The 60,016-nt window shown below is 37.6% G+C and overlaps 1 protein-coding gene across 1 annotated transcript; it reads left to right on the forward strand.

The window, feature by feature from the left end:
• Positions 1-40,298: 40,298 nt before the first annotated feature.
• LOC127122538 (uncharacterized) lies at positions 40,299-45,899 on the forward strand. Its single transcript, XM_051052857.1, has 2 exons — positions 40,299-44,758; positions 45,398-45,899. Exons 1-2 carry the CDS (start codon positions 40,299-40,301, stop codon positions 45,897-45,899), a joined length of 4,962 nt encoding a protein of 1,653 aa, XP_050908814.1.
• Positions 45,900-60,016: the final 14,117 nt, after the last annotated feature.

Consider the following 60,016-nt stretch of genomic DNA (forward strand, 5'->3'; position numbering starts at 1 on the left):
TGGGTTTCTATTGTCATTCTTGTCTATTGGATTGCTACCCATTTGGTCAGATCTTTTCAACTCTTAACTTTTAATTTTGTGCATAGGATTAGTCTCTTCATCTTCTCCCAATTTCTTTAATTTCAAAATCTCTCCCCCCCTTTTCAAAATCTTCTTTGGTTGAACTTATTTTTTCTAAACTTTGACCACTTTTGCAAAAAGATAGAAACTTTGGCCATATGCCATTGTATTTTCAAACTTCTTTTCTTAAATCAAACTTGTAAATAAACTGAACTATACTTAACTTAAACTTTCAAAAAGCCAAAAACAACTAACTCATTCAAACCATTTTTAGGCCTTTGTGCCTTTCAAACTTATTTTTTATTAAAAGCAATGCATGCATTTTGAAATGTGTATCACGAACTACGAGGTTTTGATCCCTTATTTTTATGTTGGTATGTAGGCACAAGTCCGAAGGTCTTGTCAAACACAAAAATATAATTAATGAATTCTTTTCTCATCCCCCATTCTATTTGTTTGAAAACATCATTTTTGTACCAAATACATATGCACACAAAAAGGGCTCCCTAGGAGTACCTAGGACACTTTGGGTGCTAACACCTTCCCTCTGTGTAACCAACCCCCTTACCTATAATCTCTGACATTTTATTAGTTTTGATTTGAAAACTTCTTACTTTTGGGTTTTGTTCGTACTTTTTCCCTTTCCCCTTGGAAACAATAAAAGCACGGTGACGACTCTTGTTATTTGTACGTTAAATATTTGTAAGCATATTTTAACTTATATGTCATACAAACAATGCAATGATGCACTAATGTAATAGCAAAGTTAATGAATGCTAGAAATTTAAAAGAGACAAGGGAAGAAGAAAAGATACACACACACACAAGCATCTTGGTTACAGTGAACTATCAAATAATAATTTCCTTTGTTGATAAAAACACTCTAACTGCTAACAAAAATAAGATCTCTAATGATCTAAATCCAATAACCTTGTTATCCATAATAACCCACTCCAAGTATTTGTATGTGGCAATCCACCTGATCCCACTGATTTCTTGTATGAGAAATTTGCATTAGCTAAACGTTGATTAGACATCTCCTAACTTTGTGTGGGAGCAATCTTTATCCAACTCCACAAAAGATGGATAACTTCCATCTTCGCCTTATTGACAGTTGATACTTTATCTCGCCAAAGACTTCCTTGGAGTATATTGAAACCATTTTCTTTATGGATAACAACAAATATATATACATCTTCAAGAAATAATATATGCACATGTAATAGGCAATAATCTTCACACAAAAACATTAGATACCCTAATGTACCACTAGTCTCCCTTAAAACTCACTTTTTAGAGATGAAGGTCCACAACAATGGAAAATGACTAAGGATGAAAATTATGGACAATGATAGACTATCTCATAAACACTCTAAAACACAAGGTGTTAGTCAAGGGATTAAATGAAGGTGAACAAAGAAAACACACATAAAGATCTGTCAAAAACATTGGGTAAATGGGTATTGGTTCTTGATTGTTATCATGACCTTGATTAATCATGAATAAAACAACAAATTTAGTCAACTCGGTCTCTCTAATTCACTCAACACAACAACCAATTGCACAAGAAAAAATGCAACAAACAAGAAAATGAATCTGACATGAATTCATGATCAAGAGGTTGTTCTAGAGAAGAAGATAAATATGCATTGTGATAGTTAAAGATACACTAAGGAGAGAATACAAAATAGACATATTTGTCTATATGGGTTTCACCCATATGTTTACCAAACTTGTTGCTTTCTCCAAAGAAACATCTATTTAAATCAAGGATGGAAAATGGGTATTGTGAAGATTTAATTCGAATCAAGAAGAAACTTTGATTCAAATCAATTTGAGTAGAGCCCAAATGTGGCTTCATGGAGGCATTTGATTCAAATAAGAATTTTCACTTGATTTATATCACATGACATTTAGATTCAAAACATGTTCTATTAGACAAGTCACTTATAATTATCTAGACAGTAATTAACCACAAATCATATGTAATTAGAATATTTGATTTTGTCTTCATTAGTTTCCTTATTGGTAGCTTGTACATTAAGTTCCCTTGATTCTTGGATCATGAATGATCCTCTCTCTCTTGTATATGTACTCTAACTTGTAATGAGAATAATAACCCTTCAAATCATTCTATTTGTATTTTTAACTTGGTATCAGTGCTTTAAGCTTGAAAGCTCTCGATTCACAATAACCACAATGACAACCGCTGCTAATTCAAAGAAAAATGACCTACCAACATCAGTTTCTGTCAAGCTGGACAGAAATAAGTTTCCCTTTTGAAGGTCACTAGTTTTACCTGTCATTTGGGGTTGTAAACTAGATGGCTATATACTAGGAACAAAAGAATGCCCTCAAGAGTTCATCACTACTGCTGATTCAAATAAGACCAAAAATCCAAGCTTTGAAGAATGGGTAGCAGATGACCAAATGCTGCTTGGGTGGTTATTGAATTCAATGACCACTGACATTGCAACACAAATTATGCACTGTGAATATTCCAAACAACTTTGGGATGAGGCTCAAAGTTTGGCAGCTGCTCAATCCAGATCTCAAATCACATATTTGAAATCTGAATTCCATGGTACAAGAAAAGGAAATCTAAAAATAGAGGAGTATCTGACTAAGATGAAAAAGCTAACTGATCAACTAAAGCTTGCGGGGAATCCTATCACAATCTCGGATCTAATCATTCAAATCATGAATGGGTTGGACTCTGACTACAACCCTATAGTAGTCAAACTCTCAGATTAATCATCACTCACTTAGGTTGATCTACAAGCTCAACTCTTAGCCTTTGAAAGTAAGCTTGATCAACTCAATAAACTCACAAATATGTCTCTCAATGCTTCTGCAAACGTTGTCAACAAAACTGAATACAAAGGCAACAAGTTCAACTCAAATACATAAAACTCAAATTGGAGAGGCTCCAATTTCAAAAACCATAGAGGAGGCAGAGGCAGAGGAAGAATGTTCAAACCAACATGTCAAGTGTGCAACAAAACAGGTCATATAGCAATGAATTGCTTCCACGGGTTTGACAAATCTTACTCAAATTTATCAACTGATGCAAACAAAGGTGATACACACAGTACATATCTGGCCTCACCTCACTATGCACAAGACTATGATTGGTACTTTGACAATGGTGCAAGCAATCATGTCTCACATCAAACAGAAAAGTTTCAAGATTTAACCAAGAAAATTGGTAAGAATTCACTTGTTATTGGAAATGGTGCTAAGTTGGATATTATTGGTACAGGTTCATCCAATCTAAATTCACTTAAATTGCATAACATGTTATATGTACCAAACATTACCAAAAATCTACTTAGTATATCCAAATTGACTCATGATAATAACATCACTGTTGAGTTTGATGCTGATTGCTGCTTTGTGAAGGACAAAATAATAGAGAAGGCACTCCTAAAAGGGAGACTTAAAGATGGATTGTACCAACTCTCACAATCAGATAATAAGTCCAATGACCCCTGTGTTTACATTTCAATCAAGGAAATCTGGCATAGAAAACTTGGACATCCCAACAATAAAGTGCTAGACAAAGTCTTGAAGAATTGCAAGATCAAGACACCACCTAGTGATAGTGACCATCCTACTTTCCGTGAAGCTTGTCAGTTTGGGAAAATGCATCTTTTACCATTTAAGTCTTTTGGGTCACATGCTCTTTAGCCATTAGATTTGATTCACACTGATGTATGGGGTCCTTCCTCAATAAATTCCACTTCTGGTTTAAAAACTATGTCCATTTCATAGATGACTATAGAAGATTTACTTGGATCTTTCCCTTAAAACATAAATCTGAAACCATACATGTTTTTTCTCAATTTAAAAACTTGGTGGAAAATCATTTGAACAAAAAGATAAAGACTATCCAATGTGATGGTGGTGGTGAATTCAAACCAATTCAGAAATAAGCATTAGAAGCGGGCATACAATTTAGAATATCTTGTCCATACACATCCCAACAAAATGGTAGAGCTGAAAGAAAACATAGACATATTGCTGAGCTAGACTTAACTCTACTTGCTCAGGCCAAAATGCCAATGTCTTTTTGGTGGGATGCTTTCTCAACTGCAGTTTATTTGATCAATAGGTTGCCTTCAACAACAAATTTTAACAAAAGTCCGTACACCCTAATCACCAAAAAGGAACCTGACTATAAAGCTTTAAAACCTTTTGGATGTGACTGTTATCCCTGTCTCAGACCATATAATCAACATAAGATGCAATTCCACACCACAAGATGTGTTTTTCTAGGCTACAACAACTCTCACAAAGGCTATAAATGTCTCAACTCCCATGGAAGAGTCTTTATCTCAAGACATGTTGTGTTCAATGAGAATCACTTCCCTTTTCATGATGGCTTCATCAACACAAAAATGCCATTGGAAGAGATAACCAATACTGACCATTTACACAGTTTATTTCCTTTATGTCGTGCAGGTAATGATAATCTGAGTCCAACAAATGAAACAGAAGCCACTGCAAGTCAGGACACTCTCACACCAGTTGCAAGTCAAGACAACAGCTCACCAACTACAAGTATTGACACTCAGCAACAACTCACTATTCAAAGTGAAGGTGACTCAATCAATGTAGAGGAAAACAACATTGAAACTATGGCATCAAATGAAGACACTGTTGATACAAGTAATAACATCAATGATCAACATGAAGTGGTGGCAACTTACAAAATGCGCACTAGAAACAAATCAAGGATTCATAAACCAAAATTACCCTACATTGGTCTCACTGAATCCGAAATACAAGGAACTGAACCAAGAAATGTGAAAGAGGCACTCACTAGTACACTTTGGAAGGAAGCAATGAGCAATGAGTACAAAGCTCTCATGTCCAATCACACATGGAATCTAGTACCATACACAGGCCAAGAAAATATTATTGACTCAAAATGGATCTTCAAAACCAAGTACAAAGCCGATGGATCCATTGAAAGAAGAAAGGCAAGATTAGTTGCTAAGGGTTTTCAGCAAACTGTTGGATTAGACTATGATGAAACATTCAGTCCTATGGAAAATGCTAGCACAATTAGAATTATTTTTTCAGTAGCAGTTCATCTCAACTGGGACATTAGACAATTGAACATAAATAATGCATTTCTAAATGGCTACCTAATAGAAAAAGTCTATATGCATCAACCAGAGGGATTTCTCAACTCCACACATCCAAATTACATCTGCAAACTATCAAAAGCAATCTATGGTTTGAAACAGGCACCAAGAGCATGGCATGATAGCCTCAAACATGCACTGTTTAATTGGGGATTTTAGAACACCAAAAGTGACACCTCTCTATTCTTTCTCAAAGGTACTGATCACACAACCTTTCTCCTCATTTATGTTGATGATATCATCATCACAGGTAGCAATAACAAATTTTTGGAAGCTTTTATCAAACAGTTAAACATTGTATTCTCATTAAAAGATCTTGGACAACTGCACTACTTTTTGGGAATTGAAGTGCAAAGAAACAGTAGTGGCTTGTACTTGAAGCAATCCAAGTACATTAGAGACTTACTCAAAAGATTCAACTTTGAAAAAGTCGCTGCTTGTCCAACACCAATGGTAAGTGGTAGACAAGTTACCATTGAGGGGGAACCAATGAAAGATGCAACTCTATTCAAACAAGCCATGGGAGAATTGCAGTACTTAACCAACACAAGACCTGACATAGCCTTCTCTGTCAACAAATTGAGTCAGTAAGTGAGTTCTCCTACAATGTAACATTGGCAAGGTATAAAAAGAATATTCGGATATCTTCAGGGCACCATTGATCACTGTCTACATATTAAACCATCAAATGATCTAGACATCACAGAGTTTTCAGATGCAAATTGGGCAACAAGCATAGATGATAGAAAATCAATTGCAGGGCACTGTGTTTTTCTTGGTGAAACTCTAGTATCTTGGTCTTTAAGGAAGCAAAAGGTAGTGTCAAGATCATCAACTGAGTCAGAATATAGAGCATTGGCAGACTTGGCAACTGAAATTACGTGGACATGCTCACTAATGCAAGAGTTAAAATTGCCCCAATTAAGAAATCTTATTTTGTGGTATGACAATCTAAGTGCTAAAGCTCTTGCTTCCAATCCAGTGATGCATGCTAGAACTAAACACATTGAAATCGATGTGCACTACATCAGAGACAAAGTGCTACAAAATGAAGTCACAATTGGTTATGTACCCTCAGCAGACCAAGTTGCAGATTTCCTCACCAAAGCTCTCACTCACTCAAGGTTCAATCTGTTAAGAGACAAATTTGGAGTAATTACATCACCCTTAAGTTTGAGGGGGGTGTTAGACAAGCCACTTAATACTGTCTTGACAGTAATTAACCACAAATCATATGTAATTAGAATATTTGATTTTGTCTTCATTAGTTTCCTTATTGATAGCTTGTACATTAAGTTCCCTTGATTCTTGGATCATGAATGATCCTCTCTCTCTTGTATATGTACTGTAACTTGTAATGAGAATAATAACCCTTCAAATCATTCTATTTGTATTTCTAACTTGTTCATTTTGTGATTTGAATCAAATTATATAGAGGCAATTCCCAGTATTCACAAGGTTTCTTATTTGAATCATGCATATCATTTTATTTGAATCAAATAACTCAACATCCATATTTAAGAGCTATAACTTGTGATTCAAGCCACACCTGATGAAATGACAAAGTAGCAATTTGCTATGCTAAAAAAGAAACATTATCATGGATCAAAACACTTTTATTTTATTGAGCAAAGAGGGTTGTTAGTGGTACAACAACACAATAGCCAAGGCAATTAAAACACAATTGAAATACGAATAAAGTACAAGCACATGAATATTAAATGAAAAGCAAATTATAAATACGCAAATAGACTAAAGCCACTACATTCAAATTGACAAAAACATCAAAACTAATAAACAATACCATATGATATCGTGACTGCACTTTCAGTCTCCCCCTTTTTGATGTTTGAAAAAATTTGATATATTATTGTTGATCAATTATTGAAAGCATTATTTGGAATTTGATGGTTGAAATAAATTTGGTGAACTAGATAACAATGCTTTCCTTGAGTTGTAAAAGTTGTAAAGTCCCCATGCATTAAACAATTAATGTTGTGAATATTTATAATATCTCGATACCTTCTTCTCCTTTGAAGAATATCAAAAAGAGAGGAAAGATAAAGCGAAAGTATATGCAGACAGCTGAATCCAAGATATAACAATAGCCAAAAATAGAATGTCTTGCTTAGTGAACTAAATAATCACGATATAAATCACATAAAAAATTGTTTATCGTAAATATACAATTTAATAAAGATATCAAGAAAAGGATAGCATAAAGGGAATCACAAAGATATCATACATTCATGGCTAAAAGACTTGTCACAAGATACATAACCCAAAATGTAATTAAAGATCACAAAATAAACAAACAACCAAAATAATAAAAATATGTAGATATACTAATGATATGTTATGCATGAAAATAAAAAAAATAAAACCATGGAATGGAAGTTGCATCGTCAGAAGGAGGTGCAACAACAATATTGACATCTAGAACGAGAATAATGGGTTCTGAATAAATATCAGACAAACTAATATTAACGATGACATTAGATATACCCAAGTAGTCAACAACAACTCTCATAGAATCCACTTGAGTAGTCAGTCGAGCTTCAGCAACTTGCATCTCATCCTTAAACTCGTCCTTTAGATTTTCCTGGATATCTTCACTTTCCTAGGCTACACTGGCAATGTGTGTCATGATCCACTCCTCTTTAATCTAGTTTTCAACCAAAATCTAGCTAACCAACTAATCAAAATAAGTCTTCACACCAGCAAAAAGAAAACCAGAGCCAAATTCCTTAGTCTCATCAGCATGGTCCTTTTTAGGCTACACAATACGGACATCATCGATCTGTCTACTCGAATCCTCAAGATAATAGTAATGACCATTAGTGTCCCTCTAGTATCTCATATTAGAAACACCAAACTCTTCCCAAATTATTGAAAATTTAACCAAATCCTCTTCCTTAGATACAATGCCATTTATTTCCAAAATCAAGTGCACAAAGGTGGTAAAAAATAAAGGTCTATTGATATTTTCCTTGCAATGCATCATTCTATCCATGATTATTTTTACCCAATTGAATCTATTATTTGATATAAGAGCCCATATTAGGTAGATGTCAAAGTTGTCATCCTTGTCCCATTTTTAATGTTTCCTGTAGAAAATCTTAACAATAACCCAGTGAAACGGATGCATATCAAACTTCACTTGACTAATCGGAAAGTTTACCATATCAACATTCTCAACAACAAGATTTGAAATAGACAATACAAGATTAAATCTATCATATTTCGTCAAACAAGCAGCAATAATAGTTGAAGCAGATGATGTCACACCAAAATATTTTGTAAAATCACGATAAGCAAATTTCACAGTACGGTCCTTGATTCTATTCTCGCGGCCAATAATAGTCAATTCAATAAACATTTTAAGATTAAGTTATTGATTAACTTAACTCATAAAGCAAGAGTCACAATCGCACTTTTATTGTTTCCAAATGAAAGGGGAAAAAGTACGAACAAAACCCGAAGAAGTTTTAAAACAAAACTAATAAAAAGATAACAAGGGTTCGGGGGTTAGTTATGCAAAGGGAATGTATTAGCACCATAAACATCCATGGTACTCCATGGGAACCTCTTTGAAAATGTGCCTTTTGGTTTAAAAAAAGTGTTGTATATGAAAAAAGATTGGAGAGATGGGAAAAGAAATATTTTTTATGATTTTTGTGTTTGCCAAGACGTTTTAAGTCTCATGCCTACGTACCAACAAAGTGCAATGAAGGATCAAAACCTCGTAGTTCTTGGTAAAAATAGAAATAAGAGTTTGTTTTGATTCATTTTTAGTGGGAAAGACACTTTGTCATTTTAAGGAGAATACTCAACTAGTCGCTTACAAGTATGGGTACTTTGTATCATCATGATAAGGGCCCCAACTTGGATAAGGATCAACAAGTATTCCACTAGCTCTCATAAATGGATAAGAATTATCATCAATACTATGGGGATAAGAGAATTATATCTCAACTATGGAAATGACTCATGTCTAATTCTCTCGAGAAAAGTTTTTAAAAGGAAAAGTACACAAAGGATACAAAAATGATTTAAATGAGTTGGGCATTTTTTAAGTATTTTCAAATTGGTATCAACATGCTTAAGATTGATTAGAATTTATCAAGAAAAAGGTTTTGAAAATCACTTGACAAAAGTCAAGGTTTATTGAGAAAGATGATTCAAGTTAAAAAAAACAAGAAGGTTTTTAAAAAAGAGAGAAGATTTTGAAAATTAAAGAAAGGGGAAGGAGAAGAAGAGACTATCCTAAAGTATAAAGGAAAAGCTAGAGAGAAAATATCTAACCAAGAAATAGAAAAATTTATGACATGAGTCAAGCAAGAATTACCTCCTTTGGATTAAGCCTCAAGTAAGCCATAATAAGCAAATAATAATTCATGCATCAAGTGAAACCAAGTTAGCTCAACCAAGTCTCCAGAGGAAGTCTAAAGTACAAGGTATCAGATGAATCCCAAGATTTCAAATCACAAGTCCAAAGAAAAGGTCAAGGTCATAATTCTAAGTCCATAACTCCACATTGATGCAAAGGATAGTAACCACGTGTCCATGAGTCAAGATAATCAGGTTTATGTTTAGGTTTTTCTTTTATTAACGTCTTATTTGTAATGATATCAAAGAAAAAGTCCAAATGGACTAAGAACAAATGACATAATTACCAACAAGATGGTGTAAAATTCTAAATATAAAGTATAAAGTAAATGGCATAAATAAAAGAGCATAAAGTAAGTGACTTTGAAGTAAAATTTAATACAAGTAAAGTGTTAGTAATCAAATATGAAAAGATGTTTTGGTCATTTTTTGGAGAACACTCAATTATCCACTCACAAACATGAAAATATGAACCTATACACCATTCATGAGAAGGGCCCCAACTTGGAGAAAATCAACAAGTATGCCACTAGCTCTCATAAATGGAAAAAGAGAAATATATTCACACAATACCATGAGGAATATGAGACTTACAATCTCACTTATAAAAATGCATTTGTTTTCTTTACGACAAATTTAGCGCTATGTTAAGCAATCGTAATTGGACTTATGTAAAAGTCACAACTATTTGAGATCGGTCGATAATATTATTTATGTTAATACATGCCACAAGAAAAAAAGAAAAATGGGTGATAAAGCACAAAGGCTAGGAGGATGGTCCATTACTTTAATCTACACTTCATGAAACTTAAGATAAACTTATGCATCAATCCAAAGTACCTTAAATGATCTATGATCAATTAGGAGGTAGATTTGAAATGATGAAAGTTCATCAAGTACCAATCCATACATCATGAATAAGATAAACACAAGTCATCCAATTGATCAAAGGGAAAAGAAGGAGATGCAGAAGAGAGACATAAGAGAAGTCACACCAAAATTGGACCAAGAGTTTGATCAAGTCATCATTAAAATTAATCATCCATTTTTGTGGGTTAGAGTTTTCACCCCATCAACACCTAAGATCCATTGAGTTTGATAAGACTTGAAGTCCAAACCATCATGATCCAAGGCCAACAGAAGTTCACAAGTGTCACACAAATAAAAATGAAATTAAATAAAATAAAAATGCATCAAAGTTATTTTAAAATTAATTTTAAAATGGAAATAAGATGGAAAATCCATAAAGTCCTTCAAAACACCAAATAAATGGTCAAGAAAATTATGGAAGGTTGGAAATAAAATAAGTATATAATAATTTTTCCATGATTTTAAAATACAGAAAAGTATTTTTAAACCAATTAAACAAAGGAGAAAAGAGAAAATTCATGAAAAATTGAAAATCAGTGAAATAAAATATGGGGGAAAAAATTAGATGAAGACAAAAAAGAGAATTTTAGAAATTATTTTGGGATTTTTTTGGATGAAAAATGAAATTAATATGAATTTTAAAATAAAAATCAATTAAAAATAATAAAAGAAAACTAATCAAATCAGAAAAAACACTGAGCGTTGGATCACGCCTCATTAATTGACGTGGCAAATCCAACACTCCTAATGTTAGAGAACATGATGGAACACGCTGCAAGCCAAAACATTTCATTTTGAGCATAAAACATTTCATTTTAGAGAACAGGATCCAGTTTAAATCCAACCAATCAAAACATTTCATTTTGCCAACGTGTCTGATCAAACTCAGTGAGACCACCGGATTTTCATCGTTTGGTAAATTCAAGAAACGAGACCACCACCATTGCGATCCTCTTCTCATCCTAAATTCAACCTTATGCTCCAAATTCATTTATGTGAACTCAGCAAAGGGAATTTCAGAGAAGTTTCGGAAACAAGCAAGCCAAGAAAAATAAAATTAAATGATGAACACAGTCAATCAACACCATATAAGTTACTGGGATGCATCAGAGAGTGAATGACTACATTGTGGTAACTTGTTTGTGTTTAAATGATGCTCAAAACTACCTTGTCGAGATGGTGATCAGAAGCTGATGAAGCTCGATCTGGTTAGAGAAATTCAGAAGGTCTTATAGCTTGGGAATTGTTGCAAAATTTTCAGAGGATACCGAAGGTGCTAATGGAATCAAGAAATTGGATTGAAACAAGTTGAAACTCAAAACACGATAATTGAATTTTCTTGAAAATTTTCAAGTTGCAGCATGTATATTTTGGCTCCCAAAAGCTTGGAAATGAATGCAATAACTTCCTCTATTTATAGGAAATGTGATTGGATCCAAATACATGTGAAATGATGCAGAATTTGTGCAAAATGAATTTGATTTGAGTGTGTGAAAAGTGTGACTTGAAACTCATCAAAACTCAGCCAAATGATGCGTTTTAAAGGTCAATTAACTTCTGGAGACATGGTTAAACATGCTTAGGTCCAAGACACATGCTGATTTGTCTTGGAATTGAGATTAGTGAAGTTCAAAACTCGGGCAATGGCCATTTCTTCAGTTACAAGTCACCATGTTCAACCCAATGGGGCACCCTACTCATGAGACTTTTTGAACCCATTCTTTTTGCAATGTGTTAACATCATGGCCAAGATTACAATGTGCCAAGAAAGGTTTAATTTGGATGCTTGAGCATAAAGCTATGTCATGTTGAAGTTGGCATGAAAGAATGATCATATAAATTAGAAATATTTAAGTGCTTCATGGCTGAAAATGACCTGTAATGTCGCAATGAATTCCATGGCCTTCCAAGAATATTATGACCTTGGTCCTTAAAGAAAACGTATAGAGGGAATCACAAATGACATTTTGCAAAAAGAATCAGCCTCATATGTTGAAAATTGGAGAAGTTATGAATCTTGAAAGTTGGGGAAAATTCACTTGAAAATAGGTCAAATTTCACTAAGTCCACAAGTGACCTATAATGTCTCCAAACTTTTGATGATCCTCCAAGCATAATTGGATCTATTAATGTAAAGATAAGTTGTATAGGAGATTTATAAGAGTCATATTCAAAAAGAAGAATTAAAAAATATTAGAATTGAAGGATTTATGATCTTCGGAACTTTGACTTCAAACTGTTGACTTTTTGGTCAAACCCCTTGGAACAAGCCTGGGTACTTGATTTTTTATTGCATTTAAAAGTAGATGGGTGATGATATAAACTCAAAAAAAGGTGTCCTTGATTTACACTTGATTAAATTTCTCAAAGGTTGAAGTTGATTGTTGAAGAAGGCATGGAAATAAACACATGAACCTTTGACTTTCTTGGAGAAGTAAACCACAAAACTTTGAGATGTCTTTGATTAAAAAGTCCTTACCTTGCACAATAAATTAAAGGGAAACAAGACATATTTTTGATATTTTTATTAGTTAGTTAGATAAGAAATCAATCATGTAAACACAAAGGTAAAACAAAACAACAAATAGGTGTTTGGTGATCCCTACAAGAAGCAAAACCAAAGAAGAAGAAGGGGAAAGACAAAGATGTGAACTTGTTTGTGTGTAATGATGCAAATGATATGTGGGATCTTAGGGTTAAAAATTAGGGTATGACACAAGGGTACAATAAAAATCTTTGACATGATCAAGGTTAAATTTCTTATTTAGCCCTAAAAACATCAACAAGTGTGATTTCCAAAAGGTTTGGGAAATTCTCATCTAAACTTAGACTCATAAGTGTTGTCAACAAAATACTCTATCTCAACATGCTTATACATAAACTTCTCATGAAACACTATCAAACTATTCTTAGGGAGAAACTGGTTTACCTTATAGCACAATCGATAAATGGTTTGGCTCTAAAAAGATGACTTAATTGGCTTCTTGGTGACCCTTCCATCATAAGTATTCTTGCTTGCTTGAACTTTTCTCCTTTCCCTTTTTGGAAATGGTGGAGGAGATGCATTTGATGTCCACACAGGTCTTTTCCATTGTTGCTTGTAAAAATGCTCTTTTGAGGGAGATGAGAAGCCATGATGATGATGGGTGATGATAAATGATATGCGAAGATGAGTAATGATGAATGTTGATGTTGGATGAGAATGACATGATTTTCTCTCAAAATGGGTTTGGAAGACGTTTTTAAAAAGTGTTTGAAAAGAAAAAGAAATGGAAAGAGAAAACTGAATGAAGTTCAAAATGGACGTGACTTTTGGTTTGTGATTCAAATCAAGTGTAAAAGATGATTTGAATCACGTTTTTTATTTTTGAAAAAATAACACACTGATTCGAATCAAGTGCATTTGCTGAGTCAAATCAATATGTCTAGCCCCAAAATGTCAAAATTCCCAGACTCCCGATTCTAATCATGTTTAAAGCTTGATTTGAATCACGCAATCAAAATTTGATATTTATTTTAAAAATTAAAGACAAATTAATGAAATACTCAGAGTTGACTTTGATGCTGAAAGGTATTTGATGCAAATGTTTAAAGTGAATTTTAATTGCAAAATATTTAGATGAAAATACTAAAATATCTTTAATGCAACAAATTCATTGAAAAAGTATGAATGAATGAATGATGTGCATGAATACATGTATAATGCATATGAATGCAATGAACGGGCGAAATAAAACTTAAACTGACACATTGAATGATTGAAAGATTAAAGCATGAAATGCATAAACATATCACACAAATGTATTTGTTTCAAACATAAAACACATTTAATCAGTTGAATAAATAGAACCATGTATACTCAAAAGGAATAAAGGAGGGTTGGAACAATCATTCCAATTTAGATGGTCTAGGCTTAACTTGCTGCACATGAGAACGATTAGTAATCAATAACAAGACTATCATAAGCTTTAAAATACGAACAATCATGCACTAATTGGATAACACTCTTGTTGTATGTCTGAATAATACTACCAGACTCTCCTTCATAGGGCTTCTGATTAACTTTGAACAACGACTGTTTGACTACCACTGATTGGTATAACTTGTGAATCCTGAATTACTGATTCAACTCTTTAATGATCAATAGAATTTCAAGGAGCATAATTTATCCTTGAATCTTTTGTAATTTTTGAAACTTTGGAGAATCATTGCCAATAGCCACAAAATTTCCTTAATCTTCTTATTACGATAACCTTAGAAAAGTAAGTCACTTAGGAGATGCTTTTTGTTTCGTTCTTTTATATCAAAAATATTCTAGAGTGTTGTAGTGTAAATGCACGCCCATCTTCAATTAAGATTAATCAGAAGAAAATTTTAAGACATGGAGTCAGGTTTCTAATTACACTGCATATACCTTAAAATGGTCTCAATTCAATCCTGCATGAATCAAAACATAGAGAATATCTTAAATACAATTAATGTATGAATAATGTACTAGTAAGGTTTTACTTTAGGTTAATTTATGTAATGCATGCAACGAATAACCAGAAATTAGTAAACATGCAACAAGTTCAAAAACATTTTAGGTCCTAAAAACGAAACCGATATTTTAAGAAGCGCGAAAGAAAAAACACAAAAATAAGAGAGGCTGGAAGCATATCAATGAATTAATCCAAGTAAAATAATACATTATGTTACTAAGTACTTGATTTCTTCTAATGCAAGTCATTCACAAGAAAACCAAAGCCACTTTAAACAAAGTGATTTAAAAACTCTTTACATAGATGTTCTATCAAAACATAATTGACTTCATGATGATTCAATAAGATTGATACACCACATACATGTGCTCATACATTAAATCTCTATGATCACTATCTAACTTATATGGCATATAAACAATGTAATTATGCACTAATGAAATAGAAAAATTAATGAATGGTAGAAAATTAAAAAGAGACAAGGGATAAGGAAAAGATATCGAGAGAGATATAGTGGTTCGAAGTTCGTCCTTTCTTTTCCTACTCCACTCTTCAATGGTTTTAATAACCATTGGAAAATAATCAATATCTTACACTATTTTGATAGGTTTGATACAAGCATTTTGGTTACAATGAACTATCAAACGATAATTTCCTCTGTAATGAAGACACTCAATGTGCTAACAAAAACATGATCTCTAAATATCTTGATCCAATAACCTTTTTATCCATAATAATATGCCCCGAGTATTTTTATATGGAAATCCACTTGATCCCACTAATTTCTTGTCTGAGCGATTTCCATTAGTTAAGTGTTCATTGGACAACTCTGAACTTTGTCTATGAGAAATCTTCCTCCAACTCCACCAAAGATGGACAACTTCCACATCCACCTTATAGACAGTTGATACTTGATCTCTCCAAAGTATTTCTTGGAGTAAATTAAAACTCTCTTCTTGATGGATAATACTAAAAGACCAAACTGCATTCAAGAAATAATAATATGCACCTTTAACAAGCAACAAACTTCACACAATAAAAATTACATACCCTAATGTACCACTACTCTCCCTCAACACTGATCAAGGTCCAAATCAATGGAAAAGGACTAAGGATAAAGATGATTAACAATGTTAGCCTATCTCACAAATACTCTAAAACACAATTTGTTAGTAAATGGATTACATAAATGTAAATTAAGAACACACGCACAAGGTTCTCTCAAAAACATTGGGTAAATGGGTCTTGGCTATTGATTGTTATCATGAGCTTGAATTAATCAACCCACTCTCTCTAATTCACTCAATACAACAACCAATTGTGCAATTACAAAATGCAACAAAAAAGAATATGAATATGACTTGAATCCATTATCAAGAAGTTGTTTTAGAGAAGAAGATAAAGATTCATGGTGATGGGTATAGACACACTAAGGAGAGAAGACAAAATGTACATCTTTGTCTCTATGGGTTTCACCCATATGTTTCACACGCTTATTGCTTTCGCCAAAGAAATGCCGAATTAAATCAAGAAAGTAAAATGGGTCTTGTGAAGCTTTGATTAGAATCAACAAGATACTTTAATTCAAATCAATTTGAGTAGAGACCAAATGTGGCTTCATGGAGGCATTTGATTCAAATAAGGATTTTCACTTGATTTGAATCACTTGAGGTTGGGATTCAAATCATGTTCATTTTGTGATTCAAATCAAATTGTCTAGAGGTAATTCCTAACTTTCACACGACTTCTGATTCGAAACATGCTTAACACTTTATTCAAATCAAATAACTCAACATCTAGATTTAGGAGCTCTGACTTGTAATTCAAGAAACACCTGATGAAATGAAAAAGTAATAATTGGCTAGGATAAAAAAGAAACATTAGCATGGATCAAAATACTCTTATTTTATTGAGAAAATATGGTTCTTAGTGAAACAACAACACAATAGCCGAAGCAATTATAACACAATTGAAATATGAATAAAGTACAAGCACAAAAATACTAAATTAAAATCAAATTATAAATACGCAAACAGACTAAAGAAACTAGCTCAATTTGACAAAAACATCAAAACAAATAAATGATACCATACGATACTGTGACTTCACATTCACAATTAACCACAAAGTTACAACATTAGATCTTGTCAAATGACTAAATTTTCTTTTTCTTGGAAAGAGTATGTAATTTACCATATAATTAATCAGATGAATGTTCGAGCGCACAAAGCCTATAATGAATGAAGGGAGTACTATAGATTTTGGATTAATAAACAACGAGGAGGAAGAATTGTTGTAGTTAAAGGTATAACTTTGTTCCTCTTGCTTAAAGAGTGCTACATCATGGGGAATATAAAAAATGTCTGCATAATCTTCCATAGGTAGAGAGAGATATTGTGTTTCATTACTTCATAGTAGATTATTTCATTAGTTAACTAGAGATTTGGGAAGAACATTTTGACTAAGGATGGATACGAATTTATTAGAGGGCTGAAGATTAATGATGTGAATTTCAAGTCTTCAAAGATCTTGAAGAATTAATATTCTTGAATGATTCCAACATCTAAAGTGTGAATTCCCAAGACTGTTCTGCTTTCAAAATCTTGAAAGAACCTTCCTTCTTGTTGTTGCATTGAGAAATCATCAGTGAGAGAAGATGATAGAGAGACACATCTTAACCTCATAGGTGCCATTATGATAATTATGGAATACTAAATAGGTACTCTCTCTCACACACACACACGCACGCACACATACACAAGAATAAGAGAGAAAATTATGAGATTCAAAAGAAAGGAATATATTTACCTATCTATAGTGTTCTTTCTGACGGTTTAAGCGTGCAAGAACCTCATAAAATCATTGAGGATTTGGCTCAAAAAATATGAGAACTAAATATTACCAAAATAGGTCATCTAATTAATTATATTTTTCTAATTATTCAACCTCTTAAAAGAGTATTACCCTAAATATCAAGTCATTTTGATAAAAACTCCCTCTTTCAAAGGAACACCAATATATTGTCATACATCCTTCTCTACGAATCGTTGGATACGATAATTGGTTAAACACGAGATAAATAGATCCACTATATACTTATCTTCTCAACCTACTAAGAAGTCAATTGATCATCACATATCATAAATGTTGAGACCATCTTCAACGAACATTTTCTTTGATCACGATCGTTGATATACATCATCAGTGAACATCCTTGAATCACAGGCATTAGTAGAATCAAAGTTGTTATACACTCAAAGTTATACACTTTGCTTTTCATAGCTTCATTTAATACATAGTACGACTTCATTAAAGTTGCAAATGATTCTTTCAAAACACACTAAGTTTTCACCTTTGGTACCCAAATTTTCTTAAGTCTTGGTACGATAGTTCTAAGAGGTTTGAGGTTACTAAATTTAGACCTTCTTAATTTATTTTTAAAATCCCTCTATGTAGCCAAATTTATTATAGTGGGAGCATTTAGAGGCAAAAGGATTCACTTTCTTCCTATTAAACCATTTACTATGTGGTCTACCAAATTTAAACCCTAATTTAGTTTTATTTAAGGAAGGCCTTTGACTTGATACAATCAAGTCAAGGTTTTATTTCGCTTTGGTAAATTTATGTAGGGTTTCATGAAAATCCTTCACGTCCTTTTTCATTGAGACACAATTCTCATCAATATTAGCTTGGTTTCTAGTATTATATATTTCATGCTTAAGTGATTCATTACTCTTTTCTAGAAACTCAAGATAATCTTAAAGATCTAAATTACACTTCTTAATCTTATCATTTTCTTTGATTAACTTAGTACTTAATTTAAACAATTGTTTGTCTGATAACTTTTTTTACCTCATGGTCATCTTCTTTGTGAGATGCTTTCAAATAAACTTCATCTTCTTCGAAAGAATATTCTTCTAAACTTCTTATAGAGGTGGATTCTATGATATTCTCCTTGAAGTTGAATATTTCTCATTGAAACCTCCTTTTTCTTTCTTCTTGATAAGATTCCATTAGATGATACTTCTTCTTCATGTTCTTCTCATGATTAATTTCCTTCGTTTGATGTTGAATTCTCCGAAGATCATTCAACAACTAAGACTATTCTTTCGATGGGAATTACTGGAGTGAGCTTTTCTTGTTCACATGATGATTTTTATGAAGTTTTTAGAGATCTTTCTAGATTTGGGATCATGCCTTCATCCTTTAAGAATTGAATAAACGCATTCAATTTTTCAATGATTTCTTCCTCCTTCCTTTTTTTCCTGAAAATTGTAAACATTTTCATCTCTCTATTTAAGGGTTGGATCATGTTTTTTATTCCAATTCCTAATTCTTAGGTATTTATTAGTGACAAAGTTTCTAAAATCATTTCATACATTTCTAAATTTTGAGAAGTACTTACGAAGGAAGCATTCATAGTCTTCACATCGTGTGTTCATTCACTCTTGATTAACACTAGGAGAAATTCCAGGATCATTTAAAGAGTGTCTCGCGTTTCCTTGGTGGAATCACAATTATGAACATAGAAAAATTGATTTTCATCTAAGGACATAACTAAAAAAAATAGTTTTAAAATAAATTTTAAACTTTCTCTTTTCTTTTATTGTCCAAAGAATATATATTTTATCTATCATTTCAGCATTTATATAATGAGTAGGAATAAACATATCGTTGGCTATTGTATCCCACAGTTCAATATCAAGACATTGAATGAATATTTGAAATCTAACTTTCCATAATTCAAACCTCTCAGCATTAAATGGTGGAGGTTTCTTTAGGAAAGTCCTCTTTTTAAAAATAGTGTTGAAAATCATCTTCCTCCTAAGACGATTCGTCATTCAACATGATTTAAGCTCTTATACCACTTGTTAAATATGTGACTTCATGCACAAGAGGGGGTGAATTGTGAAAGTTTGAAAAACAATAGTTTAAAACTAAATATATTTTTTTAAAATAAGAGTTTGAAAACATTTTAGAATAACACTTACTCAAATAGAAAGGATATAGGACAAGGTCTTTTTCCAAGGAAAAACTTTTAGAAAGCACTTGCATAGATAGTTGCATTGAAATTCAGGGTCTACTCAACCTAAGGCTAATTTCTTCAATACCCAGTTGGTCTTACAAGATTTGTTAAAACACTTGCTAAATTCACTGTTGACCTTTCAAAAAGGGCACCAATAGTGTCGAAGTAATAATTAAAAAGACATTCTCCACGAGGATTGTAATTTAACAAAGTAATTATGTACGAAGTAAATCAGTAACAATTGGGGGATTTTTTGTTTTTTCTAGTTCTAAAACAACAACGAGAAAACTAAGAATAAAATTCAAGATAAGAAATGCCATAAGGTCTTTTATATTGAATCCCATTATTTTTACATGTTGATGAACTGTGTATTTATTGAGTTTAAATTAAATTATTATCTCACTACGAAGTAACAAGACCACTGCACCCAATTCCTTGGGGCGTAGCTCATTAATTTATACGATAATTCCCTAATTCCTTAGGCCAATTCAAAGTTAAATTAGGTGTTCTAAGTGCGTTAGTTCAAAAGAAACGACTTCTAATTACCTATCCCTAGTTAATTAAAAAGTTGAATAAATTTCCCTAGATAAGATAAGTAGACTAACAGTAAGAAATCCCTACGAATCTAAATTGACTGGTATGATTGTAAATGAAAAAACACACTAAACTCAAGAACAATTTAAATAAGATAATAATGCAAAAAATACTCAATAAATCTCAAACAAATATATGATCGAACAGAGTAATAATAAGGTTCATCTCAAAAAGACCTAATTTAGAGAAACTTAGCTACTCATTAATAAATTAACAAGTATCATGAGTCAATAAGTCTTCATCAATAAAATGTATGAAATAATAGCTCTCAAATGATTCTAATGCTCTCCAAATTCACCCCTTTAATACCCCTACCCATCACTTTATCTCTAGATATTAGAAACCCAAAAAAGTTAGCAAAAAGGAATTTAAATGCCAATTACGCGTGTCACCAAAAAACGTGTCATTACGCCATGATGTTGTTCTATCACGCCACGATGGACTGAAGGTGAGAAAAAACATAAGAAAGGGCGTTGAGTTGTGTTTTCTTTTTATTTATTTTAAAAAATATTAAGTGAGATTCTAAATAAAAACTTATAGAATATGAGTTAGTTAAAGATAGGTAGTTGATATAAAATGCAAGAAAGAGAGAATAACACACAGAGTTATCCTTGTTCCTCTCATAAACCGAGAGTAGTTTGGTCCCCTTGTACTTACAATATATTTTCACTATAATCACATAAAATTACAATTTTATAAATCATACAAGAAAGATACTTCTTTTCTTACACACATAAGTATAAGACTTCTTTACTCAAACACATAAGTATGAGACTTCCTTGCTCAAGCACACAAGCTCAAGATTTCCTTGCTCAAAGACACAAGTCTGAGACTTCCTTTCTCAAGCACACAAGCTCAAGACTTCCTTTCTATATCACACAATGTAAATACTTCCTTACTCACACTAATAAGTATGAGACTTCCTTACTCAAACACTTAGTAAGAGACTTCTAACAATCTACCAAGAAGATAAATGATTGTTGGGTGAATACACTTGATATACAAGGATAAGAAATCCTAAGTTTAGCTTGTGCTCAAACTTCTCTTTGATTGTGAATCTTTGTTTAGCATATTCAGCGTGTATACGTGTATCTTGCTTATTGTTGGGTTCTTATGTTGTTTTGATCTTAAAGTCTTTTAGTTCCTTAAATAATAAGGAAAATATTCGTTAAATATGCAAGGTTGAGTCATTTGAGAAGCTTCAAAAGAGACGTTGGGAGATGTTGAGATGTTTTACAAATCTGTCAGGTTAGGTGAAACCTAGTTTGAAAAACCCTTGCCAGAAAAAGAGTTAGCAATTGTATCTCAGCAGAATCTATGAAGAACCTAGAGCTTTAGGTTATCATGTGATAAAGTATGTTCAAATATGAGCAGTGACTCGTCGGTGTCACCTTGGTCCTTGCGCTTTGACTAGTTCAGGTTTTGATCACCAAAAGCATACTTCTCCAAAGTCTGTTTTTTAGAGGATGACGCCTTCAGAGTTTGAGCTTTCAATATTGGCCTCTTTGAAAGATGACTTCTTTAGAGTCAGTTCTTCAGCTTTCCATACATAAAAGTATAATCTTCACGCTTCTCTTTGGATGTTCAAAGTCATAACCAATACATGGATTTAATATGAATTTTAGTCTATGATCCTACACACTCGAACAAGCATTAGTATACCCTATTTTTCTTTAAATACTTTGTTATCATCAAAACCCCGGGAATATGGAACAACCCAATTTTGTAGCAACAATCTCCCCATTTTTAATGATGACAAACACGAGTATTTAAGAATAATGGTTGATGATTTAATTAACTAGTTGACTGTAGGATCTGAGGTTTGTAAGCTTCCCCTGAGTCTAATAGTCCATAGAGTTAGACATGTAAGCTCCCCCTAAGTTCTATCCAGGTTAAATAAATATAATTATTTAAAGCACGTATATAATTCTTCATAATTTAAACAAGATAATAATTGTTCGATTTCAGATGCTTAAATACTTCTATATTTACTTCCCCTTTTGTTATCAACAAAAAAATAAGGAAATAGAAAAGATACTGGAGAAAAATATATATAAAAGAAACATGTTAGGGATGAAATAAGAATTAGGATAAAAATAGTTTAAAAACATGTTTTATTTCCTGTTAGATAAAATATTTGAAAATATTTGAGAATTGATTGGAACGGTTGGTAAAAAACTCTTGCACTTCTCAAGATGGTCAAAGTAGGTTCTCTTAGCTAGGATTTTTAGAGAAATGGAATAGATAAGTGGATAGAAATATTTGAAGATAATTAATTTATTATTGTCCAATTTCCATTAGGACACAATATCCAAAACTTATATCACTTTAACCAAAACTCTTTGTAAAAGCATAGTGTTGATACAAGCAGGATCATATTCCATCCAAACTTAACACACTTCATCATAAACAATGAGTGTTTCTACCAAAATTTCTAAAGAGGGCACTCAAAGTGAAATTGACAAGACAATTACTAAGGTCGATCTAGGAAACTTGAGGTGTCAAACCAAAAAAGCTGAAGGTTAAAAAACAATGTAAGATTCATCAACAAGAGCATTGAAGGTGAGAAAATCATCTGTGCCCAAAAGAATCTGAAAAGTGTTCAGAAAAGCCCATCTTCTTCCTCTGACTTTGGATCAGATGATGATGAATTTACCTTTGACTGGTCAAACTTCGTCAACTGCCATGTTAACTTTCCAGAGGAATTTGGAGAGGATTTATGCGATGTAAAATGTTTTGTTCCTTCCTGTAGCGGTAAGTTCATTGAGCTATTGGTTAGCTCAACGTCAATAAAACAAGAGTCGCCACCGCACTTTTATTGTTTCCAAAGGAAAAGGGAAAAAGTACAAACAAAACCCAAAGATAAGAAGTTTTTAAATCAAAACTAATAAAATGTCAGAGATTACAAGTAAGGGGGTTGTTTACACAGAGGGAAGGTATTAGCACCTAAAGTGTCCTAGGTACTCCTAGGGAGCCCTTTTTGTGTGCAAGTGTTTTAGTTGAAAAAGATGTTTGTTTTAAAAAAATAGAATGTGGGGATGACAAAAGAATTCATTATTTAGATTTTTTTGTTTGATAAGACTTTTGGTCTTAGGCTTACGTACCAACATCAAAAGAGGGATCAAAACCTTGTAGTTCGTGGTAAAAATTTCAAAGATAGGTGGAATGATTTTAACAAAATCCTAAATATCTTTTGTTATCAATGGGAGAATACTCGACCAAACATCCGCCGATAATTAGGGATTTACAACATTTAAGAGGGAGGGCTCCAACTTGGATTAAATCAACAAGTATGCCACTAACCCCTAATAAATGGAAAGACTTACACTCAACATATCATGGAATTGGAGAATTACATCTCAACCAAAGATAACTCAAATCTAAATGCATTCTTTTGAAAAGGTTAAAAGGAAAAAGGCACAAAATAGACAAAATGATTAGATGAGGTTGTTAGTTCTTTTTGGGTCTTTTTGAAAATAAAGTCAATATGATTAAGTCTATTCAACAAGTTTGATTAAGAAAAATATTTTGAAAATCAATGGCATAAGGCCAAGGTTTCTACTCATTAAAACAAGTCTAAGTTGAAAACAACAAATAAAGAAATTTTTGAAAATGAAAGGGAGATTTTGAATTTAAAGAAGGAAGAGGAGATGAAGGGACGATCCTAGACAAGATTTAAAAGTTTAGAGTTGAAAAGATCTAACCCATGGAAAGCATTCACAAGACAATAATGTCAGATAGAAACCCATTTTCCTTTGGATTGTCAAGCAAGTAACAAAACCATAATCATCCAAGCAATCAATAAGAAGATCAATGGTATCAAATAAAGATAACCAAACATCCAAGCAAGCAATCTTCAATGTCCTTTAGATGTATCAGATGAAAAGTCCCTTGAAACATACTCAAAGAGAAACCATCAAATAATATCAATAAGATCAAAATAACAGTTTAGACACAGAGAAATAGTGCATCAGATAAATTGAAGAGAGTTTCTCTAGCTTGTATCAGATGAATGGCATTGGCCAAGAAATGGTCTCAAATTAATGGCATTGGCTTATTTCCATAGTTCATGGATGTTTCCTACTCTAAGTCCATAGGTCCAAATCAAGTCACAGACAGAGGTCCAACAGTCCACCAATGTGTTTTGTAGGGTTTTTCTTTTTATTAAGTGTTTTAAGGTCCTAAGACCACAAACAAAACAAGATCACAGGCATAAATATAATACAAGCACAAAATATGGCTCTAGTGAGCAAAATGAAAATGACTGAAATATAAATAATTTGCATGAATGTAAATGACAATGAATGATAAAGTGCAAGAATTTAAATCGCATTAAAGTAAATTACATTAAAATAAAATAAATATAAAGAGATGTTAGTGAATGTTAGTGGAAAAAGAAAAGATGTTTAAGTCATTTTTTGGAGAACGCCCAACCATCCACTCACAAGCATGAAGATATGAACCTATACATCATTCATGAGAAGGGCTCCAACTTGGATAAATCAACAAGTATGCCATTAGCTCTAACAAATGGAAAAGGATCAAAATCTTCACATAATACCATGAGGAAAAGGAGACTTACAATCTCACTTTCAAAAATGCTAACGCCTTTGGGACAAATTTAGCGTTATGTTAAGCAATCGTAATTGGACTTATGTAGAAGTCACAACTATCTGAGGCCGATCAATAATAATATTGGTGTTAATGCATTCTAGAGACAAGGTATCAAGACCAAGCTCCTAAAGCATAACACACACAAAAATAAGAGGGGATTGACATATCTCAATCAAGCTCATATTGATTCATCTGACACAAGGTCATTAATGAATCAACTAGCATTTTGATCTATGAGAAATCATTGACCAAGAAAGGATTGGGGAAGAAGTGATATGAAGATGGAGAGATGAAGAGGAGAGGATCCCAAATTGATCAAGGGATGACCTCACTTGATTAATACCATTCATTCATCTTGAGGGATGAAATTTAAACTTCATCAACCCCCTAAATCCAATGGTATTGACCAAGTCAATGTCCAATTCAACCAAGACCAAGGCCAGACAGAAGTAGAGTCAGCAAAAAGTCAATACAAAAGCTCAACAAAATATTAAAGCAATTAAAACAATTTAAAACATTTTTTAAAATGAAGAAAGCAACTTTTAAAAGGGCAAAAACCTAAAACCCCTTCAAATCACCAAAGAAATGGCCAAGGGATTTATCATTGGTCAAACAAGGTCAAAGGACCTTTGACTATTTTTTTGGCATTTTTTGAAAGTCATAAGTATTTAAAAATCAATTAAAACAAGTCAAAAATCATAAAATTCATTAAAAATATCAAACTGAATCCAAAAAGTAATTTTAACTCAGAAATGGGAAGAGGAAATTATTTGTAAAATTTTGGTGGTGGTTCTATAATTTTTGGATTAAAAATTAAATTATAATTAATTTTGTAAGAAAATGCTAATTAAAAATCAATTTGAAAAAATAAAATAAATCTGAAAAAATGAGGTCCATCAGATCTCCCTCATTAATTGAGGTGGCATATCTGATGGCCAAGCGCGCACGTTCCATGGTACACTGCAGCCAACGTGTGTACACACTTGGAATTTAAAAGGGACGGACCAGATTAAAACATAGCCTGAAGATCTGAGGGTGTGGGGTGAACCAACACACCACCGGAGCCCTAGATCCGGTCATCTTCTCCAGCTAGCTTTGTCGGACTGGTCAGACTAAAAAGTTTGCAAAAATGAATGGATCATATACCATTTTGAAGAGAAAAGTGCAAGGAATCAAAATATGACCTCCAATTCTTCCAACTCTCACTCTATAATCAGAAAAGTAAGTTCAAAGTTTAGGTATCAAACCTGAGTTGCTTCGATTCGACCTCAAAATAACTCAGGAACATTGCATACATTGGTAGGACTTCAGTCATCCACAAATTGAACCAAGATCTTAAGAAATGAGAGAGAATCTAAAAGTTGAAAATTAAATAAATTCACCTTAGGGTAGAAGCTTTGGAGATCATTTCTTGATGCAGTTCCACTTGGTTCCTCTTCCTCTTGCTTGCAGGAGTTGAATGAATTGAAAATGGCAGTGAATCCTTGGAGTTCTTGTTCACAAACAGAATTTGAATCAAGAACTCGATTTCAAAGAAATCCTCAAGGTATTTTGTAGAGTGAGGTTATGGGATTGATTAGCACAACTTGGGCAAAGGTTCTCCCTCAATCTGAGGCAATGCACTTCATTTTATAGGCAAAGCAATTGATTTTTACACCATTTAAAGTTTGAACCAAAAATAGTAAATCCATGTGCATGGGTGTATGGGCATGTGTTCAGGACCAAATGATCATTTCAATCCACTCAAATTCGTGCACAAATTCTACTGATGTCATAACATGAAGCCATGGAAAGTTGTTTATCAATTGGAGTTCAAATGTTGTTAAACTAAGCCATGAAAAGAACCTATGAGGATCTTGAGCTCTTTGGAAATCTACCATTATGGGAACAAATTTGATGTTTGGGACTTTTCCCATTTGAATCTTGGAACATGGTGAATTCTGACATTGAATACGGAATAATCAAATATACTTAGAAATTTTCTAAGTTAAAAGTCAAATGACCTCTCTTTCCACCTTGAATAATTTTTGATATGATCTTCACATGGCTTTGATTCCTTCTACAAAGTTGTATCCCTTTCAAATCTCTTCAATTTTATCACAAATTTGACACCATTTGGAGCTTGCATGATGGAGTTATGGATTTTAGAAGTTGAGGATAATTGTTTGTTCAATGATGAGGACCAAAATGGACCTATAATGTTTCCTCATGGAACATGACCTTGCAAGTAGAATTTGACCTTTCTAAAAGAATAAAAGTTAAAGAAGACATGTTGAAATTTATCATGAAACTTGGATCATCTTCATATTATAAAAATGTAGGATGTTATGGTTCTTGGAAGTTGACCTTCTCTCTAGGGCACATACAAAATGACCTATAATCTTTCACACAAAAAAAGACTTTAGAAGCAAAATTAGCTCTTGAGTCTAACATTAAAATTTTTTGGAATGTCATAAAGAGTAACGTTTCTCTTGGAATAATTTTCATATCACAAAAATTGTAGGAGATAGGGTCTAGGAAACCCTAGATTTGACCAGTTGACGTTTCTGGTCAACTTTCTTGAACCAACTTGCACATTTGATTTCCTTTGCTCTTAAGGGATCATGGAGGATCATATATGATTATGATGATGTAAAATGAATTATCCCATGATATCTTTAACCACACGTTGAAGAAACTTGCTGAGGAAGGCACATAAGATACCTAAATGAATTAGGGCTTCCTTGACAAACAAGCTTCAAACTCTTGATGAATTCTTGATCAAAATGAAAAGTAAAGAACATGGGGACCCATATAGGATCTTAGAACCAATGTGGACCTTTTATTGGTCCCTAGTTGTGAGCTTGGTGAGGCACAGGTGGACACACACACACTACCTACAAAAGAAATAAAGCTACACAAGACATATTTTGTATTTTGGTTAGTAAACTAAGAAAATAAAGTATGAGACAGTCACATGTTGAAATTCTGGCGTAGTCAGTATTCAGATGTTCTACTCCAAGTCATGACATCTGATCTAACATTGTACTTATTACAGCAAGACAGTTATTACACTCTGTACTAATGAGCATCTTTTCACAGTGTCACGACCTCTCCTTCTATGTCATCCTAGAAAGGAGGAACACTTAGTTATGTGCACCATAACCTTCTCTTCTGTTGTTTTCCTACACAGATATCAGCACGATGTCTCAATCCTGTTTTGAACATCGTCTGTTACATTGTTCCAGTTTGTTGGTCATGTACTTGTATTTCCTAAATTAAAGGTTGTAACAAGTTAAACTAATCTTCACTTATTAAGGAGCTAGCAAATAGATTATTTGCCAGGTTCATTAATTGTAGCTTAGTTGTTAGTTTCCTAGATTTTAGATCAGCTGGTGGATTCCTGAAGAATAGCCTGAGAAAAATCCTGAAACAGAAAACTACCCATCCAACAATTTAGCATATGCAGTGAGGAGTGAATGTCACAACTTTCCGTTTGACATCCAAGTCCAGAACCATATGCTAAGTCTGTTTGGTTCCTGAAAACAGACTGAGCTAAATTTGTTGTACTGTAAAAGACCAACCAGTCTCTACATCAGTATTAGCTTTCTGGAAGAACTGTCAAGACACCCAGTTTGACAGGTTCACAATGATCTTTTGGCCAGGTCTGTGATGATTTTGAAATCCAGACTTCACTACATACTGAACTGAGATCATCAGCTTATTATACAGTATGTGCTGTTGTTGATGAATGTCAAAACATTCTGCTTGACATTCCAACAGAAGGCTATGTATCAGGTCTGCTATTATCTTGCTGAACAGACTGAATTACATGCTCAGTTTGGCAGACATGATTATATCATACAGAAGGAAAACAAACACAGGAAATTGTTAACCCAGTTCAGTCCAACATGACCTACATCTAGGGGCTACCAAGCCAGGAAGAAGATCCACTATTAGTAGTATCAATTCAGAGTTAAACTCCCCCGTTTACAACTCATCACTTAATCCCTACCCAATGCAATCTATACCTAGGAACTCCTAGATAGAAACCTCCAGTTTCCATTCCTATCACTACAAATACAATGTAATGTGCAAACACCTTGAACTTGCTTCATAGCTTCATTCAAGAACATAATTACTCTTGCCTACAGGCTTTGAGTAACAAACACTCTCAGGTTTACCACTGAGAAACACATGGTACCCTTCCCACAGATTGGGAGGTTTACCTTACACACACCCCTAAAAAATTCATTCTAAGAGGCTTACAAAGACTAGATTACAATCAGCTATTTATAACCTAATCACCCAACTGGATTTGGGCCTTCAGAAAATTGCAGCAGACTTGTTCTTTGCTGTTGCAACTTCAGCAGAAAAATTCTGCTACAAACAAGGTCTTCAAGTTCCTAAACTCTCTCCATATATATCTCCATATTTAGAGCCTATATATATTCTGATTGAGTCTTCAAGACCTCCACCTGGGAGTTAGGATATTCACCAGATATCCTTGCTGATCCCAGAACATATACTGAATTAATTAATTCAGTTTCCTACACATGTGCGATGTCACAGACCTGATGTCGTGACATCGTACAAGACATGTTGGTCCAGATGTTGAATTTCTTCAACCCAACATATTAAATCAACAGAGATGATTACATTATTTGTTTTCTAAAATTATTGCCAATCCTAAGGAATCAACAATCTCCCCCTTTGGCAAATTTTAGCTAAAACAAATAAACAATACACTGGACAAAGCATCCCAATTTGGGAATGCTCTTCATCTCCGTCATTGGCTCCACCACCACAAACACCAAAGTTGGTGTACATGGGGAAGAAGAGGGACAATACTCAGTTGTACCAGAACCCTTCCCCTCAACCGGAGAGCTTCCAGAAGAATATGTAATGCTGAGTACATAGACAATGTAACTCAGATCACAGGGCACAACTGTCTTCTTAACTCAGATCACAAGGCACAAGTGGAAACCCCAGTTGGTGGATTTTGTGCCTGATGCCAACTTCTGTTTGCTGCCACTTCCACAGTTGGCTTGCTTCTGGTACATTCTCAGCCCCAGGACTAACTTTCTCTCCCCCTTTTTAGCTAAACATTTGTAAAGGCACCCTTCACAAAACCAGATCCAGGCGCAGCTTGCCCAAACCTTAACATACCCCATGATTCTGAGAATGGAGTGTTTTTCTTGTGAGAGGAAGAGGGCTATTGCATCCTTTAAATAGTCCAGCCTGTGCCTAGGAATTTCCGGTAGAAATAAATGCTTGGTCAAGATGCATTTATTTTTGCTGAGAAACAGTCAGAGAATCACCAACAAAATCTCAGACTATCTTTGAATACCTTTTATAGCTCTTGACTGTTTCTTTTCCAAAACAGCCGTTCCAGTGTATGGAGACCATTCCATATATGCAGTCAGACACGTTGCACGCGATGTCTTAACAATCCTGCATTCAGCCAGTATTCAACAAGACCTCTGTCATACCTCCAGTGGAGACTTGACACCTAGCACTGCTACAGCCAACTTTTCACACTTCAGTTGATGGTTACTCCCCCTGTACCACACAGCTGTAGCCATCAGGCTTATTCTGGTTTATCAGACTTAGCCACATCACCCTCATAATTCCTACTGACTTTAAAATTCAGGAGGAATTAACAGCAATGTCCAGGGCAATGTCATGACATCCGGTCAGACATTCTTCTGCTCACTCAGCCTTGACATACATCACAGCATCCTGATAACTACCTAGTCATCTGGGAACACATAGACCACAAGCTTGGTGATTGCTTGCAGCACAAAGGCACAACTCCCCCTGTCATGGACAACCTACTCTCTTGGAGGTCACACATGATCATATCCAACATCCCAAGGTTGGACCTTCACCTACTTCCTGATTCAAAGAGATTCCAGACCACTTGATGAAAGGAAAACATAAGACGCATCTTCATGTCTTCAAGAGCGCACCCTCTGTCCAACCCTCTTGGCTGAACACATCCATACTCTGTGTCAATTTCTCTTCTAACCAGAACAGAAGATCACTTCACAAGATGTTTTAACATCAGCTGGGACTTCCTTCACAGCATCACAAGGAGCACTATCTGATAGACTTCAGCTATTACTGAGTCCTCAGCTTGGGCCAGAGGAACCCAGACATACATTGGGATATATACACTCTCATCCCACTACTAGAGACAGTCTTCCATAGATAGCTCAGAACTTCTACCACAAGCTCCAAGAGATGAATAGAGAACACCTCCTTTTGTCTTCAACTTAATACTTTTCAGTTCAAAAGTAATTTGTCTCAGACTTTCCTCAAGAATAATCAGCTGCCTTATGTTGATTACCTTGATTCTTCGAACTCACTTCTGAGATAGACCAACTGCCACTGGTTGATTACCTCCTTCATGAATTCTCATATGAAAAGGTCAAATGCTGCTTTTTGACCTCCCCAAGTTTATCAGACTTCTCCCAAAGATATTCTGACCTTCCAAGTGAGACTTGAACTTCAAGCTTTTTGAAGTATCCAATCTACAACCCTGTAGACCTTTCTATCTTAAGTTGATGTGCCACTTCACCAACTAAGAATCTGATGTTGAACCAAATGTCACAACATTGTGTTTTGACATCCAGCTGTTGAATTCAGCTCCTTCTTCTGCCACTTGAAAGAACTTCCTCCCTTCACAGAACAAGAGTTCAATGTTCTCATAGACTTGATTGTGGAACCAAGTTTGAGTAAACAACCTCCATCCTGCAGGTTTGCAGTTAAGTCATCCAAGCTTACACCTTGATGAATCCCTGCTTCTTCTCCAAAGACATCAGACACTCTGATGTATGAGTCTTCAGAAGGACCAGTTAGAAACTAACCCTTCAGCTCTACCAAGGATTCCACATCCTAAGGCAAGGCTGTTTCCATGATGTCAAGACTGCTGCCACTTGTTCTTGACTTCACAGTGTGCATAAGTTAATGCACTTCCTTACCTAGATCAGAAATAAACTGATCCAAGTAACCACCATCAAGACTATGATGTCTTCTTCTTATTATACATACCAAGGCTGAACATGTCTCTTGCCAGGAAACCTTTTCAGAGATCATGTGCTTTTGCTGCCACCAAAGAGATAGATCATAAGCCAATGTACTGTCCTTCCTGTGATTCTGCACAGGGTCTTGAAGAAGTGATGTTCCAACATCTTTGAGAACATCAGTTATCTTGAGCTCCAAGGATAATCAATTAAACACTTGCACTTGGCACAAGTAAACATTGATCTTAAATCCTTTCCCAATCATCCCTTCAGATACTTTCACCATAAGAATACTTTGAAAATACTCTTCTTGTGTCAACATCTTCTGCTTGCAAGCACCTAGACAATTTTGAAAGTCTTCCCAGATTAAATTCACCCTTAGGAATGAGAGAGATGAATTCTTCCTTGCAAATGTGTCACACAACCACCAGAACCCATGTGACACAGGTCAACAGCCAACCAGACCCTAGGCTGACCAGACTTGAGGAGGTTAACCAAAACTCCCCCTCAACTTAACAATCATGGATACTCCACATCAATATCCATGCATTGTACACATATGTCTCAACACGACATCCACTATCCCTTACCAGTGGCAACTAACTCCACCAATCACACCAATCAGACTTCAGCTGACCATAAGTACTAGTGAGACAGACATCACCAGTCAATAGTAGATATGCATTGCCAGAGCATATTACCTCTACCAACCTCTGAATCTTCATATTCTCACTCCTAGTAAGAACTGCCACTTCTGAACGTGGTGTTTGAATACCAAGATTCATGGTTATAACCCCCTTAAATGATATCACAGTCAGGTTACCCCATTATTGACTGCCAACACCCAGGAGGCTTGTCTTCCAACACACCATAGTACTTCAGGGAACAACTATCCAACCCTGATCAAACTGCAGGGAGAAGCCTAACAGCAGGAGATTGCACAATGTCACATATCAACCAGCTCAACTTCTAGGGATGACCTTCTTGAGCACACACCCAGTTGACCCTGCTCTTGTCAACTTAGCACACACAGATGTCTCCTCTTCCAGGTCAGGAGTAGGTTCCAAACAGAATTATCCCATTGTTTGGACCCTAAAAACATCTGCTCTTCAACCAGTAGCTGCATACTTGTTGAACAACATGTTCTAACATCACATAGAACATTGGTTCCACCTCCTTAGAACAAACCTTCCTTGAAGGTCTTCAAGGTCTTCATATACACTACTCAAGAGAGTAAGAGAATCAGTGATTAAGTGACTCTTACCATCCTGAAGTGAGAACGTCATGATGAGTGGACTTGAGGGGACTCAAGTATCTTTGACATCTTCAGTAGATTATGATGAGATCTTGAACACAACAGCCTTTCATCCACATGAGGGGAAACTACATCAGAGTTTGAGTTTTGCCATGTATTATGCAGCGGAAATCATAATACAACTCAACCTATGAACACACACTTCACCAGATTGGCCTCCAAGACCATACCAGGTTTGAATGTGTTTTAGTACTGGCACAGCTGTCCCACACACAGGCCAATAGCCAACCTCCAGAGACAGGTACACACCATTCCTGTCATGAACAGTCCATCCACCTACTTCAAGGGACCATTCAGGGAATTACAGAACCTTACACAGGTTCCAGCATCAGTACTAACATAACTCCTTGCCAGCTACCAGAAAGTATCACCCATGGATCTCATCCAGAGACAGAACAGGATGTCTGCTCTGATACCAATTGAAATTCTGGCGTAGTCAGTATTCAGATGTTCTACTCCAAGTCATGACATCTGATCTAACATTGTACTTATTACAGCAAGACAGTTATTACACTCTGTACTAATGAGCATCTTTTCACAGTGTCACGACCTCTCCTTCTATGTCATCCTAGAAAGGAGGAACACTTAGTTATGTGCACCATAACCTTCTCTTCTGTTGTTTTCCTACACAGATATCAGCACGATGTCTCAATCCTGTTTTGAACATCGTCTGTTACATTGTTCCAGTTTGTTGGTCATGTACTTGTATTTCCTAAATTAAAGGTTGTAACAAGTTAAACTAATCTTCACTTATTAAGGAGCTAGCAAATAGATTATTTTCCAGGTTCATTAATTGTAGCTTAGTTGTTAGTTTCCTAGATTTTAGATCAGCTGGTGGATTCCTGAAGAATAGCCTGAGAAAAATCCTGAAACAGAAAACTACCCATCCAACAATTTAGCATATGCAGTGAGGAGTGAATGTCACAACTTTCCGTTTGACATCCAAGTCCAGAACCATATGCTAAGTCTGTTTGGTTCCTGAAAACAGACTGAGCTAAATTTGCTGTACTGTAAAAGACCAACCAGTCTCTACATCAGTATTAGCTTTCTGGAAGAACTGTCAAGACACCCAGTTTGACAGGTTCACAATGATCTTTTGGCCAGGTCTGTGATGATTTTGAAATCCAGACTTCACTACATACTGAACTGAGATCATCAGCTTATTATACAGTATGTGCTGTTGTTGATGAATGTCAAAACATTCTGCTTGACATTCCAACAGAAGGCTATGTATCAGGTCTGCTATTATCTTGCTGAACAGACTGAATTACATGCTCAGTTTGGCAGACATGATTATATCATACAGAAGGAAAACAAACACAGGAAATTGTTAACCCAGTTCAGTCCAACATGACCTACATCTGGGGGCTACCAAGCCAGGAAGAAGATCCACTATTAGTAGTATCAATTCAGAGTTAAACTCCCCCGTTTACAACTCATCACTTAATCCCTACCCAATGCAATCTATACCTAGGAACTCCTAGATAGAAACCTCCAGTTTCCATTCCTATCACTACAAATACAATGTAATGTGCAAACACCTTGAACTTGCTTCATAGCTTCATTCAAGAACATAATTACTCTTGCCTACAGGCTTTGAGTAACAAACACTCTCAGGTTTACCACTGAGAAACACATGGTACCCTTCCCACAGATTGGGAGGTTTACCTTACACACACCCCTAAAAAATTCATTCTAAGAGGCTTACAAAGACTAGATTACAATCAGCTATTTATAACCTAATCACCCAACTGGATTTGGGCCTTCAGAAAATTGCAGCAGACTTGTTCTTTGCTGTTGCAACTTCAGCAGAAAAATTCTGCTACAAACAAGGTCTTCAAGTTCCTAAACTCTCTCCATATATATCTCCATATTTAGAGCCTATATATATTCTGATTGAGTCTTCAAGACCTCCACCTGGGAGTTAGGATATTCACCAGATATCCTTGCTGATCCCAGAACATATACTGAATTAATTAATTCAGTTTCCTACACATGTGCAATGTCACAGACCTGATGTCGTGACATCGTACATGACATGTTGGTCCAGATGTTGAATTTCTTCAACCCAACATATTAAATCAACAGAGATGATTACATTATTTGTTTTCTAAAATTACTGCCAATCCTAAGGAATCAACACATGTGCTTGGTGATCTCTCCCAATGCCAACCCAATGAATGATAGGTGAGAGGACACCAAGGTGTGATCCCAATTCCAATGCAAAGCTATGAGATGGCTGTAAGACCCCAATTTTGACCCTAAGATCCCTCATGCAATTTGAGATGGAGGTATTATAGTGGAGGTTAGAAGTTTAAATATTGATGGTGAGGGTGGTGGAATTGTGATATTTGGATTATTGGATTAGGGAGCAGAAGTAGGCATGAGTTCTAGAAAAAATGAAATAATGTGTGGAAGTGTGTTTGGGATGGATTAAATGATAATGGATGTGTATGGATGAATCTTTAACATCAATAATCAGACGAATATCATAAGGAATAGAAGTTCCAACAGAATTAGCTCTAGAAGCTATGGGTTCTTCAGCAGAAGTCTCATGATGCTCTTTAGAAGCCTTAAACTTCTTAGCCATCCTTTCAGAATTCTTCTTAACAGTCTTCCTCTTCTTCTTCTGAGAAATAGCTTCAGAAGCTTCTATAAGAGCATTAACATGACACTGCCATCATGATCTATGAGTTTGGCAATAAGCTTCTCAAATATCACAAATTTCTTTCCAAACACGAAAGATGTGACTTGGAACGGAGAAGATTTAACATGAATCTAGAATTCTTTCACCAGATTGAAGAAGGTTTCCCAACCTTGAAATCTGACAGCAGGAAGAAGGTCAATCTCAATGTCCTTCAATTTTTTATATTCAACAAGAAGTTCTTCAAAGACTTTTAGTCTATCTGCAGGTATATTCAAGGTAATCTCAAGAACATCATATGTTTCCTCAGTATGAACAAGATCACCTAAAGAGGATCTTGATGTAACAACCTAAAGCAAATGAGGAAGTTGTTATGGTAGTTGAGATGATGATGAATAACCACATCTAGTACTTTGAGTAGTACCAACCCCTTGTTGAGCTTGTTGCTGATCTTGAGTCCGTGGAGCAGATTTTTGAGTAGAAGTCGTTATTGAAGAGAAAAAAGGTTTTTAGAATTTGCAGAGAATATTGGCTCAAAGAGTGAAAGTGTAGGTTGTGAGAGTATCGAAAGCGTGTGAAGTGAGTGGAGTGAGTTTAGATAGTAGTTTTTGCAATCATGACAAACAAAAAGCAAACAGCAAAAATTCTGACAAGGGGGTAAAGCGTGAGAGATTTTACCAAATCTCAAGGTTTAATCACTCAATGTGTCACATCATCTGATCATAAACAATTCAATTTTTTAAGACAGTTGTCTTAAAACTGTTGCACTAATTAAGATTGATTGACAACTATTAATGAAAAAACTATTCAGTTTCCATGATGCAGATTTGTTTAACCAAAGAAACTCTGACTGGATACATCTAAACTTGTGAACCTTTCTCACTTCAAAAGTCTCACATGTTTAGAACTACCAAAAAATCTCAGACTCTCATTTTGTCATTCTGAGAGATAAACATCTTTTCATTCTGGACATAAGTCCATTTTTAAAATTTTCAGAATAAACACAAACCTATCTTTAGCAAGAGATTTTGTAAAGGTATCATCACATTGATGGTATGAATCAATAAATTTTAGATTTAAAATACCCTTTTGAACACAGTCACGTATAAAGTGATGTTTTGCTATAGAATAAACAAATAATTACTCTTTTTATTGATGTTTTTTTAATTAATAATATAAATTAAATTATTATTAATTAAAATGTTGGTCTCGGATTTAATTTTTAATGAAAGTATTTATTTATATCTATATATCTATATCTATATATATATATATATATATATATATATATATATATATATATATATATATATATATTAAATAAATTATTAATATTTATAAGTTAATAACTTTTAGAAAATAATAACATGAATTAGATTTTGTTTAATAAAGAAATTAAAACCGAATTTGATAGTGGAAAAACCAAATGTTATTAAAATATAAAAGTGATCCAACTTTTATTAAATAGAAAAGAAAATGTCCCAGCCGAAGGAAAGCCACGATGAAAACACGTGCCCTCCCTTTCATTTTCAGGGTCCCACATTGTGCCATCAATCCCATCATTTTCCCACTGATCTTCCTATTATTTTTATTTGAATAACATTTGATGAACTCTCAAGGGAACAAGTGGGAAATTTTACACATAAGAACCCAGTCACATGCTAGGAAAAAAGTATACTAAAATAAATTTCTTTTGTCAATTATTAACTTTTTTTATAGATGAATCAGAGAAACTATAGTTTGGCCTAGTCAGATTATTTGACTTTCTTTTATTCGTTCATAACAGGGACAAATATTTGATTCCAAATATGACCTTAAAAGTCCAAAGTCTCACTCTCTCACCAGTATTTTAATTAGTTAAGGTAGTTTGGTTTACCTAATTTGTGATCCTGTTCATATTATGTTAAAAATTTGCTTCCGCTAAAACTCGAAAAAAATAGACAACCATGTATTAAAGAATGCGAGTCTAAAGTTTTGAATCCTTTTTAAAAAAATATGTTATTATCCCTACTAACAAATGTTCAATGCTTCAAAATTACAAAAGAGATATACCTTATATATTTATCCAAATCTTAAATGATCAAATATTTGAATCTTTTTTCTTATAAATCTAATAGAAATAATTGGTGTAAAAGTTATACACCATCCAACAAAAATCTGATATTTTTTTAAGGTTATTTTCGTAATGATTTTGAAGATTATATATAGATTATTTATGATTTAACTATGAACAAATAAATATAATTTTTATTTTTTTATAATTTATTGGTGAAAAATATTTTATGCCCTATTAATACACTTGGGTGAACAAATTTTTGAATCATGCATGTTACTGTGTCATAAAAAATAACTTTAAATTTATTACGTTCATATTTTTTTCCGGGATATATCGTATAATTGATCAATTTAAATTTTTTATATCCTCTATAATTCTCATTAAACTTATTTTTCTTAATGAAAATCTCCATTCTTACAACATAAAATTGACTAAACTTATGGAATTCAAAATCTTATATGTCACACAAATAATATTTTACGGCTAAGAAACTTCAAAGAAATTTCCATAAGATGCTCTGATGAGTTTGTATAATTATTGCACCAGTTCTTAACTGCATCAAGATTCAGGAATGAGAATAATGCTTCAATGAACCAAGTTCATTGTCCCAAAAACTTTGTATAAAGCAAATACTACCTTGATTACTAAAGGTTACTTGCTAAAGAAATAATATTCTTTTACTTGGGATCTGCAGTACTCTTTTAACTTGCCAAACTTCTTTTGACTATACCTTTTGTAATTTTTATATATGACAAAAAAGAGTTTATCAATCACCATTAAAAAAAATTAAGAAAACACCTTTGTTTCAAATTAATTTAGCCATGTTCATGTGGATGCATTAGTTCGTAGGAAGTATCTCCATGGCAACCACATTTGACTCAAAATGAGCAAGATATAAAATAAACTATAATCACCATATTGAACACATTAAGCTATAAATAAATGAATTTTAGGAAAAATGAGTTTGACTAGCTAAAATTTGAGTGTAAGAAAATGCACGTCTATATAGTTTATAAATAACATGACAAATTGACATTTAGAATTGATAAATCATAATAAGGACAAATTTTTCATTTAAGAAAATTTAAATTGTTGTATATTTAGGGTTCCCTAATTAATAGAGAAGAGATCATTTATCATATTATTCAACTAATTTTGTGTTTAGATACTACAATAAAGCATGTCAGAAACCGTTTTGTATTTCTCTCGTATTCAAACTCGAATCTTCGAACGATCCTTCTTAATCACCCTGATCCTAAACAAATTTGTGTTGAGTTTGGGCATCTCATCTCGCCACCATTCATATAATAGAATTAATTTGTTTGATAGATTTTTTTTTAAAATATCAAATTATATTAGAAATAAAAAAAATAAAACAATCTACAAATATTCAATATATATATATATATGTTCCGGACTGGGCCATGACCCTAGGCACGGCACGGCCCAATACTCGCCAAGCCCACGTCCAAACGGCCATGTCCACACGACCACGAGGACGCGTCAGGTGGACGACAGTCCGCCCGACGAACGTCTCCCCGGGCCCTTAAACACGTGTCGGACAGTGAGCGGGTCCTCCTCGTACGATCTCCATCCACTCACCGTCAACCCACGTTGCGGGCACCTCAGTTGTGTCGGGCAGGGCCTTAACGGCATCCCACTCACCACGTCACCCAACTCCCCTATATTGTCGCCTTAGGGATAGGGGCAGTTGGACCAGGGGGCAGACTTTGGTCTAGGTCTTAACGCTTCTTACGCGTCCCCTGGCAGCTCCTCCTTGGGCCTAGCTAATCCAGCCCATTAGGAGCCTTGGCCCAGCGCTGGGGGCTCACTATAAATACCCCTTTCATGGCAAAGGGGCAGGTATTCTAACTCACACTCTGATAACCTCATTCTGTACCTTTTCTGACTTAAACATTGGAGCACTTTGCAGGTACACCCCCCTTTTCACTTCATTCTCCGGCCCATTCACCAAGACCTTGGAAGGCCCTCCTGATCAGGTGAGATCAGTGGCGCCGTCTGTGGGAACTAGCTATCCCCATCTTCATCAAACGAGGATCAAAAGCTCATTCATTTCTGTCCTTCCAACATGGCCGGAGAACAACATAGCGATCACAGCCGTCCCCTCGTCAACTACAACATGGACGACGGCCCGCCATCCCATGAGGCGGACGTTCGGGACGGTCATCCATCCACCCCGTCTCCAGAGCCCCAAAACAACGGAGATGTCCCTCACGCCCACAATTTAGGGGCAGAGACATTTCATCCCATTCCCGTTCCCGTTGAAGGAGACGCCGTAATGATTGCCATGGTGAATGCCCTCAATCAGGCCGGTTCTATGCTCCACCAGCAGCACGAACGAATCATGGCCCTCGAAGCCGAACGACAAGAGGCCCGGCCCCAGCCGGTGAGTAGGATACAACAACGTCCGGAGCCAACGAAGAAGCGAGGACGTCGCTCTCCCGAACCCCACGCCAGCAGGGCGCGCGCCCATCGTGACGGTGGTCGAGCGAGAACATCACCAAGGCGCGGGCACAGCCCCGACAACAACGAACTGTCTCCCTTAAGGAGCGACGAGGAAGATTTGCATTGCCCCCTATCTCGGGCAATAATGGAAGCCCCGCTCCCCAAAGGCATGGAGAAACCGCCAAACCTAGCTGTGTACGACGGGACTACAGATCCCGACGATCACGTCGACAACGTCAACGCGATGCTCGACTACCGCAATGATATAACCGGGCACCTCAAATGCCGACTGTTCTCAACGACCCTCAGGAAAGGGGCCATGGCCTGGTACAAAAGCTTGGCCCCTGAGTCCATTACGTCATGGAGAGTCATGAGGTCCATGTTCACCCGGCACTTTACAGCTTCCCGTCGTCACCCCAAGACTGAGGCGACCCTTGAAGCCATAGTGCAGAAGAAGAATGAAACGCTGCGCTCATACATCGAGCGATTCAACCAGGAAGCTGTCGAGGTAGATACCACCGAGCACATGAAGAAGTATCTCCTCGAGAGAGGTCTCTTACCCGGCAGTGAACTTAGCAGAGCCGTAGGGATCGAGCCTCCCCGCACCTTAAACGAGCTCCTGCATAAAGCCCAGGCCTACATCAGATACGAGGAAAAGCAGGTGGCACACAATGCCCGCAGCGGACGTAACGCTGGGGAGACCGAGCACTCAAAACGCGAGGACACGAGCATTTCCCGTCGCAACGGAGACAGACGAAGAGAAGAAAGACCTCGCGAGCTCCGGGAAGGAAGAGGCCCCGCGGGCAGATATAGCGAGTACACCTTACTGACGGCTCCTCGAGAGCGTATCCTCGCAGAATGTATCAACTCTGAATTTAAGCAGGGCAGGGTCAGGTTCCCAAAACCGTCTGCACCAAAGCCCCACACCGACAAATCAAAGTACTGCCGGTTCCACAGAAGTCACGGACACGTGACCGAAGACTGCGTCCACCTGAAAGATGCGATTGAAATTTTAATCCAAGAAGGGCACCTGAAGCAGTACACGAGGAAGAACGAAGCTCCCAGACACGACGAGCCAGAGAAGAAGAGACCCCGGGAAAACACACCCCCCGACAACTCTCCCTATCAAGTGGCCCTCTGCGTGTCACGACCGGAAGATTTCTTCCCCCCCGAACCATTGCCCGAGGGCAAGATCACTGCACTCAGCCCCTGGGAAGACTTCCCTACCACACTGGTGATATCAGGAGGAGGAACTAACGGGGAATCCGCGGCCCTCTCCGTCAAACGCAAGTTCGACGAACTCCTACTGACTGCCCCCGAGCAGAAAGCGACATTGACAAAATACCGGGGAAAATCCAACCCAATATCCTTCTTCCTGGAGGAACTCCCGGGCGGATCCCCGAACTCGGCCATCCCACTATTGATTAGAGCAAAGATGGCCAGATTCGACGTACGACGCATCCTGGTCGACGAAGGCAGCTCAGTGGATATCATGTACGTCCACCTCTTCAAGACTCTGAAGCTAGACAAGACCAACTTAGCCCCCTACGTCGGATCAGATCTCCAAGGATTCAACAGAGCAACAACCAGACCGTGGGGATATGTTGAGCTCCTCGTCACTTTCGGCGAACAAGAAACGGCCAGGGAAGTCAAAATCCAATTCCTGGTCGTAGACTGTCCGTCTCTCTACAATTGCATCTTTGGACGCCCGACGCTGGCCGAACTCACTGCGGTCCCATCCACCGTCCACCTGAAGATGAAATACTACACCAAATTGGGACGTGTGGTCACCATCCATGGTGACATCGAAGCAGCCCGGCGATGCTACGACGCCGCAGTAAAAGGACAGGCCGTAGTCAGCACGAAGAGCAACTGCAACAACAAAAAACTCAAGACCGAGGATCCTGCCCGAGGAGTCAACGCCATCGACCTCGACTGTCGCATCGGGCTGGACGAGACCGGAGAGGGGAGGTTCCCCAAGGAACGCTCTCTCGAACACCCGGTCCGACCAATCCCCGACGGGGAGTTCGAACTCATTCCTCTTGGGGACGATCCGGAAAGGACGGTGAAGATAGGTAAGGGACTACCCGAGGAAACAAGAGAAGAGCTAGTAGCATGCCTCAAAGAGAACTCCGACCTCTTCGCGTGGAATGCCGCAGAAATGCCCGGGCTGGACCCCGAGATCGCGTGTCATAAGCTAGCTGTAGACCGGGCAGCCAAGCCCATAGCACAGCGTAGACGCAAGCAATCGCCCGAAAAGGCAGAGGCTGCCGAGCGAGCTGTAAAAGACCTCTTAGAGGCAAATTTTATTTCTGAAGCCCAGTACACAACCTGGCTCTCTAATGTAGTCCTCGTTAAGAAAAATAATGGAAAATGGCGTATGTGTGTTGATTATACTGATCTTAATAGGGCTTGCCCGAAAGATGCTTTCCCCCTCCCTAATATAGACTCGCTCGTTGACAACTCTGCAGGTTTTAAACTCTTGTCCTTCATGGACGCATATAGTGGATACAACCAGATCCCTATGTCGCCCGCAGACAAGAAACACACAGCGTTCATGACCCCAACGGGCAATTACTACTACAACGTGATGCCGTTCGGGCTCAAGAACGCTGGCGCTACATACCAACGCATGATGAACAAAGTCTTCAAGGACGAAATAGGGGACATGCTCGAAGTATACATGGACGACATGATCGTCAAATCACACGAGGAGGTAACCCATGCTCGACACCTTACGAAGGTATTCGAGCAGGCGAGACAGTGTAAAATGAGGTTCAACCCCGAGAAATGCACGTTCGGAGTCCGGGCAGGCAAGTTCCTCGGTTTCTATCTCACCGAAAGAGGGATCGAGGCCAACCCCGACAAATGCCGGGCATTCTCGGAGTTTCCGACCCCAAAAACCAAAAAATCGATCCAGTCACTCAATGGAGTGCTCGCCTCACTCTCCCGTTTCATCGCCAAGTCCGCCCAGCACGCATTGCCATTCTTCAGACTCCTTCGCAAAGAGGCTACCTTTGACTGGACCGATGAATGCGAACAAGCGCTACTCCATCTAAAGAAGGTTCTGTCCCAACCCCCGGTCTTATCACGGCCATCAGAAAAGGAAACCCTATACTTATACCTATCCGTGGCAACCGAGGCCGTCAGCGCCGTTCTAATAAGAGAAACCGACGAAGGACAAAAGCCCATCTATTTTACGAGTAAAGCACTCCAAGGTCCCGAGCTCCGATATCAGCAAATCGAAAAGGTCGCCCTGGCCCTCATCAACACAGCGAGGAGACTACGATATTACTTCCTCGCACACACGATAAAGGTGAGGACCGACCAGCCAATCAAACAGCTGCTCGGGCGCCCGGATATGGCCGGGAGGATGCTCAAGTGGTCATTAGAACTCTCCGAATTCGACATACAATACGAAAGTAGGAAAGCCTTGAAAGCTCAGGCGCTGGCCGACTTCGTCGCGGAGATGACCCACTGCCCGACTCCAGCAGAAAGCGCCCACAAATGGACGATCTTCGTCGATGGCGCCTCTAGCACATCAGGCAGCAGGGCCGGGATCATCCTCGAAAATGAAGAAGGGATCCTGATAGAGGTATCGTTAGCGCTAGCATTCCCAACATCAAACAACCAAGCCGAATACGAAGCCTTCCTCGCAGGCCTGAGGTTAGCCGACGACCTGGGAGCAAAAGAGGTAAAAATATCCACCGACTCCCAGCTCGTGGCCTCACAAGTGCGAGGAGAATACCAAACCAAGAACGACAACCTCCTCGGGTACTTGTCCCTCGTCAAAGAAAAACTTGATAGATTTGAAAAATGGGAAGTTCAACACATACCCCGCGAGCACAACACACGGGCAGACGTTCTCTCGAAACTAGCCAGCACGAGGAAAAAGGGTGGGAATAAATCAGTAATCCAAGAAATTCTCCCGCGGCCCAGCATCGACAAACTACCGCCTCCACTCGAGGTCAACGCTATTGGAGATGCCCATTGTTGGATGACACCCATCTACAATTACCTCACACGAGACGAACTCCCGGCTGACCCGAAAGAGGCGGCCATTGTCAAACGACGCGCATGCTCGTACGTACTCCTCGAAGGCAAACTCTACCGGAGAGGATTCTCCATCCCACTACTCAAATGCGTCGAGGAAGAGAAAGTCCCCGACATACTTGGAGAGATACATCGGGGAATTAACGCTCAACACCTCGGCGGACGATCGCTCGCACGAAAAGCCCTTCGAGCAGGCTACTACTGGCCGACCATGCAAAACGATTCGAAAGAGCACGTCAAAAGATGTGACAAATGCCAACGACATGCCGACATGCACCTCGCACCCCCGAACGACCTCAGATCGTTGTCTTCCCCATGGCCCTTCGCGTGGTGGGGCATGGACATCCTCGGACCCTTCGTCACCGGATCATATCAGAATAAATACCTCATCGTCGGGGTGGATTACTTCACCAAATGGATCGAGGCGGAGGCACTGGCTAAAATAACCGCGCAGAACATTCTCCGGTTCTTCAAACGCAACATCCTCGCTCGGTTCGGTATACCCCAGGCACTTGTCACAGACAACGGGACACAATTCACGGACGGAGGATTCCAGGACTTCATCGCCAGCCTGGGCACCACACAGCATTTCACGTCTGTCGAGCATCCGCAGACGAACGGGCAAGCAGAGGCGGCCAACAGGGTAATCTTACGTGGCCTCAAACGCAGACTCGGCGAGGCAAAGAGGGCATGGGTCGAGGAGCTACATAGCGTCCTATGGGCCTACCGCACGACACCGCATTCTACCACCGGGGAAACCCCGTTCCGACTAACTTACGGCACCGAGGCAGTCATCCCGGTGGAGATACGGACGCCAACGAGGAGGACAGAGGAGCCCCTAGACGAGGAAATGAACGATGAAACCCTTAGAGCCGAGCTCGACCTAGTCGAGGAGATACGTTCCGAAGCAGCTCTCCGGGAAACAACCCTCAAACAAAAGATAGCACTACGTCATGACGCGAAAGTCATAAAAAGAGAGTTCCAGGTCGGCACCCTGGTCCTCAGAAGAAACCAGAAAAACCCGAGAGAGGGCAAACTGGCGGCCAACTGGGAAGGCCCTTACCGCGTCCGCGACAAAACGAGCAACGGGGCCTATTACCTAGAAAACCTACAAGGAGAACAACTCGCTCGACCATGGAACGCAGAAAAACTTAGACAATATTACAGCTAAGTACGCCACGGGGAGACGTGGCAGGTACGGCCACGCTCTTCGTCCCCAAAACCCCAGGGAGGAACCACGAGACCCGGGAACGATCCGGGGTCACACAACAAACACAACCCTCCCCGACGGTTGGGATCTTGACCAAGACCCAACGTCGAAGTACCAAGACTGGCAGGGCACCCAGCTCGCGATGGGAGGACCCAAGCCTCGGGACCAGGGTTCGAACAACGGACCCGGGCTTCGATACCCACGGGCACAAAGCCCGACACTTCGTCGGTTCCCTAAACCGAGGAGATTAACAAAGTCGAGCAGAGTACGAATTCATGCAAACAAATATCAAACACAAACGAGCACAATGAACGGTAACAAAAATATTCATACATTAGAAACGACAAAGGCGGCCGAAGCCAAGTACGCCCGAAGGCCATATTACAACGCCCGAAGGCCAAAATACATGAGGCACGCAGGCCATGATAAGAAAAACATATAAACTAAGACTCCGCTCGGAGCTCCTCTTCATCCTCTTCTTCTTCTTCTCCCCCCAGCTCCTCCTCCACTTCAAACGGGCAGATGATCTCACCATCCCGGACGCAGCAGTTATAGGCCGACCCTTCCGTCACCAACTCAGGGTTCAGAAGCCCGAGCTGCTCGACAGCATTGTCGAAACCCTCTTTGAAGCAGGCCACAAGATCTTGGTTGAGAGTCCGGATATGCCCTAGCAGCTCACCGCGCGAGCCAAAGGCGCGTTCCTCCTCGGTCTCATCTGCCAGAGGACGGACCTTTCCCTCGAGAGACTCAACCTGAGCCCGTAGGTAGGCGTTGTCCTCGGTCAGCTTCTGATGGTCGACCACCTGCTCTTCCAGGCTCGCCTTAGCAGCCTTCAACTGGTCCCTCTCCCTTTCCACCTCCTCCAGCTTCTGGCGCAGCCCTTCCTGCAGCTGATGCTCTTCTTTGTAGTCCGACAGATCTTGAGATAGTCTTTCCTTCTCTGTCCGAACCTGCAAAAGGGCTTCCTCCAGCGAGGCGGTGGAGACCGCAGTGTCGGTCAGAACCATGGCCGTCTCCATCACCCGGATGACGGCAGCAATATCCCTGGCCAGATCTTTCCTCCGGGCAGCAACATCCTGGTCCAGAATAGCCTTGGCCTCAGGCGCAGGCACAGCAATCGACTCCTCGGCCTTGAAGAACGACCGTTCCACATAGCAGGGAGGCAGAAGATAGCTGCCCGGTCCATGCGAACCTCCTGGAGACGACCTGGTAAGGGCCCCAGCCGGACGCTTCCGTTTATGGAGGGGAGAAGCCGCTGGCGACGGACTGCTGTCAGGAATGGTGATCGGGTTAAGCCGAGGAGGAGAGGAAGGAATCACGCTCGCCGCCTGCGAGGGACCGACCCCGGCATCGCCAGCAATCTCCGAGACACGGGCCGCAGTTTTCTTCTTCTTCTTGGGCACCCGGTCAGGAGCGCCGACCTGATTCGCCAGCTTCAGCACCCGATCACGAGCATTGGGCATGGCACCTGCAAATAAATTACACACAAACATTAGCGACCGAAGTCATAAACAGAAATAAAAAGCTAAACAAAGTCTGCCTACTCAATAACGCCAGAGCTTCCTCCTCGGTATCACACTCGAGCAGAGCCTTCGTATTGATATAACGCGTCTCGGTGATTAGCTCCCCGGCCTCATCCAGGTAGGGCACGCCCTGTCGATTCGCCCAGAACGCCAAGCTGAAGCTCTGCACGTAATCGACCAGCTTCTTGTACGCGAGCCTATCCTCCTCGCCGAGCATCGCGTACTTGACCCGGTAATGCGCTGTGGAGAGATCGAAATGATCACGCTGCCACCTCAGCGGTATCTTCGACATCAGCGTCTCCTCCCCGTTGGGTTCCCGTTGATAGTAGTAGAGAGAGTGAAGGGCAGCCCGGGTAATCGGCATCACCACGTACCACCGGCTTTTGAAATGGCGAACAGAATCCTCGTACGTCTTGAACAGACGCACGGGCTGCTTGAAAGAAACCCAACTGTGGCGGCCACGGGAACCGGACCTCTGGAGATGGAACACGTGGAAGAAGAGAGCCCGGGTGCAACCAATGCCGAGGAACTGGCAAACTAACTCGAATGCCCGCATAAATGCGAGGGCATTAGGATGTAGTTGGGACGGCGCCAGCCGGAGCCACTTGAAGACCGACATCTGGAAGGAGCTGAAGGGCAGTCTCATCCCCGCCTCACGAAAAGCAAATTCATACATGGTGAACTGCTTCCCCGGGAAATGATGACAAATGCGGTCTTCTTCCTTGGGGGCGCAGCAATACCAGTTCGGTGGATCCTCCCGGTTTATGGCCTCGACCATAGCGTGAGCAGTGATGGCTTCGTCACAGAAGTCTGATTCCTCCTCCAAGGGCTCGTCCGCAACCCAGGAGAAGTCGACCTGCCCGGAAGAGGAGGCGTGTTCGGTACCATCTCGGACACTCCCATCCCCGACAGGAAGACGAGCGATTGTCGCGTCGTCGGTGGAGGACCCAGAATCTTCCTTCCTCGGTCGTAAGCGCCCGGTAACACCTGAAACGCAGACAGAAAGAGTGAATTCGACGTCGTATCAAATCCACCCTTCCACCGCAGGTCAAGTGAAAGGGCGTAGCGGCGACGGACACTAACCGTGCTCAACTCGGTGGCCCGCGCATTCTATGGAGACCGGGCATAAACTTCATACAACCTATGCAAGTGCTGCCCGGCATATGAAGTTTATGCCCGGTACAGTAGGATCCCAACCCTATTTTCTACCATCTAATATACACCTACAGTCCACTACACTGTCCCTAAGTTAAACCTAACCACATTTCTACGAAAATAGCATGCGTTTGACAGAAAACAACAAGGAAAAAGAATGGGTCACAGTGGAAAACCGTACCTGACATAGTTAAGTTGAAAAGGTACGGTGGTGTCCGAGCAGAAAACGGTGGTTCAGATAGGAGGACGGGCGGAGACGGCGGTCCAGACGGTTGAGAGAGCAAACGAGAGAGAATGTGGAGAACTCCGGTGAACGCGTGAGCAAAAAGAAAAAGTGGAAATGAAGTTACTCAACCCCTTTTTATAGGGCTTGGCACGTAGACCAACACGCTAGGTCATCATTACCTAGCCTGCCTACGCCGTCTTTGCGCGCGAAACGAAGCGACCCCACTAATTCTGAGACACGTCTGTCAAAGATGAGAAGCTGAAGCGACCCGAGCACCTATCCATCTCCTCGACTCACCAAGACGCCACCTCCCCGCGTCATACCCACGTTTACTACAAGGAAGGCGCAGATCAACCGACCACCTCCATCCCCGACATTCCCGAAGAAAGGGTCGGTCATGAATAGGTCTGGCACGACCTCGCCTGTCTAACGGTCAAGCTTCCCCATCGTCGCGGGGAACCCTTAGTCGAAACATAAGTCATCCCTCTGGCTCAGAGACTCGACTTGGGGGGCTCCTGTTCCGGACTGGGCCATGACCCTAGGCACGGCACGGCCCAATACTCGCCAAGCCCACGTCCAAACGGCCATGTCCACACGACCACGAGGACGCGTCAGGTGGACGACAGTCCGCCCGACGAACGTCTCCCCGGGCCCTTAAACACGTGTCGGACAGTGAGCGGGTCCTCCTCGTACGATCTCCATCCACTCACCGTCAACCCACGTTGCGGGCACCTCAGTTGTGTCGGGCAGGGCCTTAACGGCATCCCACTCACCACGTCACCCAACTCCCCTATATTGTCGCCTTAGGGATAGGGGCAGTTGGACCAGGGGGCAGACTTTGGTCTAGGTCTTAACGCTTCTTACGCGTCCCCTGGCAGCTCCTCCTTGGGCCTAGCTAATCCAGCCCATTAGGAGCCTTGGCCCAGCGCTGGGGGCTCACTATAAATACCCCTTTCATGGCAAATGGGCAGGTATTCTAACTCACACTCTGATAACCTCATTCTGTACCTTTTCTGACTTAAACATTGGAGCACTTTGCAGGTACACCCCCCTTTTCACTTCATTCTCCGGCCCATTCACCAAGACCTTGGAAGGCCCTCCTGATCAGGTGAGATCAATATATATATTAAATAATTAAAAAAATTAAAAAATCAAAATATTAATCATACATTTAATATTATAAATTATCAAATTAAATAATAAAATAAATAGAACGGATTCAGAGACAAATTTGAATGGATATTAGTATCTTAATTATTCAATTTATCTTATTTTTTTTTATCAATGTTGGATCATGAATAAGAACATTAACATTGAGCTAAGAACAACATATAAGTGCGAGAGACACCAGAAATTCTCTCAAAATATTAAGGTGATAGTGTGGGTTCTTTCATTTATATAATGTTGAAATCTCTAAATTTTTAATTGACATGGAACCCTAAGTAACATTTATAATTATTAATCTTATCAGTCAAACTCAGAACGAAGTCTAATAAATTTTCAGGAGGTGTTATGTTGCCAAATATACTTTCCATTAAAAATGTATGATAATATTAAATAAAACGAAAATGCTATCTTTTCTTAAGCAAGGATCTGATTAAGCAACAGAGACGCGAATGGTTGAATAAATATGCATGTCTAAGTCCACAAATAAATATAGCTAATGATAAAAAGAACTTTCAGTCGGTTGTCTTATTCTATACTTAATATTTACGAGATAATATGCTTTTCACTAGCATAATTGTATAGTTAGGAAGGTTAGGTCTTTAATGCAGATACCATTAGATGAATGTGCAAACTAATTTAATAGTTATTCAATGTATCAAAAGTATTTACAACAACCCAAAAAATAGTTGCTAGTGATTAAGCATAGTGGAAGTGGACGGTGACTCTAATCAAGTTTATTTACAATTTAGGATATGCAATCAAGCAATTACCAAGAAAGAACTTTAACTAATTACCATATTAGAGGGTAATTTCTATAATTATATAAGCAATGATTCCAACTTAAAGATAAAAAGGGATTAGATGTGTAAGATCAGTTAAAAAAACAAATACATTTTTTTTACTCAAACAAACTAATAACATTATATCACTATTTGTCTTCAACCTCTGCGACATATTGAAGAAGAAGATTGAGTAATTGTGATAAAGAGTAGATTTGCATTGATTTGAAAAGTTAGTTACATTATAATAATATATAGTTATTGGAGTTTGTAAGTAACTTATAACAAACCGTTATCAACCTATCATAGTAAGTTAACAACAATACCATCTATTCATAGTGACTTAATTTCATGACTTACTACTCAAGTAACAGGTTACATTTCAGTTGCTTGATGGATAAAGCATGATTTCAATATGGGTTCTACGTCCCCCCTAAAGTTGAACATGGTAGATATCTAACATGTTGAGCTTGGAAATGAAGCAATGGAAAGTCTTAGATGGCAATGGGTTTGTGAAGAAATCAGTAAGTTGAGCTTGAGTGTGAATAGGTAGAAGCTTGAACATGCCCTTTTGGATCCTCTCATGAACAAAATGACGATTGATTTCAAGATGTTTTGTTCTCACATGAAAACCCAGATTTGTTGCTATGTGTATGGCATTTTGGTTGTCACAATACAAAACTGGAAGTTTTGTGGCTTCAACATTCAGTTCTTCAAGTAAACCAATCAACTATTGAAGCTCACATGATGCAAAGGATAAAGCTCGATATTTTGCTTCATATGAGCTCTTTGAGACGGTGAGTTGTTTCTTGGCTCACCATGAAATCAATGAGGAACCAAGAAAGAAACAATAACAACTGGTAGATCTGCGAGTGTCAAGATAGTCGACCCAATCTGCATCAGTAAAACTAAGTAACTATAGTTGAGCATCTCTTCTAAATAGTATGCCACAACTTGGTAATCCCTTCAAGTATTTGATTACACTACATGCAGTGTGATAGTGAATTTTAGTTGGTGCATGGAGGAACTGGCTCAATTTTTGTGTCACAAAGGCAATATTAGGTCGTGTAGTTGTTAGGTATAAAAGTTTGCCAACAAGTCTTCTATAGCAAGCAATATCTTCAAACATGTTTGAAGAATCTGGGTGTAACTTGGTTGATGAATCAATGGGTGTCTTGACTAGTTTAGCTTCAAGGAAACCCATGTCATAAATCCGGTCAAGAAAATATTCCTTTGACAAATTTTGATCGCCACTTTAGAATTAGTAACTTCAATGCCAAGGAAATATTTCAGCTCGCTAAGATCTTTGATTTTGAATTGATCATCCAAACTTTTCTTGATGATTGCAAATTCTTCAAGGGAAGTTCCTGCAAGAGTTACATCATCCACATATACTAAAAGCATAGTGAAAGAGGATTCCTTGGTCAGTGTGAGCAATGAGTGGTCAGAAGTTGATTGCTTGTATCCTTGACTTAGCAAAACTCCAATTAACCTTGACTTAATAGCTTCCACTGCAAGAAGAATTCTTACAATTGTGATCTTGGCTACAAGGGGATAATGAATAAAAAAATCAATGCCTTTCACTTGGTTGTAACCCTTAACAACTACTCTTGCTTTATGTCTTTCAATTGTCCCATATGCTATGTGTTTGATCTTATAGACCCACTTGTTTCCTATAGTTTTGACATGTTTTGGAGGATCAACAAAAATCCATGTCTCGTTCTATTGTAGAGCAAGCAATTCATAATTCATGGCTTGTATCCAACATTCCTGATCTTTGGCTTGATTGTTGTCAGCAAGCTCATTATCAACATTGATCGACATATCAAAGGTATGATGAGGTTTTGAAATGTTAGCATATGAATGATAATGAATATAGGGTAAAGAGTAATGGATATGTTAGTGTAATTGGAGCTAACTAAAATTGCATATGTAGTCTTTTAGGTGGCTTGGTTGATGTTTTGATTCTATCAGATTTTATGATATTTTGGTCATGGTCATGGTGATTATTGTGAATTATGTCATCATAATTATTGGAATATTGTTTTGTTTCATCAGGTTCACTATTACTAATGGCATCAATATGAATTATGTTATTAGTGGGTTTTGTTGGGCTAATGTCTATGTTTGGTGCGTGTTGATCATGTTTAGTTTCAACGTTAGTAGGAAGGTTCAGAGTGATTGGAACATGGCTAGAATGATAATTCCAAGTGAATGGTGGATTGGGGTATTGATAAGGTTGGACATGTTCATGTTAAGTGGCATGCCTAGAGATGAATATGGACCTGGTATTAAGATCAAGTAGGACTACCCCATTGACACCTTGCTTGTGTCCCAAGTAAATGGATTTTCTAGCTTAGCATCAAGTTTTGGTCTTTTGTTTTGAATAGTTGATGCATAGCAAAGGAATTAAAATATTTTGATATCATTAAGATCATGAAGGGTATTGAATCTAAAGAAATATGGTGACTTAGTTTGTAGCACAAGGATAGGTATTATATTGATGATGTAAGTGGTTTGCATGACAACATCTAATCAAAATGGCTTAGGGAGTTTTTACTGGAACAAAAGGGTTCTACCAACATTTAAAACATGTTGACGTTTTCTCTTAACACATCCTTTTTTTCAGCTGGTCATTTTTCTGCTATCTACCCAGTAACTGGTAGTTAACAAAACTTCTCACTGAATTATTTTCCCGACAGTTTATCCTTGATATGTTACCCAGTAACTGGTAACGGATATCCTGCCTTTTGGTTTTCTACCCAATAACTGATAGTTATAAATCCTGCTTTTTTGGTCTTCTATCCAGTAACTGGTAGTTATAAATCCTGCTTTTTGGTCTTCTACCCAGTAATTGGTAGTTATAAATCCTGCTTTTTTGGTCTTCTACCCAGTAACTGGTAGTTGTAAATCTTGCTTTTTCGTCTTCTACCCAGTAACTGGTAGTTGTAAATCCTACTTTTTCATTTCCCCAGTAGGTTATCCTTACCCAATAACAAGTAATGGATATTCCTCCCTTTTGATTATATTGCCCAGTAACTGGCAATACAACTTTTTCCCGTGGTTGATTACCTTTGTTAAGCTTCCCAATAACGGGTAGTTGGTGATTCTTCCTCCTTTTCCTCAGCGAGTCATCCTTGATATGTCGCCCAGTAACTAGTAACAAATTTTCCTCATCCCGAGTGTATTATCTTCCATTTTAATCTATCCAGTAACTGGCAGTAGATAATATATCTCTTTTACTCCCGTGTTGAAGTTTGACTTCCCCAGTTGAGTCCGAATTCACATTTCCTTGTGAAATCGAATTTCTTTTCCCTAGCGGATAGTTTCCTGCTGTGTTGGTGGTATCCCGATACATGCAGATTATTCTTCAGTTCGAGTCTTTCCATTGATTTATTTTCATGGAAATCCTCTCGTGTCTCCAACAGTTTTTTAAGTCGTATCCTGGCCTACACATAGCTTATTATCCCTATAGTCGTTGTCCCCTTAGTGAGTTTTCCTTATGGAATGCATTGTGCTCCTGTGGACTTTCAGTTTCTTCCAGATTCTTTTCCTTTGTGGTAATATATCTCCACGAAGATTATATTTTGCATTCATATCATATGCATCATGAGGTCTTTTAGGGACCAAAATTTGTTTCTTGTTGTTAATATTTAAGTCCATTCTACCGCGTTGATACGAAGATTTTAACATTCATATCTCTGGATAGAATGACCTTAAATAGGGGCAGTTGTAAGACCCCAATTTTGACCTCTAAAATCCCTCACGCCATCTCATAGCTTTGCATTGGCATTAAGATCACACCTTGGTATTCTCCTCACCTATCATCCATTGGGTTTGCATTGGGAGAGATCACCAAGCATATGTGATTGTATCATACTTTATTTTCTTTGTTTACTAACCAAAATACAAAAATATGTCTAGTAAAGCTTTGTTTCTTTTGTAGGTAGTGTGTGTGTCCATTTGTGCCCCACCAAGCCCACAAGTAGGGTTCGTGACCCTAAATGCAAGAGATCAAGAAATAAAAGGTCCACATTTGTTCTTAACATCATATATGGATAGATATGTTCTTTATTTGTCATTTTGATCAAGAGTTCATCAAGAGTTTGAAGCTTGTTTGTCAAGGAAGCCCTAATTCATCTTGGGGTATCTTGTGTGCCTTCCTCAACAAGTTTCTTCAATAATTGGTCAAAGATATAAAGCGATACTTCATTTTACATCATCATAAGCATATATTATCCTCCTTGAGCCCCTAAGATCAAAGGAACTTCAAGTGTGCAAGTCGATTCAAGGAAGTTGACCAGAAAAGTCAACCAATCAAATTTAGGGTTTCCTAGACCTTATCTCCTATAATTTTTGTCATATGAAAATGATTACAAGAGAAAAGTTATTCTTTATGGCATTACAAACATCTTTCATGTTGTCCTTAAGACCTAATTTTTCTTTGAGAGTCATTTTTTATGGTGAAAGATTATAGGTCATTTTGTATGTGCCTTAGATAGAAGGTCAACTTCCAAGAACCATAACTTCCTCACTTTTTATGATATGAAGATTATCCAAGTTTCATGATTAATTTAAAGATGTCTTATTCAACTTTTATTATTTTAGAAAGATCAAATTCTACTTGCAAAGCCATGTACCATGAGGAAACATTATAGGTCCATTTTGGTTCTCATCATTGAACAAGCAAATTTCCTAAACTTCTAAAATCCATAACTCCGTCATCTAAACTCTAAATGGTTCCAAATGTATGGCCAAATTGAATATAATTTAAATATATAAAACTTTGTAGAAGGAACCAAGTTCATTAGAAACTCACATCAAAAGTTATTCAAGGTGGAAAGAGAGATCATTTGGCTTATAACTTAGAAAAAATTCTAAGTATGTTTGATAACTCCATCTTCAAGGCCAACTTTCTCCATTTTCCAAGCTTCAAATTTAAAAATTCACATCATCAAAGTTGTTCCTCATGATGAGAGCTTTCAAAAAAGTCCAAGATCACATCATTTGGATGAGAAATGAGAGACTTGTGCATGAGGTCTTTCCCTGGCTTGTTTTGGCAAGATTTGAACTCCAAACATTACATAACTTTGCTTGGCCTTATGTGATGACTTCATCAACATTCTTGCATGATTTAGAGTGGATTCCAATCATCAATTGGGCATGTACATGCACCCATGCACCAAGAATTTCTCATTTTTATTCAAATTTGGAAAGGTGCACATATCATTTCCTTGGCCTATAAATCAAATAGCATTTGCTCAGAATTGAAGGAGAACACTGCCTAAGCTTTGCTAGCCATTTCCATAACCTCAGACCATAGAATTCTTTGAAGATTTCTTGTGAAATCGAGTTTTTGTTCAAATCAAGTTTGTGAACAAAAACTCCAAAGGTTCATTCCCTTTTCCACTCCATTAAGCTTCTGTAAGCAAGAGGAAGAGAAGGCACGAAGCGTTGCATCAAGAAACAAGCTCAGAAGCTTCTCACAGAAGGTGAATTTCTCAAAAATTCATCTCTTTGATTCTCCCCCCCCCCCCCCATACTCTAGATTTGAACTGAAGTTTGTGTTGACTGAAGTCCTACCAATGTAGGCAACATGACTGAGTTGTTTTGATCTTGATTTGAAGCAACTCAGGTTGAACACCTCCAATTTGATCTTCACTTTTCTAATTATAGAGTGAGAGATGAAACAAATTAAGGTCATATTAGTGATCCTTGCAATTTTTATTTAAAAATGATGTTAGATCCATAAATTTCTGGACAAGTTTGATCTTGACAGTCCGATGGCCCTCACCGGAGAAGAATACTGGAGCTAGGGCTCCGGTGGTGGCGTGACATTGCCTCCACCCTTGGATCTCTCTTCCATCTTCTAATCTGGACCTTTGGTTGTGTTTACCACGCGTGTGATTGCGTTGACTGTGGAACACATGGTTTTGACCATCAGATATGTCACCTCAATTAATGAGGGAGATCTGATGGCTCAGACTTTTTCATTTCATTTTATTTTTCTATTTTTATTTTTAAATATCTTTTTCTTTCAAAACTCACCACAAATTCATTTTTGATCCAAAAATTATGGGAACAACACCAAAACTTCTTAAATATTTTCTTTTTCCCATTTATGATTTAAAATTATTTTTTGGATTACGTTTGATATTTTTGGTAAATTTTGTGATTTTTAACTTGTTTTAATTAATTTTTAATTACTTATGACTTTTGAAAAATACCAAAAAAATTATTTGGTGTTTTGAAGGGGTTTTAGGTTTTTTATCTTTGAAAACTCATTTTCTTCATTTTTAAAAATGTTTTAAAATTTGTTTAATTGATTTAATGCTTTGATGAGCTTTTGTATTGACTTTGTATTGACCTCACTTCTATTTGACATTGGTCTTGATTGAATTGGACCTAGACTTGGTCAATACCATTAGACTTAGGAGGTTGATGAAGTTTAAAAGTTCATCCCTCAAGATGAATGAATGATATTGATCAAGTGAGGTTCATCCCTTGGCCATTTTGGGATCTCCTTCATTTCATCTCTCTATCTTCATCTTATTTCTTACCCAATCATCTTTTGCCCAATGAATTCTCATGGATCATTGGATAGTTGATTCATCAGTGACCTTGTGTCAGATGAATCAACATAAGCTTGATTGAGATAGGTCAATCCTCTCTTGTTTTAGTGTGTGGTATGCTTTAGGAGATTGGTCTTGGATACCTTGTCTCTAGCATGCATTAACACCAACATTATTATTGACCGGCCTCAGATAGGTATGGATTCTACATAAGCATACTTACGATTGCTTACCATAGCGCTAAATTTGCCTCAAGGCACAAATTAACATACTAACTGTACAAGTAACATTTAATTTTCTTGTCATTTACTTTAATGAAATTTAAATTATTTCACTTTATCATTCCTTATCATTTACATCCATGCAAATTGGTTATGCTTTAGTCATTTGCTCTTTGCCCACTTGGGCCTATGTTTAGGCTTCAGTTGTTTTCATTTTTTGCTCACTTGAGCCATTAAATTTTGTGATTGTGATATATTTGTGCTTGTGATCATATTTTGTTTGTGGTCTTAGGACCTTAAAACACTTAATAAAAACAAAAACACTAAAAAACACACTAGTGGACTGTTGGATCTTTGTCTGTGACTTGATTTGGACCTATGGACTTAGAGTAGGCAACATTCTTGAGCTATGAAAGAAAAACTTGGCCAATGCCATTAATTTCAGACCAAAAACATGGCCGATGTCATTCATCTAACACAAGCTCGAGAGACTCCCTTGGGTTTATCTGATACACCCTTTCTCTTTGTCTAAATTATGATCTTGATCTTATTGTTATTATTTAATGTTTTCTATTTGAGTATGTTTTATGGAATTTTTCATCTGATACATATAAAAGACATTGAAGATTGCTTGCTTCGGAGTGCTAGCTTAGATGATTGGTTATCTTTATTTGATACCATCGGGTTCCTTATTAATTGCTTGGATGATTATGGCTTTGTTGTTTGCTTGATAATCCAAAGGAAATGAGTTTCTATCTGACACTATTGTCTTGTGGATGCTTCCCATGGGTTAGATCTTTTTAACTTAAAACTCTTGATCTTGTCTAGGATAGCCTATTCATCTCCACCTCCTTCTTCTTTAATTTCAAAATATCCTTCTCATTTTCAAAACTTCTTTGCTTGTTGTTTTTTAACTTAGACTTGTTTTAATGAGTAGAAACCTTGGCCTTATGGCATTGATTTTCAAACTATTTTCTTAATCAAACTTGTAAGAATACTTATCATATTGACTTTATTTTCAAAAAAAGACCAAAAAGAAATAATAACCGCATCTAATCATTTTGATCATTTGGTGCCTTTTTCATTTTAAACTTTTCAAAAAGAAAGCATTTAGATTTGAGTTATCCTCGGTTGAGATGTACTTCTCCCATTCCATGATATGTTGAGTGTAAGACTTTCCATTTACTAGGGGTTAGAGGCATACTTGATGGTTTAATCCGAGTTAGATCTCTCCATCTTAAATGTTTGTAAACCCCTCTTTATCAGTGGATGTTTGGTTGAGTATTCTCCCATTGATAACAAGAGATCTTTAAGCTTTTGTTAAAATCAATCCACACATCTTTGAAATTTTTACCAGAACTACGAGGTTTTAATCCCTCATTTATCTTGGTACGTAGGCATAAGATCAAAACTCCTATCAAACAAAAAAATATAAATAATGAATTATTTTTTCATCCCCTCATTCTATTTTTCAAACAAACATCTTTTCAATCAAAACAAGTACACACAAAAAGGACTCCCTAGGAGTACCTAGGACACTTTGGGTGCTAATACCTTCCCTCTGTGTAACCAACCCCCTTACCTGTAATCTCTGACATTTTATTAGTTTTGATTTGAAAACTTCTTATCTTTGGATTTTTTTCGTACTTTTTCCCTTTTCCTTTGGAAATAATAAAAGCACGGTGGCGACTCTGGTTTTATTGATGTTGAGTTAACCAATAGCTCAGTGGTCATGAATTTACCGCTACAATGATTTATGGCATTGCTTACACCAGTAGCATAGACACATCTATGTGGATAAGAACACACAGATGTGGGTAACTATGCTTCAATTTCTTCTCATAGAATCTTGAGAGCAGTAAAAAACTCAAAAATGGATCTTGAATCTTGTTTCAAACTAAAAATTTCACACTGAAGTTCAGAGGTTTGAATGAAGTCACCTTGAGAAAATCGTTCTTTGAGTTCTTGCCATACATCAATGGCATTATCAAGAAAATCATTGCTTTAAGCAATATATTCTTCAATTAAATTCATGATCCAAGAATGAACAAGAATGCTGCATCGACTCCATGCGCTGAATTTAGGCTCAAACTCAGTAGGAATAACTATTGTTCCATCAAAGAATTTGAATTTGTTATTGATACGAGAATGCGCTTCATTGATCGATCCTAAGCATGGTAGTTTGATTGAATCCTAACTCGTTTAACGACAACTGAGGAATATCCACCCGAGGAATAAACACAATATGCATTTCCAGGGATTTGAGAAGGAATGGGAGGAAAAGGATTCACATGTTTTGCATTGGGAATTGCAACATTGCCATTGTTGTGAACCATGATGAACAACGATGTGCAGCAGAGCTCATAAGAGCTCTGATAACATCTTCAACTTCTGCGAGTTGCAGAAAAAATGGTGAAAACCATATTAAAAAAGGA

Source organism: Lathyrus oleraceus, chromosome 2 (genome assembly GCF_024323335.1).
Source record: "Lathyrus oleraceus cultivar Zhongwan6 chromosome 2, CAAS_Psat_ZW6_1.0, whole genome shotgun sequence".
NCBI lineage: Eukaryota > Viridiplantae > Streptophyta > Magnoliopsida > Fabales > Fabaceae > Lathyrus > Lathyrus oleraceus.

Bases quoted from the DNA above. Each gene is read 5' to 3' on its own strand.
- LOC127122538 (XM_051052857.1), top strand. From the start codon at position 40,299: ATGGCCGGAGAACAACATAGCGATCACAGCCGTCCCCTCGTCAACTAC. The intron at 44,759-45,397 runs GTACGTACTCCT...CCTCAAACGCAG, and splicing joins GTCAAACGACGCGCATGCTC to ACTCGGCGAGGCAAAGAGGG.